General features: G+C 43.0%; 1 protein-coding gene and 1 non-coding gene across 2 annotated transcripts; both read right to left on the bottom strand.

Annotated features, from left to right (window-relative positions):
* Nucleotides 1-14,362: 14,362 nt before the first annotated feature.
* On the bottom strand, nucleotides 14,363-14,534 carry LOC138796110 (U12 minor spliceosomal RNA). Its single transcript, XR_011363721.1, has one exon. It is a non-coding gene; the product is annotated as a U12 minor spliceosomal RNA (small nuclear RNA).
* An 11,492-nt stretch (nucleotides 14,535-26,026) lies between these two features.
* On the bottom strand, nucleotides 26,027-54,109 carry MANEA (mannosidase endo-alpha). Its single transcript, XM_069974755.1, has 5 exons — nucleotides 54,026-54,109; nucleotides 41,175-41,717; nucleotides 36,489-36,598; nucleotides 34,568-34,644; nucleotides 26,027-26,718 (listed from the first exon to the last, which is right to left on the bottom strand). Exons 2-5 carry the CDS (start codon nucleotides 41,689-41,691, stop codon nucleotides 26,082-26,084), a joined length of 1,341 nt encoding a protein of 446 aa, XP_069830856.1. The 5' UTR covers nucleotides 41,692-41,717; nucleotides 54,026-54,109; the 3' UTR covers nucleotides 26,027-26,081.
* Nucleotides 54,110-72,089: the final 17,980 nt, after the last annotated feature.

Genomic DNA, 72,089 nt, shown 5'->3' with positions numbered 1-72,089 from the left:
TGGGGTTGCCAGCAATATGTGGTGCTGCAGGTCTGGGTCACATGGCGGGAGTTTTGACTTGTGCAGCTATGCTGCCTGAGGCTATGTTCACACACCATATCTTTTCGTAAAAGTATGGCTGTTGTAGAAATCGGCAACAACGGCTGTACTTTTTTCGAAAAGATACATTGCATATTGCTCTATGGGATCCCCTACGGAACGTATACACATAGTATCTCTCGCGACGGCACAAACAACTGACATGTCAGTTTTCTGCGGCTGCAGAAAACCATGTCAGTGCACACTATGGAGCGAGTGGCTACGGCCGCTCGCTTTATAGTGTGCAGTGGGGAGTTCTGATGCGGGCGCGCACAGATGCGCCTGCATCAAAACTCTGCAGCACCAAAGATCATCCGGCTGGTACTGCAGTACCGTCCGTTCCGTGTCACAGCCGGGTCACGGAACAGCCGGTCGCATGCGCTATGTGAACATAGCCTGAGGGTGCATGCACACTACGGAATAGGCCGCTGTAGATTCCGTCACTTGCCCCTGCTAGCAGGCGCGCGCATCTGCGCCTATGCCATAGACTTCATTCTAGGCACAGACGGATTCTGCCATCCATCGAAAGAATTGACATGTCAATTCTTTTGGCGGACGGCGGAATCGGCCCGGCCATAAAATGGTGTTTATGGCACGGGCGGAGATGTACGCTGCTGCAAAAAGGTGCCAGCGACGGAATCCGCAGTGGCCTTTTCCGTGCGTATTCCATAGTGTGCATGCACCCTTATGATGAATGACTGGCAGGTCTGCCCTCCAGTCAAAGTGTTACGCCTGCATGTGTGCCTGATCTCCCTAGTTTCCATTACCCTCAGTGGCTATTAGACTAGTTTCTCTATTGTGCAAGCGTTTTCTATAACTTTGACTGCATCATTACCGTGCTTTTGTGGCCTCGGCTCTTGTTTTCCTGACTACTCTTCTGGTTTCTAAGTTTTGTGCTGCATTGTCACCATTGCCTCAGGTAGGGGACCATCACCGTGGTTGCCCGCAGCTGCCTAGAGCTGTATGATGCAAGTAGGCAGGGTCAGCTGGGTGGGACCAGGCTAGGGTTCTTTATCTGTGTACTCTCCCTTTTCCTTCTAAATAGTACTTTACTTACGGTCCTGACAAACATGCAGAATATAAAATATTTCTGAATGGCATTTAAGGATTTAAACAGGATCTAAGATGCCAATGACTTCTTTAGCTAATAATTGCTGGTTTATTGCCGTTGAATGAGTTTAAAGAGTTGCTATGGCATATATAGGCTATGTGCACACACACTGTCATTTTGCGGTTGTCTTTTGATAATAACGGCCACAAATAACAGTCATGACCATTATTTGTGGCCGTAATTATCAAAAGAGGACCCTCTATTGCCGTCAAAATGACGGCCATCCAAAAAGACAACTGCAAAACGACAGTGTGTGAACATTGAGCCTCAAAGAGTAATCTCTGTATAATGCAAAGTTTGGCCGCTCCCTAATATACTTTATCAGTTCATCTCAGTTAAATCTCTACTCAGTCATTGAATTCGAGCCCTCATCATTTCAACCAAAGATGACAATTTGATCTAGTTGCTGGAGGCTCACAGGTCTCCGGGCTTTTTACAACACAGAACTTTAACTGTAATGTATTGACAGCAGTGAGTCCTCCGCCAGAGGAAGTGGTCATGGTGAACTCAATGAAAGAGTTCAGAAGAGGTCTGGATACATGCAGTATTATAATATTACAGGTTATAGTCATTAGATTTGGGAGAAGAGTTGTTGATCCAGGGATTTATTCTGATTGCTAGATTTGGAGTTGGGAAATATTTTTCTCCTTAACACTTTCCCACCTGTGCCACTTTTCATTTTTGTGCTTTTGTTTTTTCCTTCTTCTGTTTAAAAGGCCATAGCGCTCGCATTTTTTCATCGACAGACCCACGAGCCCTTATTTTTGTGACAGAATTGTCAGAATTAGTCTTTCCATAAAATATGCTGCGAAAACTAAAATAAAAATGAATTGGGCAGTAAAATTGAAAAACAAAAAAACAAAAACTTTTTTTTTTGCAGTGGGAGTTGGGGTGGGGGTGGGGGTTGTCATGTTAACACTGTTTGCCCTATGGTAAAACTGACATGTTGTTTATGTTCCTCAAGTCAGTATGATTACAATGATAGGCAACCTTTATAACTTTTATTTTATCTGACTGTTTTTAAAATTTTTTAAACCTTTTTATATTACCATCCTTATAACACTTTTATTTTTTGGTTTATGGGACTATTTGAGGCGTCATTTTTTGTGCCATGATCTGTACTTTCTATCGGTACCTTGCTTACTCATATGGAACTTTTTATTACAATGTTCTGGGTTTAATGTGACCAAAAATCTTCACTTTAAAGAGGCTGATTAAAACTTTTATGCAATAGAATTTTTTTTATAATAATTTCTTTTTATTTTCTACTGTAAATTGAGGTCCCCCTGGGGACTGCATTAAATTGGTGCTTGATTATTATGGGCTGCTGGAGCCCATAGTAAAGGATTGCTGAGCCAAGTATGAAGAATCAGTCCCTCGTTATCGCATCAAAGGGGGGGGGGAGGGACTTGGTCGATCCCCCCACTAGACCAACATGGATGGTTTTTTAATATCATTTAAATGCTGACAGTGGCATTTAAATCGTAAATTAACCAGGTGCAGCAATCAGCCAGTGCCGGCAAATAGCTGTTGTCCCAGGTTGCTAATAGAAGCCAGGAGTGGCATATTTCAGAGCAGGGTCATGGCCTGACCCCTCTCTAAACCCCCCGTAGTGGTGCGATGACATACGTTTACATCATGGGTCGTGAAAGGGTTACATTTTAGTCACATTTAGGGCCACATATATAATATTTATAAAAACATTAAAACTCAATATTCCAATAGTTCTATTTCTTTATCAACACCATATCCATAGTCACTTGATCTTCCGGCAACAGGAGCAAGTGCATGCTGCGCTGATCAGCTGAAGATTTATAATGACAGGTACGCTTTAAGACACATTCACATCCTTACTTCCGAGCTTTATTTAGGAATATTGGTTAATGTAAAACTTAAAAATATTGCAGATTTTATCTAATTTAGCTGATTAAATAAAAGTCAGAATAATTACGGCACTAATGGAACTAAAGTTAAATGTCACTTAGACTTTGCAGAGAAATTTATATAACACATATTCAGTCATTTATATTTTCAGAGTTTGGAAAAGCGAATGTTGGTTGATGAAGAAAAAGATACATTAAGTACCAAATCCATCCTAAAATAAATTTAGTTCTGAATACATAGTGCATTAATAATGTGTGTAATAACCTGCATAGATAAACACTTATAAATCACTCTTCATTTATAAGTAATAACATATGGAAAAGAGACCTTTCCTATTTATTGAGGTAAAGTAAGGCTGGAAACAATATTATTTTATTTTTTTTAAGTGACTCTGTACCCACAATCTGACCCCCACAAACCACTTGTACCTTCGGATAACTGCTTTTAATCCAAGATCTGTCCTGGGGTCCGTTCGGCAGGTGATGCAGTTATTGTCCTAAACAACAACTTTAAAACTTGCAGCCCCGTGCCCAACGGGCGTGGCTTAGAATATCTGTGCCCTAACTTTGCACCACCCCTCCGTCCCTCCTCCCCACCCTCTTTATCATTAGAAATGCCACTAGAACATTTTCTCCATGAACATTGCACAGGTGCCTTAATGATCCAGCCCATGTGCCATGCTGACACAGGTGGGGAATAGGAGACAATCTGCCTGGAGCATTCCTAATGATGAGGAGGGTGGGGAGGAGGGACAGAGAGGTTGTGCCAGCCTAATGCATACACAATTTAGGCCACGCCCATTGGGCACGGGGCTGCAAGTTTATAATTTTTTTTTAGGGCAATAACTGCATCACCTGCCAAATGAACCCCAGGACAGATCTTGGATTAAAAGCAGCTATCTGATGGTACAAGTGGTTTGGGGGGGGGGGGGGGTCAGATTGTGGGTACAGAGTCACTTTAAATAAAGTATTACAGTGATTTAACAAAACTGGTGGCATATCATAAATATCATATTTTCCAGCGTGAAAGATGACCTTTTTAATTCTGAAAAATCTGCTCAGAAGTTGTCGGTCGTCAGGTATGGTCAACAACCACTATAAAAAAAAACAAACGATTTAATTCACCTGTCACCCGTTCCCGGCAGCTGCGCATCTCCAGTCATGTTCCCGGCACAGGCAGCGTGATGCAGATACACTGCCTGTGCTGGAAGTCCCTGAAGCCTCTGCATTTTTCCTGAAGCTCTACCGGCAACCGAGCATATCATTGGAGAACCCCGGGGACATTCGGCTGCCGGGAAAGCTTTGGGGAAATGGCAGAGGCTTCGGGGACTTTGGCGCAGGCAGAGTCTCTGCATCACACTGCCTGCACTGAAAACTTGGACAACCAGCTGCCGGGACAGAGGAGCTGCTGGGAACGAGTGACAGGTAAGTTGCTTTTTTTCAATGGGGGCCCTGCAGCCAGGGGGAGTCGGACAGTGTGTATGTGTGTGTGTGTGTGTGGGGGGGGGTCCTGCCTCCTGCTTCAGTTAACCGGTAGATATAGATATAGGTAATGGTGCGTTTACACGGAACAATTGTCACAATAACAATCACATTTGAGCAATAATGTTCGTGATAACAATCGCATTTGAGCAATAATCGGCTTGTGTAAACACTGCGTATGATCAAGCGACGAGCGATAAACCGTTTATTGTGATCTTTTAACATGTTCTGAAATTGTCATTGGTCGTTCAATGAAAATTAACAGATCGCTTTGTGTAAACAGTCTTTTATCGATTCACCCTATGTGTGAGATGGGCTTAAGCGATCTTAAAACGATCGCAATAACGAATTTTCCAAACGATACATCGTTCCGTCTAAACGGTGATCGTAATAAAAAACACATTGTTACTTCAAAATCGTTAATCGTTTGATTGGGCGAATTATCGCTCAGTATAAACGCAGCTTAGGGCTGGGTTCACACTACGTATATTTCAGTCAGTATTGTGGTCCTCATATTGCAACCAAAACCAGGAGTGGATTGAAAACACAGAAAGGATCTGTTCACACAATGTTGAAATTGAGTGGATGGCCGCCATTTAATGGCAAATATTTGCTGTTATTTTAAAACAACGGCTGTTATATTGAGATATACATTTCAACATTGTGTGGACAGATCCTTTCTGTGTTTTCAATCCACTCCTGGTTTTGGTTGCAATATGAGGACCACAATACTGACTGAAATATACGTAGTGTAAACCCAGCCTTAATATAGCCCATTATATAGCGACAACTATAGTAATCATCAATTACCATTTGCCAAGATCTCAGATTTTTAACATTTTTAAAATTTTAAGATTTTTAATTTAGACGTTGATTCACATTTCGATAACTTTTCTTAAACAGCATGGATGAAACTTCATAAACCGTGTCAAAAAATACCATAAGACAACAAAACGTGTATCATTATGATGCATCGCAGATTTCTGCCAGACAAAAGCGCCTATTCAAATGAGCGCCTGAGCTTTGTTAATTATGCAGTTCATTACCCTGGAACATGGGTGCATGAAAAGTATCTGACTGTACGAACTCTCTTTAATAGCTCTATTGTTCAGATCCATTGCACTGGCCCTCGAAACAAATTGCTTCATTTGGTTCATATAGCATGAGAAGTTGCATTAAGACATTAAAGTGAAAACCGGCATAATCATATTATGCCAATATAAAGACGTTTTATAGATTTTTTTGTAGTCAACATGCAATTAACTTTCATTAAATCTGTACAACATAATTCAAGGGCATCACTATAATAAAATATCAAAAAGAAGACTTTAATGGAATTTTAATTCTAGGCAATGCTATGGGGGTGAGCTTTCAAATCAATTAGGTAAAGAAATGTAACACTAATCACTAGAAGTAGATATTTTATTTCAATCAATTTTAATTAACCGTGGACGTTTTCCCACTTTTCTTTACTGACTAATCAATAGATAGATAGATATATATATTCAATTAACACAATGTGTCATAGCACCATTTTGTTCCAGAAATATCATTAATACTGGCTCATCAACATGTGTGTGTGTATATATATATATATATATATATATATATATATCTTTTAATAGCTAGCTAAATTTATCAACATAATATTTTAGATGAATTTTCATGGATGGGGTAACTTTATGTACATAAAAATCTTAGAAAAAAATCTTCAGCCAGTTATATATGCACAGCCCGGGCCAAATGCCAAATGGTACATTAATTTTATCTAACAGATTGATGTAAATAGAGCTAAGCAATTATACATCCCATTAATTATAAGAGATATAAATAGAAATTTATCACAGTTTTCATTTATCCATGGAAATAGCACCCAGCAATGTGCAATCACTAAAACAATTTAGGTCTGGCTACAATAATATTTCTATCTGTACCAGTGATGTTTTATTAAAGGGGTTATCCATTGTAAATCTACTGATATCAGAAAGTTATAAAGATTTGTAATTTACTTCTATTAAAAAATCTCAAGTCTTCCCATACTTATTAGCTGCTGTATGTCCTGCAGGAAATGTTTTTTCATTTTCAGTCTGACACAGTGCTCTCTGCTGACATCTCTGGCCGAGACAGGAACTGTCCAGAGCAGGAGAGGTTTTCTAAAGGGATTCATATAAAACCGGGACAAAGTTCCTGTCTCGGCCAGAGATGTCAGCAGAGAGCACTGTGTCAGACTAAAAATAAAACATTTTCTGCAGGACATACAGCAGCTAATAAGTAGGGAAAGACTTGACATTTTTTAATAGAAGGAAATTACAAATCTATATAACTTTCTGATATCAGTTAATATGAAGAAAAAAAAAGATTTTCGCAGGACAACCCCTTTAAAAAAACAGAATGCCACACAATTATAATCAAATCTGTATTCAATACTGTGCATATGTGCAGAGAGAACTGAGCGCATAGTTGCATGCATAAGGGATAACATGTTGATGAAAGCTGTGATTAGAGATGAGCGAATCCCCCCATTTAAACGATTTAAGCGCTTTGTTTGATCAGCGATCCGCTCATGGAGCCGCCGACTCTTCAGCACTGCTCCGCTCCCTGCCGCTCCACCCCAGGTGCCGTGGAAAAGCTGGATCCAATCCTGGGAAACTGAGAGAAGTTTCCCAGGATTGGATCCAGCTTTTCCTGGTATCTTGGGTGGAGCGGCAGGGAGCAGAGCAGTGCTGAAGGGCCGGCGGCTCCATGAGCGGATCGCTGATCAAACGAAGCGTTTCACATCGTTTAGATGGGGGGATTCGCTCATCTCTAGCTATGATCGGACACATTTTCATAAAACAAACTATAACACAGGTGAAATAACAATAATGATGATGGTAGTACTGCATGTAACTGTCTTTGTTCTATAGATATTAGACTGGGTTCACACTACGTTTAAGCAATTCATTTTTTAAATCCATTTTTACATGCGTTTGTGTCCAACCGTTTTGATCTGTTTTTCTCTTGACTTCCATTATGAAAAAAGGATCAAAATGCATCCGTTTTTTTTTTTTAATCGTATACAAAAAATGTGTTCCGATTTACGTACGTTACGTATGTTAAAAAAAATGGATGCATTTTGATTCGTTTGGAAAAAAACGGATCAAAACGGATGCACACAAATGCATCTGTTTTTCATACATTTTTTTGCAAAAATGGATAAAAAATAAACCAGATTGCAAAAACGGAGTGTGACCCTAGCCTTAGAGGAAAAAAATAACAATAACCGCTGGATAGCAAAGGGAAAAAAAACACTGCAATACTTAAAGTGTCAGTGTTGTTTTAAAAATTGTTTGACATGTCCAAGTGTGAGTGTTCAGACCTGTACCGATCACGTGACCATCAGAGAAGGGAACAGTATGCTCCCTCGCCTGTGCCAGTGAGAGAGTCAAGCTTCACAGACTTACATTAGGAGCCCTGATCACGGCCTTCTGGCTCATTCTCATGATTGGTACGAGTCTGAGCGGTTAGACCCAGACCAATCAAAACATTTGTCTCTATGACATGTCAAAAGTTTTTTAAAACAAGTTGCACTTTAATGATTATTTGCAATAGGAACATATAATTGGATTTTAGGACCAGTGCAATAGAAAACATTGGTGATAGACGGAATTTCCATAATTTTTTTTTTCAGTTATCAAAAGGTATCAAAACACAAAAAAAGTGCTTTGTCCTGCCACTTATGGGGCCATGGGGCTATAGAACGACCCCTACAATGAGAATTGGACCGTGAAGCATTAACAAAAGGCAGCCTGGTTTTATGAATTATGTGAAATCAGGTGGATGGCCAGGTGTGTGTGCGTTGGTTACCCATTGAAGAGATGGCGCTAAGGGAAAGAGAAGGGCACTAAGACACGCTGACAGTGGCATTGTGATGATCTAAGCAATGTTCTGCTGTTAAAACTCTAGTCTTAGCATGACCGTTTGACAGATGCCACCTACCTAAACATTATTTCAAGTCAAAATTTACCTTAAAGTGATACAGTCACCCCCTTTTTTGTATGAGGACACAGCTGTGAAGCCTAAAGTCCGCGCGCATGGCCGTGCGCCTTTCCGCTGGCTCCATAGACACCATTCTATGGGCTGGCGTATTCCGCTATCCGCCGAAAGAAGTGACATTGTCCGCGAGAATTCCGTAGTATGAACCCACCCTTACTTTATAATAGATTTCTTTGTGCTTAGTCCAGTGAAAAATGCTTTTTATCATTGGTGGGTAGTGTCACCGCCCCTCCGTGACTTCTTCTGTGTCTAGGCTCCGCGCCCTCCATGACCATTGGAATGGATAAACCTACAGGGGGTGGGGCCTAGACCTCTTGTCCGACCCTTTTTAATGGCTGCTGATGGGGCGGAGCCTAGATGGCAATGAATGGGTTAGAGCTAGAGATAAGCGAACCTCGAGCATGCTCGAGTCCATCCGAACCCGATCGTTCGGCATTTGATTAGCGGGGGCTGCTGAAGTTGGATAAAGCTTTAAGTTTTTCTGGAAAACATGGATACAGCCAATTACTTTATCCATGTTTTCCACATAGCCTTAGGGCTTTATCCAAGTTCAGCAGCCACCGCTAATCAAATGCCAAACGATTGGGTTCGGATGGACTCGTTTGGAGGTTGGCTTATCTCTAGTTAGAGCTTTTTTGGTGACATGATGGGAACTTCAGGAATGATACACCGTACTTAACAGTAAGCTTTTTTTTTTTAACTTTTTTAAAGACCAGTTGACGGATCAGCTTTGTAGGATAAAGCCAATTGTCATGGACCAATTTCTTTTGTTTCATTTCTTTCACTGGATTGATATCTGGACTCTTTGCTGGCTCTGTATTTGACCTCATACGCCTTTCCTGAAGACAATATTCAACACTGCTCTGTGACAAGATTATGACCCTGAAGAATTACTTCATCATTACCGAACCTAATTTCTATCAATGGAGTAAGAAAGGTGCTGAACGTTTCTATGTCCAGTTGTGCATTGACTGTTGGTGCGATGACGGCCATCTTTACCTGATACGCAGCACCATCTCATAAATCAGTCAGGAAATGCAAATGGTTTTTTCAGCCATAATCATTATACATTTCATTAGGAACGGTCTTAGACAAGTTTCAGCATAATCGTCTTGGGAAAAAAAAATTTAAATTTTTTTCCTGTCATTGACAGTGATTTGTTTAGTTTTTTCTTTGTTTTTTCTATTTTCAAGGCATATTTGTTTGAGTTTTCTATGCTGACTGTCATGGTCATTGCTCAGCACTGCTCAGCATCACAAGAAAATAAAAATCTTACTTAAAAAGTCCATACATCTTATGGACTGCAGAAAGGTTGGCCCTAGAGTTAGGATCCTATTAGATGGGCTGATGACGGCCTGATCAATAATAAAGTGCTTTATTCCATCATGGCAGTAACATAGCAGCAACGTTTCGACCTGTAAGGTCTTTCTCAAGCTGATACAATATACAGATGAACAAAGTATATATACATCATACAGCCAATCGCATGTCTATCCTGCAGGTTTCAACCATCAATCAATTAATTTTATTAACCCTTAACACCACACAAAGTGTAACTGTGAATGTAGACTTAGATAATAAAATCACAGGCGTCCCCGGGACTTGCATCAAGCCGACTCCACAGTACAACTATACCACGCAAGCATCGGCGTTCTGGCGGTGCTACTGCGCATGTCAGGGGTCAAACCAATCACTAAGCGTCAGGTGACGTCACAACGGTCAGGTGACCGTAGCCATGACACCCGCGAGGTGTCCATGTCCATGTGCAATCAGTGCTTAATCCTCTTAGTTACTTTGTAGCAGACAGACGGAGTGATTCCTCAGTAACACAAACAGTTTTTGATGATTTTATTATTTAAGTCTACATTCACAGTTACACTTTGTGTGGTGTTAAGGGTTAATAAAATTAATTGATTGATGGTTGAAACCTGCAGGATAGACATGCGATTGGCTGTATGATGTATATATACTTTGTTCATCTGTATATTGTATCAGCTTGAGAAAGACCTTACAGGTCGAAAGGTTGCTGCTATGTTACTGCCATGATGGAATAAAGCACTTTATTTTCTGCATTTTACAACGTCTGGATGCTGTTACCTTTACACATTTGCACGGATTCTCATCCTGCTGGGCTACAGGAGTGGTAACTTTGCTTCATCCTAATCCATTTAGAGACTTTTTTTTTATATATATGTCCTGAGTCTGGAAAGACCTGTAGGAGTGCTATGGTATAACTTTTTGACTTTTTGGCCTGATCAACAATGTAAACAATTTGCTAGATCGGTGCTCATTTACTAAGCCTATGGTCTTGGTCTTGATTATCGTTTAGCAAGCGATGTCCGTGCAGCCGTTGCCCTAAACGGTTATACATCACCTCTCCACGCTCCCGGTCTTCTGCTGTTCTCTGCTTCCTCCCCGGTGCTGCAGCTGTAGTGGGATCACCGTGGTCAGCTATTGGCTGAGTGGCCTGTCAGCTCAGATAGGCCGCCGTGAAGCTACAGCCGCAGTGCCAGGGAGGAAGCAGAGAACAGGAGAAGACCAATCTGATTGGTTGCTAGGGGCAACTGGGCCAATTCTACTTTACACCAGTTTGATAAATCTCCCCCTATGTTTACACTGTTAAAATTGTGTGGATGGCCTTCATTAAAGGCCGTTGTTTTGAAATAACTGCAATTATTTGCCATTTAATGATGGCCGCCCACTCAATTTTAACAGTGTGTGAACTTGGCCTTTCTGTGTTTTTAATCCACTCCTGGTTTTGGTGGCAAAATACTGACCAAAATACTGAGCAAAAATACTGTGTGAACATAGCCTGAGACTTAATGAGGTTCAGGGACCCAGGCCCATAATTTCCCCTGGGGTTTATAGGATTAGTTATAATTAGGGATGGTCCGAACCTGCCGAGGTTCGTATGAACCCGAACGCTCGGCATCAGATTCCCGCTGTCTGCCCGCTCTGTGGAGCGGACGGATACAGCGGGAGTAACGCCTGAAAAACTGGGATACAGCCTATGACTATGGCTGTATCCCAGTTTTCCAGGCGGTCCTCCCGCTGGAACCGCCCGCTGCACGGAGCGGGCAGACAGCGGGAATCATTACCGAGGGTTCGGGTTCGTACGAACCCGAACCAAACTCTGTTCGGACCATCCCTAGTTATAATCTTATTAACAATGCATTATATTAGCTTTACAGTTACCCATCATACAAGAATGGTGTAAGCTAAACCACTCGCTAATAAATGTTCTGGCATAACACACCTGGCAGGCATGAAAAGGCTATGCTCACACAACATCAAAATTAGAGAAAAGGCGGCCATTTTTGCTATTTAAAAAAATGTCCATTATTGACGTAATTTAAGTGACTGCAACGCAATGCATTGCAGTTAATGGGAAGACAGAGGTCAAATACATTGAATAATGGACGTTATCGCCGTGGACGTCAAAATAATGATCATGACAATTATTTTCAGACATCTTTTGCAAACAGCCGACATTTTTTATTAGTTGTTTACACAGTTTTTCTTTGTCACCATTCTTTCTCCGTTTTTACTATTAAAATCAATAGACTTTTCAATTCAGCCAAACCCAAAGGCCAATTAGTAACCCCAAACTAGAATAATGTACCAGCAGCTGCTAGGGAGGGCAGACAGCTAAATGATGTCCGTTATTTTAGACTCAAAATAATGGACATCATTTTAAATGGAGCTGAAAAAACATAGACAAATAGTGAACTCCCTAAATGACCACAGTCTAAATTCTTAAAGGGGAACTCCGGATAAGAAAAACTTGTTTTCTATTAAAAGTACATTAAAAGTTATATAAATGTGTCTATATAATGTATTACCGTATCTGTACGGTTATGCTACACTGGTAGCTGATAGAAATCCAGGAAGTGAAAAAAAATGACCCCTGTGCCAATTCACATTGTCTCCTGCTCCTTCTGCTATCCCACCTTAGGAGACAAATATTCCATGCCTCTGTCTCACATTGTGTGTGTTTGCTGAGATCAGGCTGATGATGCAGACAGGGGGCCGGGTGTGATCTCACAGGAGGCTTGGCTGGATCCCCCAATTCACCATCTCTGACCAGCCAGAAGCAGGTGCAGCACTAATTTTACTGATTGTGACTGGTGGGGGACTGTGATGGTCAGCTGAGGGAAAGCATTGCATTCTGGGAACTGCTCAACCAGGAAGGACAGAAACACAATACAGAACAAAATCCCCCCAAACAAACGGATTTTTGGTTGTTTCAAAACTGGGATAGACAGGTAAGTAATGCTATATGCTTCTGCAGAAGTTTCATTTTTTTTTTTTTACCTCTACCTGGAGTTCCCTTTTAAAGTGCACATTATAATTATAATATATAATGATGGAGAATACTAGTAAAGTAGGTGATACGCTATATCTGAATAAAGAATTGTCCCCAAGCTTGGTCTAGAAGAAGATGTGTCTAAAACAATAATATATTTTAGATGTAAGAACTTGTAGATTTTCCTTTATCACAAGTTCTCTGGCAGTCTTGCTTTCTATTAATAATACTAAAAAGATAGTTCTAATACATATAAAAAAAGATTCTGTCCTTCTTTTGAGAACCGGCAATAAATGCTGGAACATTGAGCTATGGTTACAGACTACGAAATGCAGTCAAAAAAATATAGGCTTTTCAAAGAGTAAAGATGGATCATTTTAATGTGCCCGCGAATTGCTTGGAAACTGTTGTACTGTAAGAATACAATTTTTAGATGGTTATTTTTTTTATGTAACTTCTAAGAACACTGAAGGGGCTTCTATTAAAATGTTTTTCTGTACATTGAATTTTCAAACGTATCTTGTAAAATGCCTTTAATTTTCTTTAATTAGAAAAGTAGAAATTGGATAATTTAAACCCTGGCAGTGAATTCTGCAAGTATATCTTTTTTTTAATGGCTATGTTCCCACACAGTATTTTGCAACCAAAATCAGAAGTGGATTAAAAACAGACAAAGGCTATGTTCACACACTATTGAAATTGAGTGGATGGCCGTCATTTATTTTTACCCTTTCACGACCAGGGGTCATTGATGCATCATGCCCAGGTCGTTTTAGGACATAAGCTTATGGGATCATAATGATCCCATAAGCTGATGTCCCTATGTGTGCCCCCTCTCCTCTCTCCCCTGCCACTGTTACAATCTTGTGACAGCGGCAGGGGAGAGAGAGAGGATGGGGCAGAGCCCAAGGGCGCCCTCTCTCCTCTCTCCCCTGCCACTGTTACAATCTTGTGACAGCGGCAGGGGAGAGAGAGAGGATGGGGCAGAAGCCTTAGGCTTCCGGTTTTCATGGCTACCATCAAGGCTCTGTGATTACTTTACAGAGCCCCGATGGATAGCGGACAGAGAATTCTCCCTCTGTATCACTGATATCACTATTACTGATAGCCGGGACCCACTGCAGATGACACAGGCGCAGCTCCTGCGCCTGTGTCACCCTGTGGCATAAATTAACATTGCTGCAGCGACGTTAATTTACTGCCCAGTGGCGGGAGGAGGTTAAAACAACTTTGGGGGAAAAAAAAACCCATAATAATAATAATTATATATATATATATATATATATATATATATATATATATATATATATATATGCCATAACTGCCATTATTTGCCATTAAATGGCAGCCATCCACTCAATTTCAACAGTTTGCGAACATAGCCTTCTGTCTTTTCAATCCACTCCTGGTTTTGGTTGCAAAAATATTGACCAAAATACTGAGAAAAAATACTGTTTGGGAGTGGGTTGGGCAGACCACTGCTCCTGAAGGTCCTGCAAATTAGGCAGATCTTCCCTGGGGTGACCTGTACCAATTTAATAATAAAGGAGTAAAAAGGAACAAAAATTCCTCTTACAAGTAGCAAGAAGACAGGAGTCATTTCAACCCAGTATTTTCCTCACTTATTAGTTTAAGACATGTGCAAGTATATCCATGGCATGTACTTACTTCTAGAAAGATCATTTATAAAAAATCATATTATATCACATCCAATCTCAACTTTTTTATCCTGTGTCAGCTTTCTCACAACATCGGCTGATGTGCGGTTCCCAAAGGAAATGGCCACTCAGAATAGACAGCCATTACCTGTGGGAACAACATGTCAATGAATATTGTGAAAAAGATGACAGCGGCAGATAGCGGACTGGCCTATGAACCAGTAATTGTGATGGAGCAGGTAGTGGTAAGTATGCAGCACTGTTATGTCTCCTGTAGCGCTGGCAGCAGAATAGATTAAGGGTGACTTCACACAAAACATATCTGCAGCGGATTTTCTTACTGCAAAGTCGCAGCGAAATCCGCTGCGGATACCTGCCCATGCATTTCAATGGGCTGACATAGTTGCAGCGGGATTGTCATCGGGATTGTATGTCAAGCTCAGCGCCGTTAAACCCTGCGACCCCGGAGCATACATTTCCCGCTCCACGCTCCTGCTGCCTTTGGGGCATCCCGCGGTCAGTCAATCAGTGCGCTGTGGCGGGGCAGCACACTGACTAGCTGACCGCCGGGAGGCAAGCAAGCAGGAGTAGGTAATGTATGCTTCTGGGCCGCAGGGTTTAATGGCGCTGAGTTTAACATTCTCGCAGCTGGATGACAATTTCGTTGCGAATTTGCACCGAGAAATCCGCTGCGGATACGTTGTGTTTGAAGGCACCCTATGGGAAAAGTCCCACGAACACTAAAATTGGCAGGCAGGGGCCTTGTAGCACCACTCCTGGGTCCTGTTCACAGCAGCCAGGTTCCTGCAGTTCTGCTAGCTGCAATGTCATGACTTCGGCTGAGTAATTGCCCGCTCAGCCAATCAGTTACTAAGGCGGGACATTGCCTCAGTCACTGAATGGCTGAGCAGGCAATTGCTAAGCTGGCCTGTGACGTTGCTGCTGGAAGAGCCGGGTACATGACATACTTGGTTTCCAGCTGAAGATGACAGCCGGTAGTAGTGAACAGAACCCAGAAGCAGCATAACAGAGGTACGGGGATGGGCGAATTCTCTTGTTTGTTATTTTCTCACCCACCTGCCTCCATAAATGAAAGCTGGAATCTGATTGGTTGCTATGAGCAACTGTTCCTCTGCGTGGGGTTTATTTAATCTCCACCAATATATTAATTTTTTTCTCTGCTATATAATTTAAATGATGAAATGCTCAGTAGACTTTTCTTCAATTTATCTCCACACAGAAACAAAAATATGTATCTGAGTGGACATATCTAGGTTACGTTCTATCCCTTCAAGCAAATGTAATGTCAGCAACTCTCTGAAGGATAAAATTATAATTTGGAAATCCATTTTGCATTTAAATAATTATTTGAAAGTGTCTAATTCTAAAGACTTAAGAGAGTCCTAAAAATCCAAGCCTACAAATAATGTAAATAAGGAATTGTAGAGCTGCAACATTCAATATAACTCAACGTACCGTATCGTGACTTCACATCGAGAAAGTCTAATTTGCCAGGTAACAATATTTTCTTAGAGGGCATGTTATTTAGATTGTGTCATTTAGAGAGTGCTTTTGTATATATACTCTTCTTCTGTGATCCTGCAGACAATTTTGTAAATTTTGCATCAAATTAGTATTAGTAAACTTAATAGTTATAGTGTAAACTAATAACACTTGTATAGTTATACACTAACACTTGTTTTAGGATTTTATTTTTGTCTCTATAAGGCCATGTTCACACAACGAATTTTCAATGGCTGTTATTTGGTACTCAAAATAACGGTGGTTGTTTTGAGTATCAAATAATGGCTGTTGTTGAACATATTTTGTTGGTACTTCAGGTTTAGGTTGAATGATGGCCGCTTTCAACACCCATTTGGATGGGGCTATTTCACTATTGTTTAAAAGATGGTGAAAGGATGGGCAAAAAAGATTCTGTGTGTGAACAACTTCAAATAACGGCCGCAAATAAATGACCTGAACAATAATTTAAATGACCGTTATTCAATGCATTTTGTGAACTAGCGGACGTTGTTTCTTCAATGGGAATAACTGAACACTGAAAATTATTTTAATAATTTTAATTTAAAAAAGCCAGTATGTGTACATGGCTTAAAGATGTGTCTTTACAGTTTATAGTCAAAGACCATCGTAACTTTGTAACAAAAAATTGTTAATAGGTTACAAAAGGCCCAAAATGCAAATCTAAATTAAGAAGAAATACATACAGTAAAACCTCTTTGAGAAGATCATCCAAAATTGAAAAAGTGTTCACCTTAAAAAGTGGTTGTCAAGGATCACGGGCCAACCTGCGCCAGCCCGTGACAAGGGGGAGGGGAGACCTAACCCAAAACGGGAAAGGACAAAACAAGGATCAGAGTGGGAGAAGACACAAGACAAGGGGATCTGAGGAATTTGGGAGCACTGGGTTCCCCTGGGTTGCACTAGCCCTACAGGTCGATTCACCTCACGCACTCATGCTTTTACGCCCTGCTCCCGAGCCGTAACTGAAGCATAAATCGCCACCTGCAGCCTTCCGCATACCCAGACACCCACTTGGCCACGAACACTGCCTGCTCACTGGCCAACACAAGCATGACACTTTGCTGTATCTGGACCCATCAGTCGCTGTCATACACGTGACCCACCAACCGCTGCCACACATCCACGAAGCACGCACACCGAACTTTGCTATGTTGGGACCCACCGGCTGTTGTCATACACGTGACCCACCAGCCGTTTCCAGACACCCAAACACAACATACATACACAACTTTGCTGCTACCACCACCCTATCTGTTACGTTACTGGGGAGACAGGGAACCCCAAGAGTGTTCCACTCACAAGCAGACACACCCACACGTAAAACCACTTTACATATTCATGAATAGGAACAGGGCTGTCCATATTCTTTACAGTGGTTTTCTTTAAAGGTGGTCTTCTCAAAGAATATGGCCGTTATGCATAATTTATGGTACACTAAAGGTCGTCTTTTGGAGTGTTTTCATTCTATAAAATTTTGAAACTGGAGGAATACTGTTTATGTTGAGGACAGGCATTTCTTAAAGGGGTACTCTGGAGGAAAAAAAAATAAATTAAAAAAAACAAAGCAGAAAATTACACAGATTTATAAATTACTTTCATTTAAAGAAAAAACTCGAGACTTCCAGTCCTCCTTCCAGTATCAGCTGCTGTATTTCAAGAAAGTTGTATATTGTTTCCAGACAGACATGGTGCTCTCTGTTGCCACCTCTAGGAATATTTTCCAGAACAACGTTTCTTGTACAGTAGCTCTGTGATGTGCCATTCCATTACTAGAAAAGTATGACTCAGGTGTTACCAATTGTACTTACATAGTCTGGCACTCTCATCTCTGATTGGATACTGTCAGGCAGTGTAGGGCTACACCCCCAATTGGTAACACCCAGTTGGTTATTGAGTCATGCATTGCTAGGCAGTGTATGTATTTGCTAAAACAGCAAGGAGTCCTCTTGTATAGTAAAATACAGTGCACCATTAAATTAAAATTAAGTTAACTTTTCAAGGGTCTACTTAGCCCCTGAAGCAAGGCCATAACAGCAGTCTCCCACCAATTACTTTACTGAGGGGATGTGGCAGTGCCAGTGCTCTGTTGTATGCAATGCACTGTTTTTGCAGCAAAAGTAAATACTATTCTCCCCACTTCGGGGTCCTTGGCTGTCCTGATCACTGAATCTATGGCTGCACAATCTTTTATGCATCTGATACTCTTTAGACTCTAGAAGACTGTAGAACTGCTGTAGGGCTATTAATTACCATCTCAGACATTTTACAGTGAAATGTTTTTCATATAACTAAATCTATTTTACAACATATTTTGAGCTAAATAAAATGTTCCTTAGCTTTAAACCGGTTGAAATGTAGAGAAAACTGAATTGGTCTATTGATTAGCAGAAGACATCAAAAGTTTCAGGGCTTTCTTTAAAAACAAGCCATAATTAATATTAACTTAGCTGAAATAACTGGCAGAATATCAACTGATGGATTTCAAACTGCACTTAGTTTGAAGAATTAAAAAAACATCAATATTTTGGATGTCTGCATCAAACAAAACTGGAATAAAGGAATAGAATACTGGTTTACTCTTTTGAATCATGGAAAATAGATTTCTTATGTATGTCTTGCTCCCAATTTAAAACTTTTGAGGTTATATATACACACACATATACATACATACATACATACATACATACATATTATATATATATATATATATATATATATATATATATATATATATACATACACTACCGTTCAAAAGTTTGGGGTCACATTGAAATGTCCTTATTTTTGAAGGAAAAGCACTGTACTTTTCAATAAAGATAACTTTAAACTAGACCTAACTTTAAACAAATACACTCTATACATTGCTAATGTGGTAAATGACTATTCTAGCTGCAAATGTCTGGTTTTTGGTGCAATATCTACATAGGTGTATAGAGGCCCATTTCCAGCAACTATCACTCCAGTGTTCTAATGGTACAATGTGTTTGCTCATTGGCTCAGAAGGCTAACTGATGATTAGAAAAGCCTTGTGCAATCATGTTCACACATCTGAAAACAGTCTAGCTCGTTACAGAAGCTACAAAACTGACCTTCCTTTGAGCAGATTGTGTTTCTGGAGCATCACATTTGTGGGGTCAATTAAACGCTCAAACTGGCCAGAAAAAGAGAACTTTCATCTGAAACTCGACAGTCTATTCTTGTTCTTAGAAATGAAGGCTATTCCATGTGAGAAATTGCTAAGAAATTTAAGATTTCCTACAACGGTGTGTATTACTCCCTTCAGAGGACAGCACAAACAGGCTATAACCAGAGTAGAAAAAGCAGTGGGAGGCCGCGTTGCACAACTAAGCAAGAAGATAAGCACATTAGAGTCTTTAGTTTGAGAAACAGACGCCTCACAGGTCCCCAACTGGCATCTTCATTAAATAGTACCCGCAAAACACCAGTGTCAACATCTACAGTGAAGAGGCGGCTGCGGATTTTGGGCTTCAGGGCAGAGTGGCAAAGAAAAAGCCATATCTGAGACTGGCCAATAACAGAAAAAGATTAAGATGGGCAAAAGAACACAGACATTGGACAGAGGAAGGCTGGAAAAAAGTGTTGTGGATGGATGAATCCAAGTTTGAGGTGTTTGGATCACAAAGAAGAACGTTTGTGAGACGCAGAACAAATGAAGCGATGCTGGAAGAATGCCTGACACCATCTGTTAAGCATGGTGGAGGTAATGTGATGGTCTGGGGTTGCTTTGGTGCTGGTAAGGTGGGAGATTTGTACAGGGTAAAAGGGATTCGTAATAAGGAAGGCTATCACTCAATTTTGCAACACCATGCCATACCCAGTGGACAGCGCTTGATTGCAGCCAATTTCATCCTACAACAGGATAATGACCCTAAACACACCTTCAAATTGTGCAAGAACTATTTACAGCAGAAGCAGCAGCTGGTATTCTATCGGTAATGGAGTGGCCAGCGCAGTCACCAGATCTTAACCCCATTGAGCTGTTGTGGGAGCAGCTTGACCGTATGGTACGCCAGAAGTGTCCATCCAACCAATCCAACTTGTGGGAGCTGCTTCTAGAAGCGTGGGGGGGCAATTTCTCCAGCTTACCTCAACAGATTAATAGCTAGAATGCCAAAGGTGTGCAATGCTGTAAATGCTGCAAAAGGTGGATTCTTTGATGAAAGTAAAGTTTGATGTAAAAACAATGTTATTTCAAATACAAATCATTATTTCTAACCTTGTCAATGTCTTGACTCTATTTTCTATTCATTTCACAACGTATGGTGGTGAATAAGTGTGACTTTTCATGGAAAACACAAAGTTGTGAATAACCAAATCCACTATCCCCCTCCAGTAACCATTTAGTGATTGCAGTGCAGTTACATCCAGGGACTCACACATGATACATTCTTTGATCAGTCATTTTCTTCCATCATCTTCTCCTTCTGCCATCATGCATTTTTTCCCATCGAGAATCCATCTCTTCAGAATCTGCAATAAAAACATCTTAGGCCTTATTCCCACGTCCTGTAAAGTTGTCCGTAATTGTGGATCCATAATCACGGTTCAACTTAGAGCACATTGATTTATATTGGGCTATTCGCATAGTACATGTTAAGTTTGATCTGTAATCCGTTCTGTAAAAAAAAGGGCATGTCCTAATGCGGTTTGTGATTGCAGTACGGATTACCAATAGAAGTCTATAGACCTTTAGGGGGAAATTTGCTAAGATGTGTCCATGGCGTACACCTCGGAAAAGGGGCAGATTCACCCCTTCTCCCTGGTGTACTCCAGCCGTTTCTCCTGCTCCCACTCGATGTACACAAGAGTTAAGCTGAAGATCTGGGATTTTAAAGGCATACCAAGGTTCACAGCAAATGCTCAGGAATATTTATATACAATTTTTTTTTTTAGAAATATACTGTCATTAGTTTACCTTCAGTAGTTCTCAATTACTAAATCACCTGTGTTCACGTTCTGTAGGTAATTCAATCACATTACACATGCAGCTTTTAGTCTGCGGCTTCGGGGGAATTTTAATGCTTGCTTAAATGCTATGTTGATTTAAAGCTTATCTCTCATCTAGTAAAATGATAAAATAAGGGAGTGTAATGAGTGTCGTTCTAGGCGGTGAGTTAAATAACATATTAATGTTCATTACACTGGATTTTTCCCTATAATCAACAGTGCCTGGAAGTTCCTAGCTTGTGAAATGTTGGAATTCTAAAAATACAAGATACAAGGTGACAGCTCCTGATGACAAGAAAGTCGTTCGGTAAAAGCACCAGACAGGAGAAATACCTTTAGGTAGTTTCACACACTGCAGTTTTTTTGAAATGGGAAATATAAAGAGAGGACTTATACTTCTGCTCCCACCTTTGGCCTTGGCTTAAAAACTGCTGTGTGTGGAACTAGCCTTAGGGACGTATTATACGGGACGATTATCGTTCAAAAAATTGTTAGATTGTTCAGATTTAAACAATAATCGTTTTGTGTCCTAGCAGGCAATGATTAAACGACCAACGGGAAGTCGTTGATCGTTTGATAGAATCTGGACCTTTTTTCATTGATGATCTTCCACAAATCAATCGAACATTGTTTGTGAATGAATAAACAAGCCGCACTCACTATTTGACGTGTTCCAGGTGGTCCGTAGAAGCGCAAGAGCGTGAAACAGGCTGTAACCATACTGGCCTGGCGTCTGACAAATGTTTTGTCCTTACTGTGTCTGCTGCTTTAAACCATGGAATAAAGATTGGAACACGTCGAATGGTGAGTGCGGCTTATTTATTCATTCTAGAATGCATTGGTTTACAAGTCTTTTCCTGTGAAGCCTGCACCGCCAGTTCCTACTCCCAGCGGAACCCGCATGCCATGCGGTTTTGGTAGTGCCGACCAATCTGACTTTGTGTGACTTTATTACTAAGTCTTTCAGCTTCTGGGCCTTGGAGCATTGGTTGCATATACCCCTGTATGCACACAAGTATTTGTTGATACCATATAGGCACTCCATGTGTGGATGTGTGGACTCAATATTGGTAGTTTTAATTATGAATTTTTGCTGCATAATAATTGTTTCCAGTTTCCTGCTGGCCATTGGTCTAATTCTTTGTATGGTCCTTGCAAATACAGAGCTAATTGTGTGTTTGTGTCAGTACAAGAGATGAGCAAACCTCGAGCACCCTTGGGTTTGTCTGAACCCAAATGCTCTGCATTTCATTACCAGTGGCTAAAGAAGTTGGACGCAGCCCTAACACTGCCTAAAAAACATGGATTAAGCTGTATATGTGTTTTCCAGTACTCCCTAGGGCTGCATCCAACATTTTCTGGCCACCAGGGGGAGCTCAACACAGCACACTCGTACAGCACAGCAGGGACAGTGTATGGTATGGTGGCAGGTGACGAAATAACTGCAAACTGTGTGCAGCTCCACAACTGGTGGAAGGGGACAACGAGGATGGCGGCAGGCCTCTTGAAGCCTTGCCTGCACATTTACAAGTGATGGCTGCGGAAGGGAACATCGGGGTTGGCCGCAGGTGACAGTCTTTATATCCTGCATGCATCTGCTCTGCATCTGACGTTAAAGGTAGGGGACAACAGCGGCGGCTAAAAACAATTACAGCTGCATGCCCTAGTGTTACATTCGACGGGCATGGTTCCAAATAAAAACTTTGCTAGGTCTTAAGGTCCTAACCCACAAAGCGATTTTTTGACGATTAACAATTTCAAACGACCGCTATGGCGAATTACCTGAAATCGTTCCCCCAATTACACAGAACGATGATCGTTCTTGCTGTCGTCCTGTCGCGAACGACGTCTTATAACACTGATTGATGTGCAAACGATTTGCAAACGATCAACGATAAAAATATGCCCAAATTCTATCAAACAAAACGATTATCGCTCAATTAAGAATGTTTTTAGGGGATGTCTTATTTTTGGGGAAACAGCTTTCCCACGGCAACCAATTACAACACTTAAAATATGAAAGCTTAGTTCCTATTGGTTGCTGTGGGAAAGCTAGACATTGTTTATTTCTTTCCTCTATAGTACACAAAAGCCAATTTTTCAATGCATTGAAAAGACCTATGTCTAATATGAGAGTTGAGATAATCTTTTACAATTGTATTGGCTAATCTATCAAAAGTATGCAATACGGATGCTTTTGTAAGCATATCAAACAACACATGGGGGTCTGTAATGCTCTTGCTTGTAAATGTTTGCATCAGGGGGGTTGTTATAAACCTTATATTATGATTTTAAATGGAGTACCAAGCTGACTGGAGGGCATAAATACTACTCCTCCATATCTATAAACACACCCATATCATCTGTCATCCATGAAAACAACAATTTAAAACTAAATCACCTTCCTCCTCACTTTTGGGATAGTAAATCACAATTTCAAATAAATCTCCTTCCTTTCCTCTTCAGGTTACTAAATCACTTTCTAATATGAACTTGCAGATATTTCCAGCACGCCAGAAAAAGTCAAGCAATTCGGAATGGACTGAGGAGGAGGTTTTAATGCAAGTTCAATATGAAACGTCTCATAAACCGACAGCAATTTAAAAGTTTGAAAAAAAAAAATGGTAAAATCACAAATCAGGAAAATCCACGAAGCAACAAGAAATTCAACAGCTGAGCTTTCCAGATAAACACTTCTTCCTCTGCTTCCAAAATGAAGTCATTAGGTGATGTTTGAAGAGTGCCCAGAGAGTAGTGGGTGGTGGGGGGTATGTAACAAGTGTGAAGCCAAGGCTACTGTGATATTACATTGATAGTCTAATCCCAGTGTGATATTAAATATCTCAACAGAGAGAGCGTTCGACTTGATTTTACTTTTCATTGTTTTCTATTCCATCTGTTTCCATCTAATGCTGGATATATTATTGTGTTCTCAGAATTATCTGCTCCTGTGGTTTCCTGATAACTTGTTTCCAGCTATGGAAATTTATACTCTTTTTTTATGTTTGCAGTCTGATATTGGATTAGAATATAATGCATGAGCTGTAGGTGACAAGACGAGTCTCAAGTAACTTAAACTGATAACGTTATAATAGAGTTATTATATAAGCAATGCTTACAACACTGCAAGCTCTTACGAACAAAAGGTCTTCTCTTCCCTTACTATTTGCTAGGGCCCTTTTACACGGGCAGATGTTTCGGAGCAAGCGAGCGTTGACCTGTCAGATACTATAATCAGCCAAATACGACCGATAACTGCTTGGTGTAATAGGGCCTTTACAGTCACAGCAGATTTGAACCTCCGTATTTATTCCACACTGTAAGGGCCGTATTACATGGCCCAATATGCTGGATAAGCATGCGTCAATTTGCTGGATGCGCGGCCGGCGGTTGATGATTTCCAAGCAGAATGTTTTCAGTAAACAAAAATATTGTAAGCCAGCGATAAGCCGATGATCGGCTCCTTGGCTGATGGTTGTCTTTATTACGCCGTGCAATATCTGCCCGATTCTGCCTCATTTGGGAGATAATGACCCCATATAATAGGGCCCTTAGGAGGTGCAGTGTTTGCCGATATGTCACCTTTCTGCTTTAATATATGTTGGCAAATATATGAAACAGAAAGTCGGATGTTGGAGATACGGTTTGTAACAGGTAAAAGCATTATAAGCAATGCCCCAAAATATTTCATATTTTGTGTATTTTAAGAAATGAAAATTACTTTTTAAAGTGCAAACAACAATTTAGTATTTTAAGAAAATTATTTATATATTATGTATTTTACATTGTTTAGTGTCTTAACATGGCAGCTTTCTTCCGGAAACAGCACCACTGGCATCCTCAGTTTGGGTGTGGGTTTTGCAGCTTTGTTCCATTAAAGTGAATTTACAGTAGTTGAATTGTAATACCACGCATAACCCGAGGAAAGGGGGTGGTGCTATTTTTGTGTTTTTTCCAGTCCTGGATAACCCCTTTAATCCAACATGCAATGTTTCAGTTGTTATATTCTTTCTATAGCATGCCTATACCGGTTGAAAAGTTTTATTTTATTAAAGATTCAGCGGTAGGGGTGTACTGTTTCGCTAAACCCCTCCTAATGCTTTAATATGGCTACCATAAGCTACAGACTCCGCATGGGCAATTCTATTGGCATTCATGTATGACAAGTGCTGCATCCCCTTTAAGCAGTTGATCGACAGGAATTCCAAGAGTTAGACCCCCAAAGATTAAATATCTAGAGGATTTCTACAGCCTGGATAACCCCTTTAAAGTGTGTCATTACTTTATCTGCAGCCTGAAGTTTTTCTATAATAAAAATAAAGACAAAACAACTGTATGACTTTACAACCAAATTAAAGGAGAAGTTCCACGAACTGTAAAAATGGCAGGCATGCGGGGGTGGGTGAGAAAATAAAGTCGGCAATCCCCCTACCTCTGTAGTGCCACTCCTGGTCCTGTTCACATGAGCCGGGGTGATGCAGCTCCGCTAGCCTGGCTGAGTGATTGCCCGCCAAGCCAATCAGTGACTGGGGCGTGACACCACCCCAGTCACTAACTGGCTGAACGGGCAATCACTCAGCCAGGCCACGATGGACCCCGGAGTGGCACAACAAAGGCACAGGGGAAGATGAGTTCACTTGTTTTTTTTTCTCACCCACCCACTCCTGCCATTTTTTTTTTTTTTAGCTTTCTTGGAACTCTCTCTTTAACCCTAGGGAAAGGGTCAATGTGTCAAGTAAACTGATCGGAGGGAATTTATCCATTTTTTTTTTATATATATAGATTTTGGTGTAAAGTTGTCCACAATGTTTGAACAATTACTTATCTGCTCAAAAATGTGCAACTTTTTTTGGATTTCTTTTTGGTGAAAGCATTGCTAAATGATCCCATAAACTTTAAATTCCAGTGTAAAATATTGATTTGTCAGCAGTTAACTACCAAATAAAATCTTCAATACCAATTAAAATATCAAACTAGAAAAGTCAAGTTGCTTTGTTTGAAAAGCTTAACAGTCATTAAACAAGCCATTGTTCTCTCTCCGTCATAAATTTTTCTGACCACTTTCGAGTGAGCTCCAGGTAAATACTTGGCTTATGAGGCAAATAGTCCTCATATTTCACTTGAACATATTTCTTAGGCACGGCTGCTTCAATCTGCGTCCCCTCATGCCATTCATTAAAGGATGTGATGGAAATAATGCTCGGACGCACCAGCAATGCTGCATTTAGTGCAGTCTCATAATATTTTCCATTTATTCTATTTCGGGTGTTTTTAAAGTTCCAAGGACGTATGCTGGTATCTATGTATCCTGGCCCGACGCTTGGAATGAATATCAAATTGTTAGAATCGCAAAAATCTTTCAGACTCTGCCAGTGTTGATGAGAAGAACCGTATGTGAAACCATTTGTGGCGAAATAAGTGTAAATTCCATCGAAGCCACCTCTCTGGATATCAAGCTTATGTTTTTCTTCAACGAGCAAGGCCACAAAGATTCCGTCATACTTGGTGTTCCGAATGCTATGGGATCCAGAAGTTGTTAGGACTTTAGCCCACAAATCAGGTGATGTTATATAGGAATCATAAATATAAAACATCGGTAGACTTCTGCCAGCTCTTGTCTTGTATCTGTAAAATGCAGGGTGGTCCCCGTATCTACAAAATAAAAGTCCGTAAATGAATTACCGAAAAATGCATAATTTTAATATTTAAAGAGACTCTGTCAGCAGGTTTATGGTGTCCTATCTTAGAGTAGAATATTATAGTGCCAGAGAAGCTGAACAGAATGATGTATCACTTACATTGTACTGTGCAGCTGATTTAGAGATATCCTCCTGAATAACATGGAGAATAACTAGTCATCTCCATTATGTGCATGAGCCTAGTAATCCTGGATATTCATGAGAAGCAGAAAACTCTGCCCACCAGCTCTTGATTGGCAGTTATCTATCCATGCTGTGTATAGGCAGTCATCTGTCAATCAGCAGCTGGAGGGTGGGGGAGGAGTGTGGCAAGAATCCTATTCTCCTGCATATTAGGAGAACTGCTAACCAGAATGATGTAAGTAATATACCCATCTGTTCAGCATTTCTGTCACTAGTTTATGCTGCCCTCATTGAAGGCAACATAAACCTAGTGACAGATTCCCTTTAATACCTCTAATTATTGTGTTTCCAAATTGTGGGTTCTGTATGACATCATTTGTTTCATAAAAATAAGAAGACATGGCGCTCACTCCAGATAACACTACTTAAAGGTATAAAAAATTGTTAGCCCTTTACTGAACCGTGTCTCCCTATTGTATAACTAGATCTCCTCTTTTACACGTTGCTCAGTTTAAAGGAAGAGAAATGACAGGAGCGATGAGGGAAAGAAGAAGCTGAAAAATGTATTTAAAGTTCTCCAACAGCCAATGGGGAGGAATACAAGGGCACATTAAAGCAAACATATTAAGCAGAAAAACATAAGTGTAAATAAGCACATGTTACATAGGGTCATCGTGATTCTGGACATACCTTTTTTGTCTCCACAGTCCTTTGCAATGTGGAGAAAGAAGCCTTTTCTTTTATAATGTAACTGAGGCTTAAAAGCCAAGGGGCATTCCCCAGCACAGCAAAAGCCCAGGTAAGTCTATCCTATGTCCTCTTTATCGAGTGGCTGGTAATCTAATTGGGTGGCAGATGCAGTAGCAGATGCAAAGTACAGAAGTGGTGAATAAGAGGATAGGCTGGACTTATCTGGGCTCTACCATGCTGGGAAACGCCCCCTGGGCTTTTGGACATTATTTACACTTTAACTATAACGCTCTATAGCTAGCTAATGGAGACAACTCTGGAGATAAGAAAGCTATGTCCCAAACCCTGATGAAAGGCCCAATCTAGCCATGGCATTATTTACACCCCTCTTTACCTGCTAACAGGTTCAATACAGCCTTCATTCTACATTGACCACATACAGGAACCATGAAAGAAGAGTCTATTTTGGAGCAGTTTATATTAGGAAATTGCAATAAATACAATAAAATAAAAATTAAAGGGGTACTCCGGCATTTTTTTTTAAGCAACTAGTGTCAGAAAGTTATATAGATTTGAAATTTAAGCTACTATAAATCTACTATTAAAAAAGTTAGAAATAAATTTGGTTAACTATTGGTTTTTGCCAATTTCATTATTACTTTCTAATATTTTGCTGAAATGGGTCCATCATTTGAGTGTACATAGAGGGAGATTTATACTGGCACATGATTTGAATAGTTAAAGCGTAACTGTCATTTCAGGGTCATTTTTCTGAAAACATTAAATATCAACAGTACAAGCAATTTTAAGAAACTCTGTAATAGGTTTTATGTACTAAAAGAGTTTCCTTCTGGACTGAAAAAGCAATCTCCCAGCCTCCCCCCTCACATCAAATGAAGCAGGATTTCTGTCTCCATTATGTGGCTATGGAGAGGGGAGGGGCTGTTAGGAGTGACTGAGCACGGAGGATTTCTGCACAGCACAACACCCTGCAATCTTCTCTCAGTAAGTTCATAGATAAGCACTGACCTTTCTGACACCTGAATTTAGCGTTTTAGGTGCCCAGAGAGTCTACAAACAGCTGACCTTCATGTCACCTCTTCCTGCTCCCTCATCTCCCTCGGCCCCTCCCCCCTTCATAGGCTTACAATGGAGAGAGCAGAGCCCGTCTTCACTGGCTTCTCTGTAATGAAGACGTGTTTGTCTGATAATGGACAGATAAGAAGTCAGGGGGGGAGGCTGGGAGATTGCTTCTTGAGTACAGAAGGAGGCTTTTTTGGCTGATGAAACCTATTACAGAGTTTCTTAAAATCGCTTATACTACTGATTTCTGCAATAAAAAAAAAAAAAAAAAAGCATGACAGTTACGCTAGAATGGCACTTTCACACATACAAATCACTGGTGTCATTAGACTTTCAGTAACCTGTTAACTGGACGTTCTTTTGGGCCTATGCAACTTGTTTAGTTGCTAAATAAACTTATGAAGTCTGTCAGCTTAGCTTAAGCTCATTGCTTAACAATTTGTCCACATCGCTGCTCATCTTCTCTCTGTTCTCACACCTCACTGCCTTCAATAAAAACCTTAACTCATAGCTATCATTATCCCATCACACATTTAAATCCTTCAGCTCCCGTAATCCCTATCTGACACTTTCTAAACTTGGCATTAAAATGTATTTTTGTTATGGGTTACATTTGAAGCATTTTAAGGGAGAATTTTAAATATGTATGTTCTAACAAAAAGATGCCATAAAAGTATAAAGACCAGCAACGTTTCAGGTACATAGGTACAAATCAGAAATCATAGTATAACAAATAGAGGAATGACTTTTCACAGTCACAAAAGTTGGCCACTGACATGGCATTAATAAGCAAAATGTTTCGTTTTTACTTTTCACCACCTGTAGTGCAAAAATCAGACATCACAGAGATATACGTTTAATTATCAGCCATACATCAGGAGTGAGGGCCCTGCTCGCATGCATAAGCTTACAGACTAAGGGCCCTATTCCACCGGACGATTATCGTTTGCATAATCGTTAACGATCTCAAATGACTGCTATTGCGAAAGACCTGAAAACGTTCACTCATTTCCATGGAACGATAATCGTTACTTGATCGTAATTGCAATCGTTTTTTCTTCGCTATTGCATTCGTATCTATTGCGAATGACCGAACGATGTCTTATTCAATGCAAACGATTTGCGAACAAGCAATGATAAAAATAGGTCCAGGTCTTATAAAGCGATCAACGATTTCTCGTTTGGTCGTTAATCGTTAACTGCATTTCAACAGAACGATTATCGTTTAGATTCGAACAATTTAACGATAATCTGAACGATAATCGTCCGGTGGAATAGGGCCCTATTAGGAGGGGGTTGGAGACAAAAGGGTAGAGGCAAAGTGCTTCATTGTTACAATGGTCCGGCCATCTGTGAGGAAGGGACCTTTTTTTATCGATGTTTTTAGACGCAGGTGACAGGAATGTGAAACGGATTGAATATGAGGAGTGAAGGACAGATCAGAGTCAAACATAACCCTAAGGCAGCGGGCTTGTTGTCCTGGGGTTATGGTTGCACCACAGACAGAGATAGAGATGTCAGGTGGGGGGCGGTTAGCAGAGGGAGGGAATAAAAGCAGCTCAGTTTTAGCAAGGTTTAGTTTTAGAAATAGGGAGGACATAGCGTTAGAGACGGCAGACAGTTACTGGTGTCCTGTAGGAGTGTGGGGGTGATATCACGGGAGGAGGTATACAGCTGGGTATCATCAGCATAGAGATGGTATATAGCTGGGTGATATCACGGGAGGAGGTATACAGCTGGGTATCATCAGCATAGAGATGGTATATAGCTGGGTGATATCACGGGAGGAGGTATACAGCTGGGTATCATCAGCATAGAGATGGTATATAGCTGGGTGATATCACGGGAGGAGGTATACAGCTGGGTATCATCAGCATAGAGATGGTACTGAAAACCAAACCTGCTGATAATATAACCTTTGGTACATTTTTTTCATTATTATTTCTTACCGTATATTCAACTTGTTACATTATAATGCCGTAGATCAGTTCTTACTCCTACGGCTAGGCTTCCTGGATCTGATTTAGCATTTTTGCATTTTGCAAGGTTATTTTATGTTTGCTTCTGTTTATATTTAAAATGAACTACAACTGCTTCTGTTACCCAATTGTTTGTCCATCTTGATATGTTGTAATATTGCTTAAGTGGACATATCAAACTGTGTTGTTAGCTACACTGTTTTACGAAAACTTATTCCAATAAAAACTATTGAACCAGAAAAACCCCTAGAGAAGTGAAGTTTTAAAACTGGGCTCACTTCTCAAAAGATTCTTTTAGAATTTCAGCTCAGTATATACCAATATAGAGTAAATCACAACTAGCATTACAATTATGAAGGAAAAAAAAAAGTTTACAGCTTTCTATAAAACCTACAGCACAAAACACACCCTATTTTTTCTTCTATAAGACTATAGCTAAGTAAAACAATTAATGAAACCACAAGCTGAATCAAGTACACTTTATAGGTACTGTCACTATAAAGGTAAATTAAGGGTTACTCCCATAGCCTCTGGGCAGGAGACTGGAGATACAGGAAGCTGCCTGCACAGCAAGAACATTAAATTTGGGAGACTTATCTATGTTTGTAATATACTCTGATGTTTAGGTTTTCATTTAGTAATGGGTGTGATGTTTGCTGTGCATAGGCCGCTGGAGTGGATGGCTTACTAATGGCTTAAAAGGGAACCAATTAGCATGATTGCCCTACGCGTTACGTCCACCAGGAACTTCGTCAGAGGGGAATGTAACACGTTCCTGAGGAATGTAACACGTAGGGCATTATGGGTCACCCCACTTCCTCTCCCTTCCCTGTGAACATGGCGATATGAGTTCTTTACCTCCTCTTATCCGTTGTATTTGATTATTTACTTGATACACAACATACTTATTTCTTTTTGATTTGTAATAGATATTTATTCACGTTGCACATTAAAGTGACTCTGTACCCACAATCTGACCCTCCCCCCCCAAACCACTTGTACCTTCGGATAGCTGCTTTTAATCCAAGATCTGTCCTGCGGTCCGTTCGGCAGGTGATGCAGTTATTGCAGCCCTGTGTCCTACGGGCGTATCTGTGCCCTAACTTTGCACCACCCCTCCGTCCTTCCTCCCCACCCTCTTCATCATTAGGAATGCCACTGAAACATTTACTTCTGTTTGAACATTGCACAGGTGTCTTAATGATCCAGCACATGTGCTGTGGTAACACAGGTGGTGAATAATAGGCAATCTGCCTGGAGCATTCCTAATGATGAGGAGGGCGGGGAGGAGGGATGGAGGGGTGGTGCAAAGTTAGGGCACAGATACGCCAGTAGGGCACGGAACTGCAATTTTAAAATTACATTTTTTATGACAATAACTGCATCACCTGCCAAACGGACCGCGGGACAGATCTTGGATTAAAAGCAGCTATCTGACAGTACAAGTGGTTTGGGGGGTCAGATTGTGGGTACAGAGTCGCTTTAAAGCATAGCAACTTATATTAACTGGTGATTTATTTTGTATTTAGGCATTTATTGGACAGGGAAGGTACGACATGAATTTGCATTTGGGATGTAGGCCCGGGAGTTTCTTTGTATAGTCCTCCTATGTTGTTTTGGGTGGTTTTTAATTGTTTTTAATCATGTATGGGGATTCTAGTCTGGTTGCTATATTTTGATACTAATTATGTTTGTCAAATAAAGATTCATCATTTTCATTTTTGGGTGTGCTCCTTTTCTAGTTTGGCATACTCCTTTCTTTTCTGGGGTTTGTGACACTTGTTTTAGTATGCCCTAGGTAGCACCCTGGTAGGTTGTGCAGTCCCCCTCTAGTTTAGTGTGTCAGACAGAGAGACCCATTAGTGGCCTCTCTGCCTGTCACTCATCCCCCCCACACTGTGTGCTGACAGGCAAAGAGCCGTGACTAGTCACGGACGGCTTCTTGCCCAGATGACTAATTGCTGTCCCTCTCCAAGTGTGCTAAAACATTCTTTTCCCCCACATCAGCATCCATGGCTGGTATGCTCTGCGAGCAGCACAGTAGATCTATACTGTGCTGCTTGGAACCATATCAGCACAGTCATACTGATTGGTTCACAGAAAAAAAGACAAATTTGGTCAGCTCTCCTAAAACACCATTCACACTAGGCAGAAGCACGTTGCTATGGCTGAAGTTGCAAACACAAAAAAACACAGAAAAATGCAACAGCTCACCGCAAAGGCAAGATACAGACCCACTACAGACATGAAAATAGTTAAAAGCAGCCCCCCCCAACTGCCAAAAAAAACTTCCATAAAAATAATGAAGCTCTTGGTTACCACTTGAAAATGGTATAAACTGCCCCACCGCGTTACGGTGGCCTCATACCAGGACAGTCCTACACTGTACTATGGCCTTTCCGTGGCATGAAATACGCCTACCACCCAGGTGGTGTAATTACTCTTGCCGGTATAAGATGGATCTTGCGTGCCCAGAGCATAGGCGTATTTCATGCCATGGAGAGGTCATAGTACAGTGTAAGACTGCCCCGAGCATGAGGCCACCGTAACGTGGTGGGGCAGTTTATACCATTTCCAAGTGATAACCAAGAGCCTCATTATTTTTATGGAAGTTTTTTTGGGCAGTTGGGGGGGGGGGGGGGGGGCTGATTTTAATTATTTTCATGTCTGTAGTGGGTCTGTATCTTGCCATTGCGGTGAGCTGTTGCTTTTTTTTTTTTTTTGTGTTTGCATACTGATTGGTTCCCTTTAATACCTCCTGCTTATTATCACATAGTATCTAATGTAAGTATTAGCTATTCATATATTTATAATTATCTAAGATGTACAGGTTTAACGGAGAGGCAGAATATATAATGACACGTGCTTATTCCGCCCCAGCGTGCACTGTACAACCCAGCTCTATTCTCTTCAATAAAATAGAGCTGCAAAACCACACCCAAACTAAGCACAAGTGTGGTGTTGTTTCTGGGTGTTTTTCTAAATATGGTATATTTTACCGCTGCTAACAAAACAATGCTAATAGAATATGTCAATCTGCAGTACAAAATTCTATTAGGCTTCATTCAGACATAAAATATTGTTTCCACCATGGATTATACTGCAAATACGAGGTAAATCTTTAGTGAATCTGTGGAAAAAATTCACATGTAATACATGTAGATTTTGCAAAGGATTTCACCCATCGTATTGCAAAAGGGAGAAATCTGCCGCAAAATGTCGCAATAAATAAGCAACCTATATCTTCACAAAATATAGATTCGAGTTGTACTGTACTATGCTCCATTTTTTCGGATGAGGCATCCAGACTGTAAATCTGCCACAATTTCATAACAACTGAATATAACCTTATGATCTAGTTGGTAGAAGCTTTAGGGTATATTCACACTTGGCATGCTGCCAAAAATCTGCATAATTTTTGCATTAAAAATAAGCAGCAGAAAATTAACACCTAATTGTGCAGAATTTTTTGTGGATTTGCAGCTGCAGATTATGTTAGGCTATGTTCACTCAACGTAGCATTTTTTAAAAGAACGGACGCTGTTTTTAATCAAAACAGCTCTGACGGCTGCAGGAACATACTAACACCGGCCGGTGTTCAGCCAGTTTAACGACGGCTGTTGCTAAGCAACGGCCATTGTTATACAGTGTGTGAACATAGCCTTATTGTGGAATGAATAAAAAAAACCTGTAATTGAAAATAACAGCTGGGGACATTTTCAGAGCAAATCCACGATAAACTTGCAGTGTTTCTAACACCAAATAGTGTGTAAACAAGATTTCTACAAATCCCATTGACATTGTGCTACTGTAATATGCTGCATGCAGATACATGGTGGGAAATCTGCTGGCTGACGGATTTATTACATAAAATACACATATAAAATGACTGCAAAGAGGACAAAATCAAAGCTCAATAAAACTTACTTGTCCACAATATATATTACATCATTATGTAAACTGCGGTCATCTCGATTTCTGTAGGGCTCAATGTGAAAGGTAATCTAAAAAATAAATTTTTATTAAAACACAAGCAATGGTTAATATAAAGGGAGAAACAAACAATTTTTGTTCTAGATTTAAAGTGGTAATGCAAATTTCACGTGTAAAGATTAAAGGGGTTGTCCAGAAAAACTAACGATTGGAGGGGGTTTCTCAACTAAAAGCCCTGTTGCCCTAAATGATTATTGACCATACTTGGCCGATTACTGGCTGTTCAGGGCGATAATCGTTTGGTGTAATAGGAGATGTTAAAGAGGATGTACCATTAGGTACATCCTCTTTAATATGACCCGCGGATAGAACGGCGCTGTCACGGTCTATATTTTGAACCGCGGTCTGGTTCCTGTGTACGGCGCTGTTCTATGCACGGGTATCGGGCCGGAGCTGAAACACAGGAGGCGGGCCGGCCCGCCCCCAGTGGAAGGGATTTCCCTCTCCTCTATGACGCAGCTCCATTAGAATCAATGGATCGGCGTCATAGAGGGGCAGGGGTTTGCTCCCACTGGGGGCCCGCCTCCTGTGCTTCAGCTCTGGCCCGGTACCTGGCTTCCCTGTGACGGCGCTGTTCTATCCGTGGGTCATATTAAAGAGGATGTACCTGATGGTCCATCCTCTTTAAAAGACCATAATAGGCTGATCGTGATCTCTTAACATGTTGAAAATCACCCGATCATGATAGCGACGGTCTGCTGCTCGTTGCTCTGTGACTTCAATGGGCCACTCGCATGATCAAAGGATCGTCCAGGCAGCCGTTCCCGTTGAGCTCTGCGGCCCCCTCCAGCCCCTCCTCACTCACTGTCTGTCCGTGTCATAACACAGGTAACAAGCCTGGAACAAGGGGAAAACGAATGCTGACCTCACAGGTCGGCGCTCGCTTCCGCCTCAATAACGTGCAGTGTAAACCACATCTAGGGAGTAAAATACATCCTTAGTTCTATTTTAATCACTAAGATGCATACACTATATGCATAATGGCCCCTTTTACACAGGTCAACTATCAGGCAATTCCGAATAATCGGCCCATGTAAAAAAGGGCCAGAGATCAGCCGACAAACAATCATCATTAAATAGTGGTTATTGGCCACATATCACCCCTTCTAGTCCAGCGATCGTTTGAATCTACAACCCAGTACTGATCAAATGATGGACTACCTAAAGATACCTGCAGGAGAAGCCTCAGAGGGGTCCCCCTCATCAACTAGATCACCTCTTCTGACCTTCTTCAGCAAATTTCAGATGCATTTACAGACTTCATAATATTGTCAATGTATTATAGTACCACCTGGTCTCCATTACTAGATCAGCAAAGAAGAGGAGATGCTGATCGTTTTCTAGGTTATTATTCATTCGTATGTGAAAAGCTGTCTGAATGCCAAGAGTTCTAGAGATTGCATGCGTCTCGCTTCCCCTGCCTACACACGGTCTTTGACAATTCTTTGCCTGAGTTGCTATGCAGAAAGAGCTGTCAATCACTGCGCACAGCTGACTGCAGGCCCGAGATCACTGTGTGCAATACAAACAACAGTCAGCTGGAGAGACGTAAACCACAGCGTCACAGGACTCTGCAGCAACTATTCTATAGCTGATGAATCATGCCTTCTCATTCAACAGTGGAGGCGAGGGAGAAATGGTACCCTAAGGTTGTTTATTATTTTTTCTGAACCGGACAATGCAACATCATAAACCTGTGCGGTTCTAACTTTGCGGCTGCAGTTTGGAAAATTCTGGCATGTAATAATAACGACTGATAACGGCACTAACTGAGGACTAACTCAATCCCACTCCCCTGAGGACTAACTCAATCCCACTCCCCCAGTAGTCACAGCAGCACCTTTTTTATACTTACCTTTATGCTATACTTATGAGCAATGTCTAAAATAGTGGGTACTAAATGATCGGATGGGATGCCGGCGTCATCACTCATTTCTGGTGGATACCACGACAGGGAGATCACTCCTGTAAATGAAAGGTTAAAAAAAGTGTTAGGTTTAAAAAAAACACAGTGTACTATTCTAAGGGTGCGTTCATACCTACAGGATCCGCAGCGGACTTTCATGCTGCAAGTTTGCAGCGAAATCAGCTGCGGATCCTGTACTGTGAAGCTCAATGGGTCCCATACACGCAGTGGATCAGCTGCCTGCATGGGACCCGGCCCCTTTAACCCCTGCGGCGCCGCCCGCAGCTTACAGCCCCTGCCCCCTTAAATCCCCGCATGCCCGATTGCCGTCCTGGCCCCTCCACACGCCCAATCGCTGCCTATTGGTTAATTGAGCAATCCTTAGAATGTATAGTAGTGATAATTGGCCCACATAAAAGGACCCTAAGAAGGTACAGTAGAGGTTGCTATTTGAGACAAAGGTGTGTCTAAGTTTATTAAAGTGTCACTGTCGTTACAACTTTCTAAAATCTAAATCAACAGCTTGCAATTTACATTCATTATTTTTAGTAGTTTTTTTTTTCAGTTATCATGCTTTAAAACAAAGTTATACTTACTTGTATCCAGCCAGGTCCAGTCTCCTGAGGGAAGCTTTCTAGTCTTGTGCTAGTTGTAAAAAGAAAAAAAAAAAGACTAAATACATGAAGTCCCGGCCAGTACAGAGCGTCACGGCTCAATGTTTCCATCAATCACATCACTACCTTCTCTGAGTGAAGATGACCTGGGAAACACGGGACTTCCTGTGTCCTGTGCAGAGTCTAAACACAGGAGGTCCTATGTTTCCAGGTCATCTGCTCTCACAGAGAAGGCAGTCATGTGATTGATAGACACATTGAGCCGTGACTCTCTGTACTGGCCGAGACTTACTGCATTAAGTTTATTTTTTACAACCAGCACAAGACTAAAAAGCTGCCTTCAGGAGACTGGACCTAGATACAAGTAAGTATAACTTTTTTTTAGAGCATGATAAAAAATAAAATAAAAAAGAATGTAAATTGCAAACGCGCTTTATATCACATCTACTGTTAGTTTAGACTTGAAAGTTATAACGACAGTGACACTTTAAACTACTGCTGCTTCACAGATAGCAACCAGACTATTTCATGTGTCAAAGGGTAAAGATCTAATAATAAGATTTTTGGCTGCAAGGAATTTAACCTTCTTGCAATAAAATCTTTTCACTACCCCACATTATATAACATGTCGGACAATGTTCTTTTTTCTTAGCACCCCCACGATTTAATATTTATAAAGGGAGAATAGACGTATACAAAAAATCTTGACTTTTGTGATAAGAAAAATTCTACAATGTAACAGAAACTTATGTTTCGTACTATCCTTCATTTTGGGAGTGAATATCAGAAACAGGGAACCGACATGCTATATAGGGCTGTGGACAAAGCCCAAATCTTGTATTTCATCCAAGTATTCTTCTCACAGATCATCCCTCATGGATCATTGAACTCTTAATTTTAACAATATATCCCAATTACACTTACAGTGGCACTTTATAACTTCACACAGTTGAAATAGAAGTCCTTACATTGTTCAATTGCCCTGAAAATCTCTCATACTGTTCCAATGATAGAAAGCGCCAGTGACTGTAGACCGCAATGCAGAAAGATAATACATGGTCTAAAATGAGTTTAGTGTCACCCATTCACTTGCTGGCCTTTCATGTTGCAACGTGGAATGAGTTCTATGGCCGTTCATGTTACGATTCTTTGCTGTTTATTTGGAATTTGCAGAAATGTTCCTGTAAACTAGCGCCATGAGAAATCTGAACCAGTGTCCCACAATAACTAAACTTCATTCATGTAGCTTGAGAGCTTGCTAACGGTAATACCTCCATGTAGTAATTGTATTATAATTCCGATACCTCTCTCAGTGGCCTTATGGTAAGTAAAAGAGGCAGAATGACACAGCTGCTTCATTACAGTGCCACGAATATTCAAACATTTTCCATTTCATACATAACAGGGCTGTGCAGTCAGTAAGCCGCAGCTCCGACTCCAACTCAGACTCCTGAATTTTATCAGGACCGACTCCGAATCCCGACTCCTGCTCCTTCATAAATGGCCAGTCATATACCAGGGGAGTTATTTATCACACTGGCTCAGCAGCTTCTCCCTAATGTCCTACATGATCCTGGGGCGACTTCTGAGGGAATAAAGGAATACTGTATATAAAGCAGATTCTCCTATGTGTGCAGTGGATGCAGCCAGTCTCCAGCCTCCATGTCCTGAACCACTCACAACTAGACTAGATGAAGCAGGTGGTCTTTTCCTGCTGACAGTCTTCTATGTTTCTAACTAAATAATCCCCATACTTAAAGAGGACCTGTCACCCCCCGCGCCGGGGTGACAGGCTCCCGACCCCCAGATAGATCCCCTTATACTTACCTCATGTCGCTAAGTCCTGCTGCCGGAGCCGGTCCCGGGACGGAGATATCCCGGTGAGAAGCAGGCGTGCGCGCTGTGGAGATGAGTCCAGCGTCCATAGAGAATGAATGGAGCCGGACTCATCTCTGCTGCGCGCGCACGGCTCCATTCATTCTCTATGGACGCCGAACCTCTCCCCACAGCGCGCGCGCCGGCTTCTCACCGGGATATCTCCGTCCCGGGACCGGCTCCGGGACTCAGCGACATGAGGTAAGTATAATGGGATCTATCTGGGGGTCGGGAGCCTGTCACCCCGGCGCGGGGGGTGACAGGTCTCCTTTAAAGAAACACTGCTAACAATGCCATATACCTGTAATATAGAGGTCAGCCATAGTGATATAGAGAGGGGTCAGCCATAGTGATATAGTGAGGGGTCACACATAGTGATATAGAGAGGTCACACAGTGATATAGAAGGTCACTGTGGGGGCACGCAATAGCACACACACACACACACACACACACACACACACACACACACACACACACACAGAGCCTACTGCAGCTATAGCATACACACACAGCTTGCTGCAGCCATAGCACACACCACACACACACGACTTGCTGCGGCCATAGCACACATACACACAGCTTTCTGCAGCCATAGCACACACACAGCCTGCTGCAGCCATAGCATACACACACAGCCTGGTGCAGTCATAGCACACACACACACAGCTGCAGCCATAGAACTCTGATAAAAAACACACAATCTTCTCCTAGAGAGAAAACACCACATTGAGGACAGAGGTTACTGCTACACTACTTATGTCTTCTCCTCCTCCTCTATATTACACAGGATATCTTCATATTACACTGCTGCTCATATACAATCATCCAGCATCCAGGAAGAGAACAGCACAGATCTCCCCCCACACAATGGACTCTTCCAGCTCAGAAATAAACTTTCCATGACCACCCTTGTGTAATAGGGCCAGTGTCCTATTAGAATGATGCTCATAATATATATTCATGAGCAAAAATGCATATCAAAATTCAATTCTACATTTTTTAAAGATTTTTTTTTAAAGCTGGAGTCGGAGTCGGTACATTTTTTTCAGACTCCAGCCAAAACTAGTTCAAAACTAGCCCTGGTACAACCCCATTACAGGGCTTCAAGGAAACTGTGTAAAAGAGGCGGAATTTACAAATGGTGTCCGCGTGGCCCTTATTACCATGTTCCGTAAAACACTGACATTACAGGGAAGCCCTGTAATGGGGTCTTTCCCTGCACGATATCATGTATCAATATGATGCCGGGAAAATGTTTGAATATTCACGGCACTGTAATGAAGCAGCTGTGTCATTATACTACCTCAAATATCTCAACACTTTGATATATGATGCCATGCGGGGAAAGACTCCACTACTGGGCTTCCTTGTCCGTGACGTCTGTGTTTCACGGAACGTGGGAATAAGCCCTAAAAGACAGTTCACACGGAATAAAAGAATGCAAATTTGGAAACACAGCCTTCGGGGGCATTCACACATTCCGAACGGCTGTATCAGTACAGTAGTGTGAATATTTTAACTGTTTTGTAACACCCGGGATCATAATGATATACGATACCGAGAGGTCTGTGAATCTGGTTCGTAGTACATCTTCCATGCACGGCCCGTATTCACGGAACGTGTGATTGTCCCGTAAAAAGTGTTCAATCTTTCAATCATTGTCCCTTATATTAGATATTAGATAAACTTCAATGGCAAACTTCCATTTTGAGCAGTTTCCCTTTAAACAAGTAATGTAACACATATACATAGTATAAAATGCAGGCACATAAATAAGACAACATAGTATAATATGCCTGTACATAAAAAGGCACAGAGAGGTTCTAAGCACCTATTCACAAATCTAACCAATCTATTGTCCTTGTTACATACAGTATACCGTTCTTGCTATATTCAAGGTGAACAACTGCTAAAATGCACAACGGTGAAAATAAACATCTAGCTGAACTCACACTATTAATAACCCGATTGTAGGGAATAAAAACGTAGAAAAAAAAAATCAGCTTCCTATTCATGTAAATGAACACACACCAAAGTGCAGAACAACCCTATGTCGCTAGGTCTTTATAAACATGACAATAGCAAAAGTCTGACAAAGCAAGAACATAATACAATAATATACCATAATATACCATTTAGCTCACCTATAGCAGCTGATCGGAGTTGCTTCATGTGGGCTTCAAGAATAGAAGGGTCCTTGGAACTGTACAAGCCGAGTTCTGGATAGAAATTCGCTCCAATGTCCTCAGGAGGCTTGTGTTTTCCAGTTGGGTAATTGTTGGCGATCTTGGCATCCCAATGTCTCAGTTGGTCATGGTTCCAGTGAATATATTTCCCATCAAACTGGGGATTTCCATACCAGGTATAATAAAAAACATGAAAATCATAATTTGGAGCAGGGAACTCAACGTCCAGGTCAGCAGGTTTGGGTAACGTTATTCTATCCTTATCCTCTTTGGTGTGCTCTTGGTTGTTCATTTTAACCCAAGAATTTTTATCAAAAACAGTGACTTTCTGAAGTTCTGGTAAAAGGCCAAGGCCAAAAGGGTTTCCAAAAGTGGCTGTTTCAGGTCTCAGTGACTTCAAGCCCATCATAATAGAGCACACAATGAAAAGAAAAACTGCTAAGGTGATGCATGTTCTTCTACGGAATCTTGTCATGATGGCACAGCTCCATTAATTCTATGCTGGAATTGACACATAAGGAAAGGCGAATAAGAACATAGGTCTACATGACATGACAGGCCAGCAATTACACAACATCATGATTATGTATGTAACATCCAGCTTCCCGAAGCTTCAAGGCTAATTCCCACAGCAGCAAAGCTCCTTATTTCCCTGCGATGGCGACACAGTATACTTCTAACAGGGATGAATGCAGCTGTGAAATATTTTGCTATGAACTATACTGGAGGGCCGCATTTGTAAAAAAAATACAATAAACTGCTACGTACTATAGCTCTGGCCTTCTGTACTGCGAACATTGAGCTACTACGGATTGCTACGAGGGACAGTACACTTCCAACGTGTTTCTGGGGATGCATCCTCCCCCCTCAGACATACTTGATGAAGAAGAAATAGCAATGGAGACAGCAATTCACTTCACTTGAAGTGATGTGTCCATTGCCATTTCTTGGATTGTGTCCGAACAGGGTCCAAAACCCTTTATGTTCCCACATGCTGAATTTGCCATGGGACAGTGCTGCAGCCCGTGACTGGCTTGTCACTCCAGAGACTGGCTCAGAAGTTCTGGCGGAGCCTGCAGGGACTGGGCAGAAGCTAGAAGAACACCGGGAGCATGGACAGGTATGTATAAAGTTTATTATTTTTACATCTGGCAAGGGCTTCACGGACATGGCAATATATATACAGCCCTTGCTTCACAATTTTTGAGCCGTGTAAAAGGCTCAGTAAGCGATCGCCGATCTAGCAGATCGACGCTCGCTTATTTGGCAATTCAGGCCATGTTATACCGCCCTAAGGCTGTCTTGTATTAGAAACAGAATTTAGATAATGATGATGGCCGTTCTGCACAGCTCCGTAGAAGTGACACAGCTGATTGACTGCCCATCATCATCTGTTCACATTTATTCCTTATTGCTTCTGGCCCCTGCTGTTTTATTTGCATCTAAAGGGTATTAGGCTGACTTACTAGAGGTTGATACTAAGTTACGTGGGGTCATCATCATTATTTAACTACATATAGACAGACAGCCTCTGGTTAGTGAATCTCATGCCCTTTTGATGCCATCTGTGCTAAGGCAATAGTTTCAGCAAGATAATGATAATGACAATACCATAGAGCTCAGGGCCTTGCTGCGAAAAGTATCAGCCACTGGTACGTCAATCTAACATCACTATGATGCCTACAGAACAGAGCAGGAACAGTAAGGCGGTGTTTCCACATATGCATTCAAAATGCGTTATGAACGCAGTGGGAACCAAGCCACCATTCCTCCCCAGATAATTCCGCCAACAGCAAGATTGTTAGGGAAGAAATGGAGGCATGGGGGGGAAGGTTTTATCAACCCTCCTATGCTCCACATGTTTTCCACAAAATTTTTTGACTTATTGCTTGTTTACACCGGTCACCTCAAGCCAAAAAAAAGGGAGACCCTTTGCTATGAGTAACTTATGACATGACAGTAACGCTTTGAGTTGTAACTATGTAGAATGTGTGTTGGACAAAGGTGAATTAAATGGTCTATACTGTTAGCCTGGTGCAGCAGCTGACTTGATACTTTCCCTCAGGATAAGGCCCCATGCACACATCCGGTAAACGTATCTGGATTTCTTATCAGGAAAATTTTCAGACCTATAGGGTTCTATTAGGCGCGGACACCCTTCAAGATTTTTCCTGAAAGGTGTCCATGTCGGTAAATAGGACAGGATCTATAATTTCCTGACCTATTTTTGTCCCAGATCCAGCACAGATGCCCCATAGAATCCTATGGAAGCACATCCGGAATTCCAAACAGCTCTAGAGACGCATCAGGAAAGTGGACGGAATTCTGGATGTGCTACTAGCCAGCCGAGGCAAGCGCTAGCACCCAGGCAAGTACCACCGGTTGCTGCACCTGGCCCTGCTGGCATTCTGGCTGGAGGCAGCAATGTCTCCAGCCACAAGAGGCCGATCTCTCCCCAGGGTTCCGGTACACCGGCCTAGGAGACAAGCTGGAGAACTGCGCTGAGGGTAAGTATGTGTGTCCGTTTTTACAGTCAGGAAACACTATTTCCTGAAGCCTTCTGAAAGACTTCCTGATCATTATTTCCTGACATGTGCATGGGGCCTAAGCTTTTTCTGCTTGATCAGTAGAAGACCAGCAGAGGTTTGCGATATGCTTTTCAACACTCTTTTTTATCCCCTCATCGACCCTGGACATACCGGTATGTCATGGGTCACTATCCCTAGACGACCCTGGGCGTAACGGTACGTCCTGGGCTATGAATCATAGGAGGTTAATGACAGGCTGCAGCGATCGCACTGCAGCGTGTCATTAACCCCATTTTAAGTGCAGGCAGTCCCCTGTCACTTACTGATCGGGACCCCACAGTGTGACTGCGGGGGTCCCAGTCGTTTTAATGGACCACCGGAGGTCTCTCACCTTCCTCCTTGCGGTCCAATCAGTGCTCTGATGATTAAGTCTGCCACAGGCAGGCTTAATAAGCAGAGCGCCTATCACACTGATCAATGCTATGCCTCTGGCATAGCAATGATCAGTGTTCATATTCTAATAATTGTATGTAAATTTAAAGTTTAAATCACCCCCCTTTCCCCCTATATAAATAAAACATATAAAAATAAACATATAATATACCGTAGCGTGCATAATTGTCTGATCTATTAAAATATAACAATCGTCATCACTAACGGCGAACGGCATAAACGAAAAGGAAAAAAACGCCAGGATTACCGATTTTTTGTTACATTAAATATTTAAAAAAATAAAACGTGATCAAAATGTACGATCTTCACAAATATGGTATTAATAAAAACTAGATATCACGGCGGAAAGAAATGACGCCTAATACAGCCCCATAGGTGAAAAAATAAAACCGTTATAAGCGTCACAATAGGCCCATTTTATTAATAATTAATTGCAAAAAAAGGATTTCATAAAAAAATATATATATAACATTAGAGAATCTGTGTAACCTGCATATGGTTGTGTTCGGACTGACCTATAGAACAGGGCAGTTTCTAGGTCATTTTGGTAACAGGGCGAATCTAGATAAAAGCGCCCCCCCCCCCCCCCCCTTTTGTTCACTTGCAGAAACTTCCTTCCCTTTTCCCACCTATATGGTCCCAAACTGCAGTAATTCTGCTGTTTGGTGCAGCAAAGTCTGCATGGTGTGACCTCCATTACACTGACATGCAGGATGCTGGGAAAGGTGGGTGACCTCCATTACACTGACATACAGGATGCTGGGAAAGCTGTGTGACCTCCATTACATTGACATACAGGATGCTGGGAAAGCTGGGTGACCTCCATTACACTGACATACAGGATGCTGGGAAAGCTGGATGACCTCCATTACACTGACATACAGGATGCTGGGAAAGCTGGATGACCTCCATTACACTGACATACAGGATGCTGGGAAAGCTGGATGACCTCCATTACACTGACATACAGGATGCTAGTAGAGCTGTGTGACCTCCATTACACTGACATACAGGATGCTGGGAGTGCTGGGTAAACTGTGAACATTGGTGCCGGGGGCGGGGCTTGTCGCGGGGGGGGGGGCGTGCTTATCGGGACATATCTGGGGCTCCCTCTGTGCAGGATTCCCACCACCTCCTCCTCATAGCCCCCATCAGATACTCACCTCTCCCCCTGCAGCCTCCAGCTCCTCTTCTTGGTGAGTCCCATTCTCTACTGGCTTCCGGTGCAGGCAGCCACCTGTCATATAGAGGCCGTCTGCACGGGAAGCCTCTCTGTCTCTGCCCCGGCTGCTGTTTCGTTTAGCTGTGCCTGCGTACGCACAGCTAAAGGTCGCTCTGGCCAGGGGATCTGGAACTTAGATTCCAGATCCCCGGGCCAGTCCTGAGGATGCAGGGGCTGCGGTCCGAGTACTGTCGGGTACCGCAGGGCGCCCCCTAGCTGTGGGCGCCCCGTGCGGTGGCCCTTCTCGCCCGGCCCTAGAAACGGCCCTGCTATAGAATAATGATATCATGTCGCTTTTACCATAAAGTGCATTACGTAGACACAGGAACCCCCCAAAAGTTACCATATTGCATTCTTTTTTACCTATTTATACTGTATCTTCATAAATGATATTTTTGGGTTTCCATCATACAAGTTATGGTAGAATGAAAGACGCCATTACACAGTACAACTATTCCTGTAAAAAGCCCTTACATGAGCTAGAGTTCTTAGGAGAGAAGGAAAAAACGAAAACACAAAAATTTTAATTTGCGCAGTCCACTGGGACATTTTGGGCGTGGTCCTCAAAGGGTTAAGGAGTTTATCAGCAAACTTATCAACTAGAGATAAACATGGACATGTAACTAGTGAACTTTGCCTTCTTATTTTTGCTCTCCACAAACAGAATTTCATTCTCAGCAATAAAGAACGGCCACCAATCTTTGGTCTACCAGCAGCCCGTTTGGCTACTGAGCCTGGCACTTTTATTTGTTCTAATGTTCTGAAGCATTCAGCAGCCCCACAGAAAACCAATGGAGCACTGACCATGGTGGCCATGCAGGTGCACTCAGCGCTCAGCGCTCATTCATTGCTGAACGATTCTCAGGACTGGTGGAGGTCCTGGTATTCAGGTCCGCAGGGATCAGCTTGTTAGCCCCTATCTTATCTAAGCAGGTAAGGCCCTGGAAGGAGCTCTCAGGTCACTCTTAACTCCTGCACCCAAATTCTAGTTAAAGGAGTTGTTCAGTGAAAACTTTTTTTTCTTTCAAATCAACTGGTGTCAGATAGTTATATAGATTTGTAATTTACTTCTATTTAAAAATCTTGTCTTCCCATACTTATCAGCTGCTGTATCCTGCAGGAAGTGTTGTTTTATTCACATTCAGACACAGTGCTGTCTGCTGCCACCTCTGTCCGAGACAGGAACTGTCCAGAGCAGTAGCAAATCCCCATAGAAAACCTCTCCTGCTCTGGACAGGGCCAAAGATTTCAGCAGAGAGTCCTGTGTCTGAATGTAAATAAAACAACACTTCCTGCAGGACATACAGCAGCTGATAAGTATGGGAAGACTTGAGATTTTTAAATATAAGTAAATTACAAATCTAGAGACGGACATGGAGAGAGAGGAGCTGCTGCACCTCATACCTATGGCTAACACTAATGCCTCGACATTGGGGTTGCAGGGCCATTTGGGCGCCCCCTCCGCTGTTGTCGCTTGCTTTGCGGGGTTGGCGGTCGCTGAGTGTTGATATAGTGTAGGGACTCATGTGGGCCAGGGGACCTGGACGTGGTACATGTGGCAATATTAAATGCAGTTTTAAATGCAGCCAAGAGGCATTAGTGTCATTAGTATGTCCGTAAACTACAAATCTATATAACTTTCTGACACCAGTTGATTTGAAAGAAAAAAAAATTCTGCTGGACAATCCCTTAAAATAAACCACTCTGCAACCAATTGATACTCGGGAACCACTTTTCTAACATTTCTTTTTATCGCTGAATCCAGTAGCCTCAGTGATACATACATATCGTCAACTATTTTTCCTCCTGGATTATTACAATGTATAATATATTGTAAATCAGAAAAAAAAATATCTGTGAATTACAATTAAAAAAGAAAATGCCATTTTAAAGGAAAACTATCAGCAGGTTAGACTAATCTAGCCTGGTCATAGCCCCCTAATGCGCACGGGGCGCCGAGGAGGAAGAGGTGTCTCCTACCTTCCTCCTTGGTGCCGTTCCCATGCAGTTAGTAATATAATCCACAGCCCGGAACACAGTTAGAAGCACTGCCCCGATCCCATTGCGCCAAGCTGTCCCGCTCCTTCTAAAGATAATGAATGGAAAGGGCGGATCTGTGTGAAGGGGGTGGGGCAGGGCTCCTGACAGAGCTCCAGGCCGTTGTTTCAACTACTAACTGCATGGGAATGGCCTAAGGGGTAAGTGTATGTAGGCCATGATTGGTTGCTATGTGTACAAATAACAGGATGCAAGCAAATCTGCTTTATGCTGCCTTTACACGGAACGATTAGGGTTCGAATTTGCACGATAACGATCAAATTTGAACAATAATCGTACGTGTAAATGCAGCGAACGATCAAACGACGAGCGAGAAATCAGTCATTTTGATCTTACAACATGTTCTTAAATCGGCGTTCGCAAAAAATTCGCAGTACGTTCCGTGTAAACAGTCGTTCACCGATTTAACCTATCTGCGAGATAGGCTTAAGTGATCGCAAAACAATTTTTCCGTACGATATATTGTTCCGTCTAAACGCTGATAGTTATTAAAAAAAATCTTTACTTCAACATCGTTAATCGTACGATCGGGCCAATTATCGCTACGTGTAAACCCAGCATTACCTTACGAAATGTAAGAGGTCACATCACTGGATCTGTTATCAGACCTGAAAGGAAACAGGTGAGAACAAGACGAACACTGAGGTGGTCCAGCAAGGACATCGTCCTACACTGAGTATCCAAGGTACTCTGACATGGCTACTCCCCAAGTGGTAATCTAAAGAAGCTTGGTAGCAGGGGAGTGGCAACAATGGGAGATATTTAACGGCTGGTATATATATATGTATAATATATTCAATCCTTTGGTGCACTGGTGGAGTTCCCCGGACCCTCAGTGCATCTGTCAGAGTCTTCTGTGAATATGCATAAAGTGGTGATGTCGTCTGCTGATCGCACTGTTTTGGCAGATTAAAAAATCCACCTTCGTCATCCCTCAGAAGTAGCAGCATAGAAGACACTACAGAGCAGCAATGGCCAACTTGGCTCCAGATTCAGCGCTGTGGTGACTTAGGGCGACATGTATCAAGAGGCGGTTTGTGTATTTTCGGCGGAAAGTGGCGATTTGCGCATTATTTTATTCGCAAATGGCCGTTTTGCGAATAAAATATTTGCAAATCACCACTTTCCGCCGCGTACGCCGGGGGGGCGGGGAGGGGGCGGGACGGGGGGGGGGGGCGCAGACACATAGTCCACGCGATTCATCATTTTTTAAACTGAAAGATACGCCGAAAACCTACTCCACCTTTCAGGTGGCGAAGGTTTTCGGCTGTGCGCACCGATGCGCACGGGATTTATGTAGAGGCAGTCCGCCTCTACATAAATCTCCGTTGCTCCGGAGATGCAGGGACATTTATAAGTCCGGCGTAAAAAAGGTCGGACTTAATAAATGTCCCCCTTAGTAGATGCTGCAGCTAAGTCTCTGTCTCTCTCTGGCCGCTTACTTCACCTTCACTTAACTCTCCATAGACTTCTATGGGCAGCATGTTTACTAATCCTTCATTGAGCAATTTTGCAGTGAATTAAAAAGTACATTACCTAACATTAGAGTAGACATCACATAGACATAAAGGAGGGAGAGTCTGACAGAGGTCCAGTTTATGTACATGACCAGGTACAGCACAGGAACGTTTCCAACAAAGTGTCTTTGTGCAGCGCGTCTTCTTCCTCAGACGCACTCAGACCCGGACTGATCAAATTTTTGGACATGTCTCTATGATATGTCAAAAGTTTTTCCGTAATGACAGGTACACTTTAAAGTGTCACTGTCGTATTTTTTTTCCCAGAAATCAATAGTCCAGGCGATTTAAAAAAAAAGTTGTAATTGGGTTTATTAGGCAAATATGCCATTATCTGCATTCAAAAAGACTTTCCCCAGGGCCCCCCCTCCCTCCTCTCATTCACTGCTTATTATCAGGAAATCTCGACTGTTTTACATCAGTCGGGCCCTGTGTAATCTATAGAGAGGGGAGAGGGGAGGGGGAGGAGGAAGATTAGTCACCAGCAGAGAACAAAGGGTTACACAGTGGGAGCTGTGTGAAAGCCGGTATTCAGAGGTCAGTGCCGACTTCAGAGGAGATAGCCCAGTGATGTAGCTGTAAATTAACTCTTTGTTGTCCTGTTTTGGTGCCTCAAACTGCTTCAAACTGCTTTTTCATGATAAAAATGCATTTTCCTCTAATAAACCCAATTACAAAGTTTCTTAAAATTGCCTGTACTGTTGATTTCTGCAAAAAAAGTTTAAATGACAGTGACACTTTACGCGTATTTTCCTATATCTGGGATTGTGGGTTTACCAGCAAGCATCCAACTTTCTATGTACGTGGCCTTATTGGACTACTCCAAAAGTGCTGATGGAATACTTTTTGTTGAGACGTCACAGAGACGTGACAAAAGTTTTGATCGGTAGGGGTCTTAGTGTTCAGACCACAACTGATCAGGAGAACGAGCCAGAGTGAAGTCCATGTACAGCGCATTCTCTCCTGGCTCTGTGTTATCTGACCTGGACGGCCCCATAATGCAAGTCTATAGAGCTGTCCAGGTCGCACTAACACAGAGCGGGAACAGGAGCACAAGGCCGGGCATACGTCTCCTGATTCATTCTCCTGACCGGTCGTGGTCTGAACACCCAGACTCCAACAGATCAAAAAGCATAGTGCGAAAAACAGGGCAGCTCTGTAAAACAAAGAGGTCATCTGGCTTATGCCATAGAAACTGCTCCACATTGTATCTGGGATTTCTGGTTTTATATACATGCAGTATGTGTGTATAATTGGATATAAAAAGTATATAAATGTATAGTATATCAGCGCCGAAGATAAAGGTAAGAGACATACCTTCATCCTCTGCCTCACCTGCACAATAGGGACATAGCAGCAGGTTAGATTCGTCTAAAGACGGCTTAAAATTCTAAGGAAACCACTCGTCAAATCACCCAAAATATAAGTATCGTAGACCCCTCAGGCCTAGATCAGTAGACCTGCAGCGTGTCTAGAATCGGCCCAATGCTCTATAAGGCCAGTGTTAGACAGCAGTATTTGGGACAGTACTTGTACTGAGAGTGGTTATAAATCGCAGAAACGATATAGGCTTTACCTTGTTTTATGCACCACACCTGGTTTTGGCTTATAAATATTAATATCAAATATTGACCTAATTACTACTTTGTGAAAGTGGCTTAAGAGTTTGTTCACACAACAAAAATTAACAAGAATTCTAGGTAAAAGCCATGCACCCTTGTTTCCCATGTGAATTTGTGCTATATGTATATGGAACAGATCGGTCGGAAGCAAAGTCTGGGATGCTGGGTAGACGAGACATGGAAAATCCCTGGAAAATCTGCACCCAAATCCACAGCATACAAGCTCCAAAATCCATCCATGGCAGAACATCGCCTCAGGGTCCCCACACACGGACAGATTACTGAAGGGCCCTTTCACATGGCCCTACATGGGACCATGCAAGGAGGCAAATTAGAGCCAATCAGCGAGATCGACGCTCGTTTGCAGTGTCTTTATATGATACAATAATCAAGCGGATGGGCTGCATGAACAATCTTTGTATCATTTGTGTGGCCATGGAAAGTGACAGCACAAATAAGACATATATTCCTGCTGTCAGCTTCCAGATCACACAAGCAGTGTATAAATACCTAGTGCTCTGCAGTGTGATGCTATCAGATGCCGTGTGATCCGACATCCCACTTTCCTGCCCTGCTCTACAGTAGAGATGATCTAACAGCGCTGATGTTCAGGTTCGTACAAACCCGAACCATCGGCCTTTGACTCCCGCTGCCTTCCCGTTCCATGGGGAAAGTGGAGACAGCCCGAGTACCACCTGGCGGGATACAGCCTAGGTCATGGGTCTCCAAACTGCGGCCCTCCAGCTGTTGCAAAACTACATTTCCCATCATGCCTGGACAGCCAAATCCAAAGCTTTAGCTGTCCAGGCATGATGGGAGTTGTAGTTTCACAACAGCTGGAGGGCCGTAGTCTGGAGACACATGGCCTAGGTAATAGACTGTATTCCTGTTTTCCAGTCGGTACTCGGGCTGTCACCACCTTCCCTATGGAACGGGAAGGCAGCGGGAGTCAAATGCCGATGGTTCGGGTTTGTACGAACCTGAACATCAGCGCTGTTCCATCATCTCTACTCTACAGCTCTATATTTCCAGGCATTTTCAGAGAGCAGGGTGGGAGAGCAGGATGTCGGATCACACAGCAGTGCACTAGGTATGTATGCACTGCTTGTGTGGTCTGGAAACTGACAGCATGAATATATGTGTTATTTGTGCTGTCAGTTTTCATGGCTGCTCAAACAACACAAAGACTGTATTTTGAAAATACCTGAAATTATAGCGGCAGCTGTAGAGCAGGGCAGGAGAGCGGGATGCCAGATCACACAGCAGCACACTAGGTATGCATACACTGCTGTGCGATCTAGAAACTGACAGCACGGATATATACATAACTGTGCTGTCAATTTCCATTTGCTATCAGCCACAAATCCCCTGTTTACACAGAAAGATGTGCGGCAATAGCAATAAATTTTAAAGCTGTCCAAAAGATGCAGAGGATCAGGTGTTTTCCCGATTTACAGCTGATTATCGGTCGAAGAAGTGTCAAAAGAATTACACTTTTTTCTGTGTTTTGGCCAGATTTACACTATGTAAAAATAACGGCCATATTTCATAATAACGACTGTAGTTGTAGAAACAATGGTTGTTATTTGGGAAAAAACGACAGTTGTTTGCACGAGTATGGCCGTTATTATGAAATACGCCCGTTGTTTTTACACAGTGTTTCCACAATGTCCTTTTTTAGCAACTTTACGGACGCCTTTTTGGACGGCAATCATTTCGGCACCAAAATATGGGCTTATTATGCATAATACAGACATATTTTAGCACCTATACGAAGGTAGATGATGTTGTGGGAACATGGCCTATGAATGTAATAGAGAAGGTGGGAAGAAGCATAGGAAACGCTATTACCCACAGTGTGAAAGGGGTTATCCAGCACTTAAAGTGACTGTACCACCAGGCCCAGGCTGAAGCACTGGAGACGGGCCGACCCACCCTTAGTGGGAAGAAACCTCAGCCCCTCCATGACGTGACTCCATTAGAATCAATGTAACCCTATCATAGAGGGGCGGGAGTTTCCTCCGACTAAAGGTGGGTCGGCCCGCCTCCAGTGCTTCAGCCTGGGTCTGGTGGTACAGTCACTTTAAGAACTTTTTATATGTTACTGCTCTTATTCTGTATGAAACATAAACATCTTCTCTTCACCTCTCTGCTCTCCCCCACTGTCCTCCTGTGGCAGCTGCGGTCAGCGATGGCCCTGTAGGTGCTGCTTGAGGGCACCGGGGGAGCACGGAGAGGTAAGTATAAGACACTTAGGCTTTATATATGGGAAACAACATATATATATAAAATAAAAAAATAAATCTACGTGCTGTGGCACCACTTTTAAGATATTCTGAGAAAATATTTTAGCTAGATGTCACCAAAACAGCAAGAAAGTGTAGTGCACAACAGTACATGGGGTCCCTAAAGTAAGTGAACACCCGTATAAAATTAAAACTGCTTGCTAGATGGAGATCCAGTTTAAAGTGTGAGTAAAAATGCGTATTGGTAGGGGTCAGGGCGCTGAGAATGAAGGGGCAGACGCCCTCAGCAGCGTGCTCTGCCCCTTCATCTCCGTTATAACTGCAGTCTACTAAATAATAATGGAGCCTATGGAACTTCCAGCCAGAAGTTCTATAGGCTCCCATTATAATTCTGTAGTCTGTTTGTATTAGCAGTCTATGGAACTTATCTCTGTATAGCGGAGATGATGGGGCTGAGGGCTTCTGCCCTTCATTCTAGTGATCAGTGGGTGTCAACAACCAGACCCTCCCAATACGCACTTCTGAGATATATATATATATATATATATATATATATATATATATACTCTATACATTATATACACTCTATACATTTCTCCTTCTTACATCTATAATAGATACTTTTCCATCTCTTAGTGACGCTTCTTTCTCTCCACCTGATCAGCTGTCGGTGTCGCGGAATAAGCTGCGGACACATAATACGTCTGTCGCTGGTCATGTACGCCATTGTTTGGCAGATTTCCTTAGTAAACTGCCCTTATCTCCTATCTATATAACACAGCTGCCAGGATCTGCCCCACAATGCCAGGGGTGAGAGTGACTGGGCACTGCCAGACATAACCCCTGGCATCCCTGTGGTCCAGGGGCTCTAACATGCTGGACTTTATATAAGCAGTGATCTGCCCCTCTAAGGATATAGGACCTATCACAGGGGGATAGTCACACTGAGCAGCATGTTATATATCACCCTGCACAGCCTGCAACCACCTCTCCTCAGCACTATACTCTATGCCACAGCTCTGCAGCTGATAATAAAGTCATGCTGAGGGTTGTAGTTCTGCAGAGGTTGGGGGACAGTGCTCTATGTGAAGCTGAAGCGGACCCCGAGCATAACCCTAACAGGAGGGCGGGAGTGTACGGTGTATGGGGGGCACGGAGCTTACCTCACTGACACACCGAGCTCTGCACCGAGCAGACTGTGGCCGACACTTCCTGGATGAGAATGAGGCAGAGGCTGCTGGGAGGAGCCGAGCTGTGACAGTGCTGGGAGAGGACGGGCTGCTGCTAATGCAACTACTACTACTCCTACTGCTGCTGCTCCTGCAACTACTACTACTACTGCTGCTGCTGCTCCTGCAACTACTACTACTCCTACTGCTGCTGCTCCTGCAACTACTACTACTACTGCTGCTGCTGCTCCTGCAACTACTACTACTCCTACTGCTCCTGCAACTACTACTACTACTACTGCTGCTGCTCCTGCAACTACTACTACTCCTACTGCTGCTGCTCCTGCAACTACTACTACTCCTACTGCTGCTGCTGCAACTACTACTACTCCTACTGCTGCTCCTGCAACTACTACTACTCCTACTGCTGCTCCTGCAACTACTACTACTCCTACTGCTGCTGCTGCTGCTGCTCCTGCAACTACTACTACTCCTACTGCTGCTGCTGCAACTACTACTCCTACTGCTGCTGCTGCAACTACTACTCCTACTGCTGCTGCTGCTCCTGCAACTACTACTACTACTACTACTGCTGCTGCAACTACTACTACTATAACTACTGCTGCTGCTGCAACAACTACTACTACTACTACTGCTGCTGCTGCTCCTGCAACTACTACTACTACTACTACTGCTGCTGCTGCAACTACTACTACTATAACTACTGCTGCTGCAACTACTACTACTATAACTACTGCTGCTGCAACTACTACTACTCCTACTGCTGCTGCTGCTCCTGCAACTACTACTACTGCTGCTGCTGCTCCTGCAACTACTACTACTACTACTACTACTACTGCTGCTGCTCCTGCAACTACTACTACTACTACTGCTACTGCTCCTGCAACTACTACCACTGCTGCTCCTGCAACTACTACTACTACTGCTGCTCCTGCAACTACTACTACTACTACTACTACTACTACTGCTACTGCTACTGCTCCTGCAACTACTACCACTGCTGCTCCTGCAACTACTACTACTACTGCTGCTGCTCCTGCAACTACTACTACTACTACTACTACTACTACTACTACTACTGCTGCTCCTGCAACTACTACTACTACTGCTACTGCAACTACTACCACTGCTGCTACTGCAACTACTACTACTCCTACTGCTGCTCCTGCAACTACTACTACTCCTACTGCTGCTCCTGCAACTACTACTACTGCTCCTGCAACTACTACTACTACTACTACTGCTGCTGCTGCTCCTGCAACTACTACTACTCCTACTGCTGCTGCTCCTGCAACTACTACTACTACTGCTGCTGCTGCTCCTGCAACTACTACTACTCCTACTGCTCCTGCAACTACTACTACTACTACTGCTGCTGCTCCTGCAACTACTACTACTCCTACTGCTGCTGCTCCTGCAACTACTACTACTCCTACTGCTGCTGCTGCAACTACTACTACTCCTACTGCTGCTCCTGCAACTACTACTACTCCTACTGCTGCTCCTGCAACTACTACTACTCCTACTGCTGCTGCTGCTCCTGCAACTACTACTACTCCTACTGCTGCTGCTGCAACTACTACTACTACTACTACTGCTGCTGCTGCAACTACTACTCCTACTGCTGCTCCTGCAACTACTACTACTCCTACTGCTGCTGCTGCTGCTGCTCCTGCAACTACTACTACTCCTACTGCTGCTGCTGCAACTACTACTCCTACTGCTGCTGCTGCAACTACTACTCCTACTGCTGCTGCTGCTCCTGCAACTACTACTACTACTACTACTGCTGCTGCAACTACTACTACTATAACTACTGCTGCTGCTGCAACAACTACTACTACTACTACTGCTGCTGCTGCTCCTGCAACTACTACTACTACTACTACTGCTGCTGCTGCAACTACTACTACTATAACTACTGCTGCTGCAACTACTACTACTATAACTACTGCTGCTGCAACTACTACTACTCCTACTGCTGCTGCTGCTCCTGCAACTACTACTACTGCTGCTGCTGCTCCTGCAACTACTACTACTACTACTACTACTACTGCTGCTGCTCCTGCAACTACTACTACTACTACTGCTACTGCTCCTGCAACTACTACCACTGCTGCTCCTGCAACTACTACTACTACTGCTGCTCCTGCAACTACTACTACTACTACTACTACTACTACTGCTACTGCTACTGCTCCTGCAACTACTACCACTGCTGCTCCTGCAACTACTACTACTACTGCTGCTGCTCCTGCAACTACTACTACTACTACTACTACTACTACTACTACTACTGCTGCTCCTGCAACTACTACTACTACTGCTACTGCAACTACTACCACTGCTGCTACTGCAACTACTACTACTCCTACTGCTGCTCCTGCAACTACTACTACTCCTACTGCTGCTCCTGCAACTACTACTACTGCTCCTGCAACTACTACTACTACTACTACTGCTGCTGCTGCAACTACTACTACTGCAGCTGCTACTGCAACTACTATAACTACTGCTGCTGCAACTACTACTACTACTGCTCCTGCTACTGCAACTACTACTACTACTACTGCTGCTGCTACTGCAACTACTACTACTACTGCTGCTACTACTGCAACTACTACTGCTCCTGCAACTACTACTACTGCTACTGCAACTACTACTACTATAACTACTGCTGCTGCAACAACTACTACTACTACTACTACTGCTACTGCAACTACTACTGCTCCTGCTACTGCAACTACTACTACTACTGCTGCTGCAACTACTACTACTACTACTACTGCTGCTACTACTGCAACTACTACTGCTCCTGCAACTACTACTACTGCTACTGCAACTACTACTACTATAACTACTGCTGCTGCAACAACTACTACTACTACTACTGCTCCTGCTACTGCAACTACTACTACTGCTCCTGCAACTACTACTACTGCTGCAACTACTACTACTATAACTACTGCTGCTGCAACTACTACTACTGCAGCTGCTACTGAAACTACTACTACTATAACTACTGCTGCTGCAACTACTACTGCTCCTGCTACTGCAACTACTACTACTGCTGCTGCTGCTACTGAAACTACTACTACTGCTCCTGCTACTGCAACTACTACTACTATAACTACTGCTGCTGCAACAACTACTACTACTACTACTGCTCCTGCTACTGCAACTACTACTACTACTGCTCCTGCTACTGCAACTACTACTACTACTACTGCTGCTACTGCAACTACTACTACTACTGCTGCTACTACTGCAACTACTACTGCTCCTGCAACTACTGCTACTGCAACTACTACTACTATAACTACTGCTGCTGCAACAACTACTACTACTGCTCCTGCTACTGCAACTACTACTACTGCTCCTGCAACTACTACTACTACTGCTGCAACTACTACTACTATAACTACTGCTGCTGCAACTACTACTACTGCAGCTGCTACTGCAACTACTACTACTATAACTACTGCTGCTGCAACTACTACTGCTCCTGCTACTGCAACTACTACTACTGCTGCTGCTGCTACTGCAACTACTACTACTGCTCCTGCTACTGCAACTACTACTGCTACTACTGCAACTACTACTACTACTGCTGCTACTGCAACTACTACTACTACTACTGCTGCTGCTGCTGCTACTGCAACTACTACTACTACTGCTCCTGCAACTACTACTACTGCTGCTGCTGCTACTGCAACTACTACTACTATAACTACTGCTGCTGCAACTACTACTATTGCTCCTGCTACTGAAACTACTGCTACTGCAACTACTACTACTACTGCTGCTACTGCAACTACTACTACTACTGCTGCTACTACTGCAACTACTACTGCTCCTGCAACTACTACTACTGCTACTGCAACTACTACTACTATAACTACTGCTGCTGCAACAACTACTACTACTACTGCTACTGCAACTACTACTACTGCTCCTGCAACTACTACTACTACTACTACTGCTGCAACTACTACTACTATAACTACTGCTGCTGCAACTACTACTACTGCAGCTGCTACTGCAACTACTACTACTATAACTACTGCTGCTGCAACTACTACTGCTCCTGCTACTGCAACTACTACTACTACTGCTGCTGCTGCTACTGCAACTACTACTACTGCTCCTGCTGCTGCAACTACTACTGCAACTACTACTGCTGCTGCTACTGCAACTACTACTACTACTACTACTACTACTACTACTACTGCTGCTGCTGCTACTGCAACTACTACTACTACTGCTCCTGCAACTACTACTACTGCTGCTGCTGCTGCAACTACTACTACTATAACTACTGCTGCTGCAACTACTACTACTGCTCCTGCTACTGAAACTACTGCTACTGCAACTACTACTACTACTGCTGCTACTGCAACTACTACTACTGCTACTGCAACTACTACTACTGTAACTACTGCTGCTACTACTACTACTACTGCTCCTGCTACTGCAACTACTACTACTGCTCCTGCTACTGCAACTACTACTACTGCTACTGCAACTACTACTACTGCTACTGCAACTACTACTACTGCTGCTGCTGCAACTACTACTACTACTACTACTACTGCAACTACTGCTGCTGCTACTGCAACTACTCCTACTGCTGCTCCTGCAACAACTACTACTACTACTACTACTGCTGCTGCTGCTACTGCAACTACTACTACTACTACTACTACTCCTGCTGCTGCTACTGCAACTACTACTACTCCTACTGCTGCTCCTGCAACAACAACTACTACTACTATTGCTGCTGCTACTGCAACTACTACTACTGCTGCTGCTACTGCAACTACTCCTACTGCTGCTCCTGCAACAACTACTACTACTCCTACTGCTGCTCCTGCAACAACTACTACTGCTGCTGCTACTGCAACTACTACTACTCCTACTGCTGCTCCTGCAACAACTACTACTACTGCTGCTGCTCCTACTACTACTGCTGCTCCTGCAACTACTACTACTACTACTGCTGCTCCTGCAACTACTACTACTACTACTACTACAACTACTGCTGCTGCAACTACTACTACTGCTCCTGCTACTGCAACTACTACTACTGCTGCTGCTACTGCAACTACTACTACTGCTGCTCCTGCAACTACTACTACTACTGCTGCTACTGCAACTACTGCTGCTGCTACTGAAACTACTGCTACTGCAACTACTGCTGCTGCTACTGCAACTACTACTACTGCAACAACTACTACTACTGCTGCTGCTACTGCAACTACTACTACTGCTGCTGCAACTACTACTGCTACTGCAACTACTACTACTGCTGCTGCTACTGCAACTACTACTACTGCTGCTCCTGCAACTACTACTACTGCTGCTACTGCAACTACTACTGCTACTGCAACTACTACTACTGCTACTGCAACTACTACTACTACTGCTACTGCAACTACTACTACTGCTCCTGCTACTGCAACTACTACTACTGCTACTGCAACTACTACTGCTGCTGCTACTGCAACTACTACTACTGCTGCTCCTGCAACTACTACTACTGCTGCTACTGAAACTACTGCTGCTGCTACTGAAACTACTGCTACTGCAACTACTGCTGCTGCTACTGCAACTACTACTACTGCAACAACTACTACTACTGCTGCTGCTACTGCAACTACTACTACTACTGCTGCTGCAACTACTACTGCTACTGCAACTACTACTACTGCTGCTGCTACTGCAACTACTACTGCTGCTGCTACTGCAACTACTACTACTGCTGCTGCTGCTGCAACTGCAACTACTGCTGCTGCTGCTACTGCATCTACTACTACTGCTGCTGCTACTGCAACTACTACTACTACTGCTGCTACTGCAACTACTACTGCTGCTGCTGCTGCTCCTGCAACTACTACTACTGCTGCTGCTACGGCAACTACTACTAGTACTCTCATCCTGCCCTCATACACTGATAGCGGCTGCTGACATTATGATCACTATGGAGAGCTACAACAACAACAACTACTACTACTCTCATTCTGCCGTCATACACAGCTAGCAACCAACCAACCAACACTATCATTACTCTGGAGAGCTGCTACTACAACTATTACTACTACTACTACTACAGTTCTTATCAGGCCCTCATACTCTGTTGATATCTGACACTATCATCACTATGGAAAGCTGCTACTTCTACAACTACTCTCATTCCACCCTTATACATAGTATCATCACTATAGATAGAGAGCTGCTGCTGCTACTACTCCTCTCATCCCACCCTTATACACACTATCATCACTATAGAGAGCTGCTACTACTACTCCTCTCATCCTACCCTTATACACAGTATCATCACTATAGAGAGCAGCTACTACTACTCTCATCCCACCCTTATACACAGTATCATCACTATAGAGAGCTACTACTACTATTCTCATCCCACCCTATACACAGTATCATCACTATAGTCGGCTGCTACTACTACTACTACTACTCTCATCCTACCCTTATACACAGTATCACCACTACAGAGCTTCTACTACTACTCTCATCCCACCCTTATACACAGTATCATCACTATAGAGAGCAGCTACTACTACTCTCATCCCACCCTTATACACAGTATCATCACTATAGAGAGCAGCTACTACTACTCTCATCCCACCCTTATACACAGTATCATCACTATAGAGAGCTGCTACTACTACTCTCATCCCACCCTTATACACAGTATCATCACTAAAGAGAGCTGCTGCTGCTACTACTACTCTCATCCCACCCTTATACACAGTATCATCACTATAGAGAGCTATTACTACTCTCATCCCACCCTTATACACAGTATCATCATTATAGAGAGATGGTACTACTACTCTCATCCCACCCTTATACACAGTATCTTCACTATAGAGAGCTACTACTACTACTACTCTCATCCTACCCTTATACACAGTATCTTCACTATAGAGAGCTACTACTACTACTCTCATCCTACCCTTATACACAGTATCATCACTATAGTCGGCAACTACTACTACTACTCTCATCCCACCCTTATACCCAGTATCATCATTATAGAGAGCTGGTACTACTACTCTCATCCCACCCTTATACACAGTATCTTCACTATAGAGAGCTACTACTACTACTCTCATCCCACCCTTATACACAGTATCATCACTATAGTCGGCTGCTACTACTACTACTCTCATCCCACCCTTATACACAGTATCATCACTATAGAGAGCTGCTACTACTACTACTCTCATCCCACCCTTATACACAGTATCATCACTATAGAGAGCTGCTACTACTACTCTCATCTTACCCTTATACACAGTATCTTCACTATAGAGAGCTACTACTACTACTCTCATCCCACCCTTATACACACTACCATCACTATAGAGAGCTGCTACTACTACTCTCATCCCACCCTTATACACAGTATCATCACTATAGTCGGCTGCTACTACTACTACTACTACTCTCATCCCACCCTTATACACAGTATCATCACTATAGAGAGCTGCTACTACTACTCTCATCCCACCCTTATACACAGTATCATCATTATAGAGAGCTGCTACTACTATTCTCATCCCACCCTATACACAGTATCATCACTATAGTCGGCTGCTACTACTACTCTCATCTTACCCTTATACACAGTATCATCATTATAGAGAGCTGCTACTACTACTACTCTCATCCCACCCTTATACACAGTATCATCATTATAGAGAGCTGCTACTACTACTACTCTCATCCCACCCTTATACACAGTATCATCACTATAGAGAGCTGCTACTACTACTCTCATCTTACCCTTATACACAGTATCTTCACTATAGAGAGCTACTACTACTACTACTCTCATCCCACCCTTATACACAGTATCATCACTATAGAGAGCTGCTACTACTACTCTCATCCCACCCTTATACACACTACCATCACTATAGAGAGCTGCTACTACTACTACTCTCATCCTACCCTTATACACAGTATCATCACTATAGAGAGCTGCTGCTACTACTACTCTCATCCCACCCTTATACACAGTATCATCATTATAGAGAGCTTGTACTACTACTCTCATCCCACCCTTATACACAGTATCTTCACTATAGAGAGCTACTACTACTACTACTCTCATCCTACCCTTATACACAGTATCATCACTATAATCGGCTGCTACTACTACTACTCTCATCCCACCCTTATACACAGTATCTTCACTATAGAGAGCTACTACTACTACTACTACTACTACTACTCTCATCCCACCCTTATACACACTATCATCACTAGAGCTGCTACTTCTACTACTACTACTACTCTCATCCCACCCTTATACACACTACCATCACTATAGAGAGCTGCTGCTACTACTACTCTCATCCCACCCTTATACACACTACCATCACTGTAGAGAGCAGCTACTACTACTCTCATCCCACCCTTATACACACTACCATCACTATAGAGAGCTACTACTACTACTCTCATCCCACCCTTATACACACTACCATCACTATAGAGAGCAGCTACTACTACTCTCATCCTACCCTTATACACACTACCATCACTATAGAGCTACTACTACTACTCTCATCCCACCCTTATACACAGTATCATCACTATAGAGAGCTACTACTACTACTCTCATCCCACCCTTATACCCAGTATCATCATTATAGAGAGCTGGTACTACTACTACTACTACTCTCATCCCACCCTTATACACAGTATCATCACTATAGAGAGCTACTACTACTCTCATCCCACCCTTATACACAGTATCATCATTATAGAGAGATGGTACTACTACTCTCATCCCACCCTTATACACAGTATCTTCACTATAGAGAGCTACTACTACTACTACTACTACTACTACTACTACTCTCATCCCACCCTTATACACACTATCATCACTAGAGCTGCTACTTCTACTACTACTACTACTCTCATCCCACCCTTATACACACTACCATCACTATAGAGAGCTGCTGCTACTACTACTCTCATCCCACCCTTATACACACTACCATCACTGTAGAGAGCAGCTACTACTACTCTCATCCCACCCTTATACACACTACCATCACTATAGAGAGCTACTACTACTACTCTCATCCCACCCTTATACACACTACCATCACTATAGAGAGCAGCTACTACTACTCTCATCCTACCCTTATACACACTACCATCACTATAGAGCTACTACTACTACTCTCATCCCACCCTTATACACACTACCATCACTATAGAGAGCTGCTACTACTACTCTCATCCCACCCTTATACACAGTATCATCACTATAGAGAGCAGCTACTACTACTTTCATCCCACCCTTATACACAGTATCATCACTATAGAGAGCTACTACTACTACTACCCTCATCCCACCCTTATACACACTATCATCACTATAGAGAGCTTGTACTACTACTCTCATCCCACCCTTATACACACTATCATCACTATAGAGAGCTGCTACTACTACTCTCATCCCACCCTTATACACACTACCATCACTATAGAGAGCTGCTGCTACTCTCATCCCACCCTTATACACACTATCATCACTATAGAGAGCTACTACTACTACTCTCATCCCACCCTTATACACACTACCATCACTATAGAGAGCTGCTGCTACTCTCATCCCACCCTTATACACACTATCATCACTATAGAGAGCTGCTGCTGCTCCCTGCACCTTCACACAATTAGATAGAACAGCCCAGTAACAGAGCGGTGCTAGGTTCTGTCTAGATCGATAATATAGATCAGATAGATTAAAAGATTCATAAGTAACAAATTTATTGATGGATTGATGACTAATGAATATAGATAGAAGATTAAATAGATGATTGATACATATTACAATGATGATTGCCACATTTTACAACCACAGTCACTGTATAAAACACTGTACCAGGCACACAAGCCCCCATAAACACCAGCCACAATTTTCTGTGTCCCAGCTGTGTGTCTATACCTATAAATGTCCGTCACAGGAGTAAAGCGTAAAGCTCCTCAGTAAAGGTCAGTGTCGGACTGGGGTACCTGGGGCCCACCAGAGGAAATGATCCTTGGGGCCCACCAATATAGAACCAGCGAGACACGACAGGCTGACCCGGGCCTTTCCTGCATTCATCTGTATTTGTGACAAATCCCTTGTGAATAACATTTGCAGTTGAACTAAAACTCTCAGAATACACTACATTTATACAGCTCTCAGGGTATGCTTGGAGTTGTAGTCTCTAAGATAACAACCCTTTAATAAATCACCCTGTACAGAGGCTCCTGGTGGCTGCAATCTGTGGGTGACAACCAATCAGCCCTGAAGGTCCAGCAATACATCTGTCTACAGCGGCAGTTATCAGAGGATTCTCTCTTTACTGTACTACTACTCCCAGCATATCCTGAGGGCTGCAGACTGTCAGTACATGCTGGGAGTTGTAGTGCCTGCAGCTGTTGTATTTTGGGCATTTGGTATCTGTGGGAGCTCAGTGTAGGGAAGTGACCCCGGAACATCACTAATAGGGGTCACTTCCCTGCACTGAGCCCCCACAGATCTATGTATTCTGATTTCCCACAAAGCATCCAGTGTATAATGAACCTAGGTCCCAACTACAACAGCTGCAGTCACTACAACTCCCAGCATTTACTGACAGTCTGCAGCCCTGAGGATATGCTGGGAGTTGTAGTACAGTAGTACAATCCTCTGATAACTGCCGCTGTTCACAGATGTATTGCTGGACCTTCAGTCTGCAGCCCTGGACTGGACCTGGGGGCTCCAAGGCAGTTAAAAAGTTTGCACTAATGTATTTTAGTGACCGCGGGGCTGTGTCAGTTCACTACCACAAACCATACACTGACCCATTGGTACACAGGCTCTGCACACTATAGAAGTGATTACAATGCATTTACTAATGACTCACAGGTGATGTCTTCTCCGATTCTTGCTCACTTTTTCCTTTCTTCTCCATCTGGAGCAGCCATCATGAAGACTTTTCCGACCACAACTCATCTGCAGGGGGGCAGCTGGGGGTGACTGGGGAAGGGAAGCAGCTGGGGGGGATTTGGGAAGGCAGCTGGGGGGCAGGGGAAGCAGCTGGGGGTAACTGGGGAAGGGAGGCAGCTAGGGGTGGCAGGGGGAACAGCTGGGGTGATTGGGGAAGAGAGGCAGCTAGGGGTGGCAGGGGGAACAGCTGGGGTGACAGGGGGAGCAGCTGAAGTGACAGGGAGAGAAGATGGGGGCAGGGGCAGCAGCTGGGGGGGGGCAGGGGGAGCAGCTGGGGTGACAGGGAGAGAAGATGGGGCCAGGGGAGCAGCTGGGGGGCAGAGGAGAAGCTGGGGGGGGCAGGGGCAGCAGCCGGGGGAAGGTGTAGCAGCTGGGGTTGCAGGGGCTGGGGGAGCAGCTGGGGTGGCAGAGGGAGAAGCTGGGGGTCAGGGGGAGAAGCTGGGGGGCAGGTGGCGCATCTGGGGGGCAGGTGGCGCATCTTGGGGGCAGGGACAGCAGCTGGGGCAGGGGAGAAATTGGGGGGCAGGGAGAACAGCAGAGGGAGAAGACAGGGGGCAGGGGAGGCAGACAAGGGGCAGAGGGAGGAGGCAGCGGGCAGAGGGAGCAGATGGGGAGTGGGGGCAGGGGAGAAATTGGGGGGCAGGGAAAGCAGCAGGGGGAGCAGACAGGGGCAGAGGAAGAAGACAGGAAGTAGGGAGAGCAGACGGGGCAAAGGAAGCAGACAGGGGACAGAGGAAGGAGATAGAGGGCAGGGGGGAGCAGATGGGGGGCAGATGCAGCAGATGAAAGCAGGGGAGAAATTGGGGGGCAGGGAGAGCAGACGGGCAGAGGGAGAAGACAGGGGCAGCAGACAGGGGGCACAGGGAGCAGCTGGGGGGCCAAGAGAGAAGACAAGGGGCAGGAGGAATGGACAAGGGGCAAGGGGAGCAGATGGAGAGATGGGGTAGAGGCAGGATTGGCATTGCAGTTAACGGGGCCGGGGTGAGCTTCCCACACAGACCGGAAGCTGACAGCTGCAGCCCCGCGGTGCCTGAACTTCTCTCATGCTCGGCCGCGCACATGATGTGACGTCACCGGCGCTGCCGAGCAAGAGAGAAGTTCAGGCACTGCGGGGCTGCAGCTGTCAGCTTTCGTCCTGTGTCAGAAGCTCACCCCGGCCCTGTAACTGCATGGGGGGGGGGGGGGGGGGGGCGACCTACCTACCCAGCTCACCCCTGGCCAGTGGCGGCCACCAGCCTTGAATGGTGGGAGTAGTAGTGGTGGATGTAAAATCAGAACTTTTATTGCAAGAATTATGTGTTTCAAGGTACAGCCTTGATAGCTGTTGAAATTGAGTGGATGGCCGCCATATAACAGTAAATAACGGCCATTATTTTAACAGCCGTTGTTTTAAAATAACAGCAAATATTTGCCATTAAATGGCGGCCATCCTCTCAATTTCAACATTGTGTGAACAGATCCTTTCTGTGTTTTCAATCCACTCCTGGTTTTGGTTGCAATATGAGGACCACAATACTGACTGAAATATACGTAGTGTGAACCCAACCTCAAAACGCGTAATTCTTGCAGTAAAAGTTCCAATTTTACATCCACCCCTACTACTCCCATCATTCAAGGAGTAAAATCCATCGGATGCCGCCAGCGCCACCAAAGTCTTGGACCTTTTGCTCAGCTATACCTCCAGCATGCAGAACATAACCCGGTAAATAAAAATTCACTTACCTGCATCAAGGTTGCTTCTCCCCTCGCATGTGCTTCCTTCTCTTCTCTCCTCCGCCACACACAGTGTGTTATAGAGATACTGCATGCGACAGAAGTCCATGGCAGTCTGTTAGCATCCTCCATTCAATGGTGCTTGCGTCTTAATTATATTCATTGGGAACCATCACTGCTTACGTCCAGAGGATCTGTCCTGGTCATGTAATTGACACAGAGGTGCACAGTCTATCATACAGGATAATTGGATAACCATGGTCAGGTAAAGGCTCACCACTAATGTCCTGTGGTCCTAATGAACTGTGCGTCTATTACCGAGCACTGGCCGTGGGTGAAGCACTGGAGGACAAAAGGTGCATGGCCCTTGCCGGCAGCGGCATTGTATGCCTGAATATGATGTCACCAGCCAGCGGGAGGCCGGGCCACAATGAATATGCACGCCAAACAGGGAGGAGGAATTAGTGGTGAGGCGTGACAAAGTGCGGCACAAACACCTCACTGCTACTCCTCTTTGACCCTTGCTACCAACGTATCGGGACGGATTGTGGGCAAACTTCAGCACCGATGGCAAAAAGAAAGGTAGGACACACAATGGGGCCACACATCTGCACTAGACTGTAATCACCTTGGGACCAGCCAAGGTGCTGACAGATTCCCTTTAAGGACCTTTTGCCTTTTCATTTAACCCATAGAAAAAGTTTTTTGGTAACTATGGTGTTTATGCATTTGATTTAGTAAATGCATTGATGTCAACCTGTACCCACTACGGTTAAAAAAAAAAAAAAAAATGACAATCACAGAGTAAATAATTTAAAAAATATACAGAGACCAGAAGCTTAGCCAAATTTGAATAAACTGTTATCTCATCTGTGCTGTTATCTGAAACCTCTAATGTCTGCCAGTGTATCTCTAGGAGAACACAGGAGTCCTATGGCTGCTGTTTGTTAGTGCCTACAGAAGTCCCGCTAATTACATTGACTATTGCTATCATCTCTAGTCTCATCTTTCTTGTCACACATTATTTACCAGATCTGCTACAAAGCTAGAAAATGATATCAGGAACGGTCTGTGTAAAACACTTTGTAGTGGATTCTCAGTTATTTCCCTCGCACTAAAACTCGGAGAAATGCTGGCTCTGATTGAGACTATCTTCATTTAGCCATTTGGATAGAAGCCATGGAACTAGAAATAGTAAGTAATTACGAGATGCAGCAAGTAAGAACTGACAATCGAGTGAACTCTGAATATTATGTGAGTTGTACTTCATTTGTAAATTTCTTTTATTTTTAAATTTTTAGGCCATGTTCACATGACGTAAGAGACCGTCCGTTCCGTGACCTGGACGTAGTTCCGTGGTTTTGCACCACTTACTAGAAACATAGGAGCATGCTCTCTAGTCAGACAGGCATAGTTATCACATCAGATTCATTGGTTAAATATGGTCCTTGCCATTTTTGCTTGTCGGAGTGTCCTGGGGGCTTTTCCCTATAGGCAGTGGGGCCCCCTTGATGTATTTTGTATGTTTTTTAGATGTCTTTAACTGTCCCAGTGTGATGTTTGTTATTTTGATTAATGTGAAATAAAGGTACATATTTTCTTCTTTTATTCGTTTGGTGTGCCAGTGAGTACATATGACGGGCCTTTTCTTTTTGTTTTGTTGGTACTATTTATATTCCTGTCATCTTCTGAGCACCCTGTAATTTTGGCGGTGCATAGTCCACATATTTTTGTCATAGGTATTCTAATTTAGCATTTTTTATTTAAAGAGAACCTGTCACCCCTGGACAGACCCCCAAACCCACCCTACCTCTGGATACAGCCCCCCCATACTTACCCCATCCTGCCGCTCCTGATGCCTGCAGCAGAGATACGGCCGCCTACTCATCTGTGCGCTCAAAATGGAGGTGAGTCCGATGTCCATAGGAAATCTCCCCTCTTACGTACTGTAGTACGGTTGGAAAAGGACACATGTCCATCATGTTCAACCAAGGAGGGGATGGATGAAGGGAAGGGGGATGGCTAAATTTTACATTCTATACAAACACATTTATATTATTTATAAGAACTTGTCTAGGCCGGTTTCAAGCCCTCCATTGTTTTTTCTGCGACCTGATCCTGGGGTAGACTGTTCCACATATTCACTGTCCTAATGGTAAAGAAGGCTTGTCACCTTTAGAGATTTTTCCCATACTGTATTTTTTGTAGGGGCCATTTATATATTTAACAAAATTAATCTCCCCATAAACATTTCTTCTTCAGACTAAACAAATTTTATTCTATTAATCTTTCCCCATAACTAAGATGCTCCATTCCCCTTATTAATTTCGTTGCCGCCTTTGTACCCTTTCTAGCTCTAGGACATCCTTTCTATCAATCGGTGTTAGGACTCGGGCCGTGCGTTTGGCTCCTGGCGTTGCTGATGCGTGCGGCCAAAGCATACATAACAACCGCTAAGGCCGGTTGCTAGGGGCGCGACGACAGCGTCCATAGCAGCCATACTGCTTCTTCTGTCTATTCTGCTCTATATTCCTTGTTTTAGCAGTGGCCAGGGTTTCACTCCCCTGGCCGATCAGCATAGGTGTTGTGTGTGTACACAGATTGTTGACTGACATCTTGCACACCAATTAGCTGTCAGTATCTAGGCAGGACCTGGAGCCTCAGCCCCAATCACGCCTGAGGCTTGGACTCCAGGTTCCATAAGTACCTTCCCCTGTTTCTTATTCCTTACCTGTGATAGTGTCTAGTTTATTAGTGTAGCATTTTTCCTGCATTTATATCCCAGTTACCTGACTTCAGCTTTTGACCTTTGACTACCCTCTTGGATATGATTATGTATTGCGCTGTCTGTTTGGTGTTTGCCTTGGACTTCTGACTTCTCCTTATTATGTTATACCCTGTCTTGTATTGTTCTGTGTTTTACTCAGCAAGCCTAGGGACTGCCGACCAGTTGTCCGCTGCCGTTTAGGCAATTAGGCAGGGACAGCGGGGCGGTTGCAAGCTTCAGGGCTTCACCTGTCTTTGTCTTCCTGTCCCCTGCCTAACAATTGGGTTTCAAAACTGAACAGCATACTCCAGATGAGGCCGCACCAAAGCTTTATAATGCGGTCCCTGTCCCAAGAATCCAGGCCTGTTATATACATGACAATATCCTGCTGGCCTTAGAAGCAGCTGACTGACATTGTGTGCTTTTCTGTAGTCTATTATCTACAAGTACACCCAGATCCTTCTCTACCAGGGACTCTCCCAGTGTAACTCCCCCTAGGACATATGATGCATGTGGGTGATTAGTACCCAGGTGCATAACTTTACATTTAAATTCAATGTGTCTAAGTCAGCCTGCAACGTCTGCACATCTTCCATAGACTGTACTGTACTACAAACCTTCGTATTATCTGCAAAGATAGAAACATTGCTTGTTATTCCATCCTCAATATCATTAATAAACAAGTTAAACAGAAGGGGGCCCAGTACTGATCCATGGGGTACACCACTTATTACCAGGGACCATTCGGAGTACGAATCATTGACCACCACTCTCTGGCTACGATTCTTAAGCCAGTTTTCAATCCAGTTACAGACTAAACTTTCTAAACCCATAGACCTTAATTCACCTTTCAGACACCCATTAGGGACAGTGAAAATTGGACTTTATATATGGATAGTTCAGTGGATTTGTGGTTGCCTAAAGCAGTGATTTTCAACCAGTGTGCGATGGCACACTAGTGTGCCGCGACACATGGTCGGGTGTGCCGCGGGGAAAGTTCCCCAAACTATGGTGCCCCTGTGAAACAGGAGAAAACAATGGGGGAGAGAAACCTGGGGATGGGGGAGAAACAGGGGAGAGAAGCAGGGGGAGAGAAGTTTGGTGGAGAGAAGCAGGGGGGAGAGAAGCACAGGAGAGAAGCAGGGGGAGAAGTATGGTGGAGAGAAGCACAGGAGAGAAGCACAGGAGAGAAGTAGGGGGGAGAAGTATGGTGGAGAGAAGCACAGGGGAGAGAAGCACAGGGGGGAGAAGCACAGGAGAGAAGCAGAGGGGAGAAGTATGGTGGAAAGGAGCACAGGGGGGGAGAAGAAAACAGGCCCAGGTTTCACACTTAGTTAGTATAAATACATTTAGAATCTATATTATTAACTATATGTATAATATGTACTGTTTTAGTGTCATTTTGTGCCATTTTGATTGGTGGTGTGCCCCGGGATTTTTTAAGTATAAAAAGTGTGCCGCGGCTCAAAAAAGGTTGAAAATCACTGGCCTAAAGGATAGATATCAGAGCGTTGTTGTTAATGGTGTATATTCTGAGCAGAGACTGGTTACAATTGGTGTCCCACAAGGGTCTGTTCTGGGTCCTATTCTTTGTAACATATTTCTAAGTGTCGTAGGAGAAGGTTTGTTAGTTAAGGTTTGTCTGTTTGCTGATGACATAAAAGTGTGCAATAGGGTTGATATTCCTGGAGGTGTCAGTAATATGGAAAATTATTTAGCTTTGCTAGATAAGTGGTCCAAACAATGGAAACTGCAGTTAAATGTTTCCAAATGTAAAATATTGCACTTTGGAAGAAGGAATCCTCTATCCGAGTATCATAATGGCAGTACTGTGTTTCCAAAGACTTCAGAAGAGAAGGATTTAGTGGTAGTGATTTCTGACAGCCTTAAAATGAGTCACCAGTGCAACCAGCTGATGGGAAAAGCAAATCCTATACTGGGCTGTATAATTAGTAGGAAGAGGAAGATTGTGATCCCGCTGTATAGAGCTCTAGTGACATCACATCTGGAATACTGTGTCCAGTTCTGGTGACCTCATCTATAAAACGATACTGATAAAATAAAACAGGTCAAAACACGGGCAGATAATCGCTCATTTTCGATTGTTATAGCTCATTTTTAAACAATAATCGCTCCGTGTAATAGGGACTTTAGTTATTCAGTTGTTAACTGTATGATTATTTGGCTTTGTTCCACAAAATCGAGTTCTGTCCTGTCCTCAGAAAAGATTACTAACTGATCGCTGGGGGTCTGACTTTTTGGTCTTTTTCTCCTTCCCAGGGAAAACCCAGAGATCAACCCCCCCCCCCCCCCCATCACAATCAGATAGCTATCCTCTATCCTGAGTATAGGGCATAACCTGATTTTGTGATAGAACCTGTTTAACTCCTTTAGAACACCATATACTATATACTGTTGTACATTATGTTGCGTTACCTTACGATACGTGTACAGGGCAAAATTCTCACTATAAATATGTTCTTTTTTTTACTGTTTAGAGATATAACTTTTTACATTAAATGGACAACCTC

This window comes from Dendropsophus ebraccatus, chromosome 6, assembly GCF_027789765.1.
Source record: "Dendropsophus ebraccatus isolate aDenEbr1 chromosome 6, aDenEbr1.pat, whole genome shotgun sequence".
NCBI lineage: Eukaryota > Metazoa > Chordata > Amphibia > Anura > Hylidae > Dendropsophus > Dendropsophus ebraccatus.
This window is presented reverse-complemented; position numbering and strand designations above follow the sequence as displayed.

What these genes read in the sequence shown, in the direction of transcription:
- MANEA (XM_069974755.1), bottom strand. Translation starts at nt 41,691, where the DNA reads ATGACAAGATTCCGTAGAAGAACATGCATCACCTTAGCAGTTTTTCTT. An exon ending in CTCATAAGTATAGCATAAAG is followed by an intron (nt 34,645 to 36,488) that starts GTAAGTATAAAA and finishes TTTATTTTTTAG; the next exon opens with ATTACCTTTCACATTGAGCC. An exon ending in GTAATATATATTGTGGACAA is followed by an intron (nt 26,719 to 34,567) that starts GTAAGTTTTATT and finishes TTTATTTTGTAG; the next exon opens with ATACGGGGACCACCCTGCAT.